The following is a 50474-nucleotide window of genomic DNA, read 5'->3' on the forward strand; positions in this document are numbered from 1 at the left end:
GCCGCCCTGAGTCTTCAGAGAAGGGTGGCATATAAATCGAACCAATAAATAAATAAATAAATAAATAAATAAATAAATAAATAAATAAATAAATAAATAAATAAATAGATAGATAGATAGATAGATAGATAGATAGATAGATAGATAGATAGATACTAAAGCCAAATATTGGGAGAGAATCATTGTACTGTGGCCTAGATTCTTTGAAAAAAGATATTACTTGCTTTAATCTTTCAAACTCTCCTTTAATCATTCTTAATATTCTCTTCTAATCTTAATGGATAAGTCCAAAATATGTTCCTCTAGCTTACCTATACAGTTTAGAATAGAATAGAATTAGAGTTGGAAGGGACCTTGGAGGTCTTCTAGTCCAACTCCCTGCTTAGGCAGGAAACCCTATACCAGGGGTGTCAAACTCGCGTCACAGCATTGTCACATGATGTATCACAACTTTTTCCCCCTTCGCTAAACCGGGCATGGCCATGGCCAGCGCGTGATGCATCCAGCCTATAGGCCACGAATTTGACACTCCTGCCCTATACCATTTTAGTATATAATAAGTTTAGTTCTTTTGTTGCAACTCTTACTTACTTATGCCTATTCATCATTAGCTTAAACTCATAACATGGGTTGAGGAAATGCAATCCTCATATGATTCTTCTGAAAAATCTATCATATGGAATTACAAAGCAGGTCCAAGTTATCAAATAAGGTATTTGAGTGGAATTTAGGTGTGACTTATTTCAGGTGTAGTTACTGACTTACTTTGACTAGCTGCATATAGCTTAGTGCTGATTAACTGCATTACACCTTGACATTATAAATATTTATGTGCATTTCCCAAATTGAATCTCATATTTTTAATCATACAACCTCTTGAAACTAATTCATCAACCTAACTGAAATGGCTTATTCTGGGTTGTGCCCCATTAGGTTTTTCCATTCATGCATAACTCAGGAGTTTGAGTTTAATTAAACAAAATATTGATAAGTACTTTGCATTGAACTGCAGCAGTATATAATTGAAAGAAACATGGAGAGCAACGTGGAAGGAAAAATATTTTACATAAATATTTTTTTAAACAACAAAGTATTAATCAAGAAGAAACTATACATTGATAAGTGCTTCGGGAATAATCAAGTGTCATTAAATGTTTTTGCAGAAGCATTTTCCCTTCCTCACCCTATAAGAGTTTAATTTCTATCATTTACAGTATTTGTCATCCATGATTTGTGATTGGCATTGATCCAGTATTGGGTCTCAGCTTCTTTTGCTTGTATCTAAATTGAAGGTCCTAGGTCAGAGTACTTTTGCTGACTTTGGGTTCTGTAGATTATCTAATCTACAGAACCCAGAGTTAGTAGAAGTACTCTGACCTAGAACCTTCACTTTTGAAGGTCATCTGCGAATCCATACTTGACCTGGAACAAAGTAGTTGTCTTTCAGACTCATCAGTCTTTCGGTGAGTCCAGATCTCCACATTTGCTCCCATGGAATGTGGTCTAAAAGAAAGAGTTTCAAATTTGATATAAGTCTCTTTTGCAAGTTCATCTTCCTTGATCAGTTTTGGTTTCCTGTGAAGCATTACAACTTTATACAGTAAGAAAAAAATGAGTGGTATTGCTATTGCACAGGCTACCCCACTAGCTACTAGCAAAATGGAAATAGGAGATTTGTCTTCCATATTAATTCCATCCGTGGAGAAAATGATGCATTGATCTTTAGTGGGAAGCATCTCTTTGGGGCAGACGCAGGCCATATATTTTGTGCTAGGCTCCAAACCATCTATTGTCACTTTGTTTTTTGTGGGATCTGGATTTAGTGACACCATCTCTTTTTCTCCATACTTGGAATACAGCACAGCCAAAGCAGAGTTATTAGAGACATCAATCTTTTTCCACATTAAGGTCACTCTTTCACTGGTTTCAGGAATTACTCTTAGGTTTTTCAGAGTAACATTTTGTTCATCTGCTGACTCTACACTGAGTGATGTATCCAATTGCTTTTTCCTTCCATTAACAATTGTGTTCCTGTTCTTTTTGTCATCAGCCATGGGCTCGGGTTGTTTTGTGTCAGTTTCTCTTTTAGTTGTGAATGTTTCAGTGGTGGCCATAGTTGTAGACGGAGAAGTGGTTGTGGATGTTATTGTAGAAGAAGAAAGGGTCACGTTGAAAAATTCTGGTTTGACATATTCTTGGGTAGCATTTGCTTGCTCTGTTCCTGTCTTCTTGCCATACTTTGGGGAAGGTTCCGTTGTGGTAACAACACCAATAACAGTGAGAGTAACAAAAGCTTCTGACATTCCAGCAAAATTTTTGGCCTTGCATCTGTAGTCTCCTGCATCTTTGTAGGAAATGCCTGTCAGACTAATAATGGACCATCTTTCACCCTCTCCTGGACTTTCTTGAATAACTGGGAAAGAAAGAAATACAATATAAATGGCAGTCAAATATATATTATTTATAAATGAATGAATCTGAATACAAAGAAGCTATAGCATTAGATGGCTAGGGGACAAAGATTTCAAATGAGAAGCATTATTTTTAATTTGACTAACAATTAGCCAAACAATCTGCTAAATATACCATTTTAAACAGTCTTACATTTATCTAGCACAATTAAATTGGCAAGTTTAGTGTTGCCAGGTGTCCACTATTTGAGCGGACAGTCCGCTTTTTTCATATTATGTTCACTATTTTTTTTTCACAAAATAGTGGACATTTTTTTTATTCAAAAGCTTTATGATGAAATTAAAATGTAATTTAATATTTTACATATTATTATATTTGATGTTTGAATTTTAAGTAAAGTTTTGAAGTGATTATTTTAATACGTGTTAAAATGTTTGTAAGAAAATATATAATTTAATTGTAAATTTTTTTTTTACTACTTAACCCCCCTCCCCCGCTTGTCCGCTATTTTTTGGAAGCAGACCTGGCAACCCTAGGCAAGTTTTAGAAAAAGCACTTCTCATTTTCTCTCAAAGATAGCAGTGCTTCTCTGATATTGCTGAGTTTTCAAGATTTATTTTTAATCTTGCCTTTTAAAAATATAATTCAAGGCAGCAGTCATATCTATTTCTCCTATTTAACTTACTTTCCCCACAACAAGAAGTCTGTGAGGTGGATAGGGCTCAGTGACAATAATTAGTCCAAGGTCACCTAATTGGCTTTTATGCCTAAAGGAAGCCTAGAACATACAACAGATAGGAACAAATGATATATTGTTTTTTTTATTAGAATTTTTTTTATTATTAAATTTATATACCGCCCTTCTCCCTGAGGACTCAGGGCAGTGTACAGCCAGAATTAAAAAACATGAAATACAAATATTAAAAAACAATTAAAATATATATAAATTTGGCCCAAAATTAAAAATACAAACCAATTAAAACATTTAAAATTTCTTCTTAAGACAGCCCGGCTTGCTGGAAAAAGTGGGTTTTAGAGCACTTAGTGGAATTCAGAGCAAAGAAGATACCCACTTGGAAATAAAAAATTCTCAACTCAGGAATTTGTTTAGGTACTAAAACTGAAGTTAGATCCTTCTATTAAAAATATCTTCTGGTTATCAGATGTTTTGCTAATTTATAAAAATCATACTTTATAAAGTATAATTGAGGGAGATGGATGGTGAATAATTATTCCATTCATACCTACTGTTAGCAAGTCAAAACCTTTTCCCAGTTTTTGCCAAAAATGCACAGCTCTATCAGCGCATCCAGATGCATCCCCTGTCCTGCACCTGGCAGTGCATCTCAGAATCAAAGCCCAAGGTTGTATAGAACAGGTGTCTACAACCTTGGCAACTTTAAGACTTGTGGACTTCAACTCCCAGAATTCCTCAGCCAGCTTTGCTTTGCTGACTGAGGAATTCTGGGAGTTATAGTCCACAAGTCTTAAAGTTGCCAAGATTGGAGACCCCTGGTATAGAACTTCCAAGTAATCAACTAGAGGGCAGTGAATTATAGGACTCCTCTCTTTCCTTTGTTTGCTTTATTTCTTTTATGTTGCTCGTAAAAATAGGTTTCCCTCCCATTCATTGCAAATTTGCAGATCTAGCATGCCATGCATTAAGTGCAGACTTCATTTGGAAAAGAGCACCGTAAAACAAGAAGAAAGTTCCTTTTTTTTTCTTTCCAAGAACTGGTTGAAGATAAAGCCAAAAAAAAAGCTATTATACGCCTCTTTGAACATGAAAACCAATTTTAGAATTCTTTGTGAAATGTGATGTTATGTTGCAAGATTAAGCTAGAAGAAAAGGTAATAACACTATATACTTAGGGATGTGTATCAGTCTGGATCCAGTCCTGCATTCCTATAAATTATTTCTTAAAAAATACAAGCATCTTCTATAGTTGTCCTTAGCATATCATTCTATACAGGATCTTCTCTACATGTATACATTTGGGAATGTAATTTCCACAAATAAAGACAGATATTTGCATATTTTTAAGAAGACAAATATTTTGTGGAAGGGAGTTTGAATACCCATCTGCCCCATGACAGATTTCATTTTCCCATCATGCTATGGTACTTGATAAGATCTATGTATGTCTCTATCTTTATCGCTATATATATAAAGAGAGAAGGGGGTGTTCTTTTATATCTCTAGAAGTAGAAAACATTTATTGCCAAAAATCAGTTTTATGAAGCAAATTGATAGAGCTGCAATTCAGCAGTGCAGATGGTACTACATAATTGAATTTTGAAAATGTAAATATATTGAAGGAAGAGATCAAAAATCAAAATCCTGAGGTCTAAGAGAATAACATCCAATCTTTAGGACCTTCTAGTTATTAACAAGAAAGGACTGGCACACAATACAATGAGTTCTTCAGCTAGAAGTCTTCAAAGCAGGGGTGAAATCCAGCAGGTTCTGACAGGTTCTGGAGAACCGGTAGCGGAAATTTTGAGCCGTTTGGAGAACCGGCAAATACCACCTCTGGCTGGTATTTTGCAGTATCCTTCCCCTGCCAGACCCACCAAGCCACACCACACCTACCAAGCCATGCCCACAGAACCAGTAGTAAAAAAAAATTGGATTTCACCACTTCTTCTAAGGTCTATCAGAGATACTCCAGTGGATTCTTCCTTGAGCTGGAGTTGGACTACATTATTTCTATGCTCTCTTCCAGCTCTATGATTCTAGGAATGATCAAAATCCTTGTCATAAACATTCAATTCATTCTTGCTGCATTGACTGGGTTTAGTTTATTGGGTTTATTTTATCAATTAGACCATAGACCATATCAAAGTGAAGAGTTCCAAACACATATAATTTGCATTGACTGAAAAATGTTTGGATCAATAGAGAACATTTACACTAGGCAAATAAGACCTAACTCCTATTTAGCTCAAGGTTGAACACAATTAATCTCACAAACCAATTCAAACATATAAGGTCCAATTCAATCAAAGTTATGATGATGTAAAGTCTGGCAAATTGGCCATACTGCAACTCAGGTTCATGGGTGGACCTGTAGAATAAAGGATGGTTGTATATTCTTATAAATTATATACATTTCTATTTTTATTTATGCTGCAGGACATTCGATGCTACTAGTCTATTTTTTTTTTAATTATATCCTTGACAAAATTTCATATAGAAAATTATGTGGTTTGAAAATACATTCCGACTTGGCTTCTAGATTTTCATCAGAATATCACAGAGACTTCTTTTCAAATGTTTTTAATCAAGTGAAAATAAACTATTTGTTTTCTAAGGCTTTTTCAATTTCTGGAATTCAGTACAGTATATTGATTAAATATATATTTTTATTTCTATGAGTAAATTTAAAGCAGCTGACTTTTTCTTCATTTCAACTCATAAGCAGAAAAACTGCTCCTCTCAAACATTAATGAATCACTTTAGCACATCTTTAGCAGGTGGATTTTTAAACATACTATACCTGTATAGTTCACTGGTCTATTGTTAGCTCTAAGCCAGGTAAGTTGTGGTGTGGGATATCCAGTTGCATCACAGCGTAAAAGCACGTTGCTTCCTAGAGGTGATGTAATCTTTGTAGCTGAAGTCATTACTGATGGCTTCAAACACTGTTCCAACTCTGCTCTTTGAAACAAGATCCCAGCCAAGCTTTCAGGTCCATTGCAAGCCACAAAAGGGTCCAGGAGTATAAGAGCACTATCTCCAGTTTTGGAAAATTCAATCAGCTTGGAAATACGACAATCACAATACCATGGATTGTCCTGCAGACCTTAACAGGGAAAAATGTACACTTAGATTAGCATAGCATAAGAGAGTTGGATTTCCCTTCTCAGTTTCCAGCTTAAAGTAAATGATTTGGCGAACTATAGGACTAAAGTCTAGCACATGACTCGGCCGAGGACCTGGTAGCCGCCTGGGATCGGGCGGCTGGTGGGGCCTTGGACCGAGTTGTGCCTTTGCGGCCTCTGACCCGATGCCGATCCCGGGCGGCTCCTTGGTTTACTGAGGAGCTGAGGGAAATGAAGCGCCGGAAAAGACGCCTGGAGAGCGGTTGGAGGGCCAGTCTCGCTGAATCTGATCGAACACTGGTAAGGTCGCATATTAAGGCCTACCTAGTGGCGATAAAGACGGCAAAGTCTAACTACTTTTCCGCCTCTATTGCGTCATCAGGGAATCGTCCTGCCGCCCTGTTTAGGGTGACCCACGCCCTGCTCCATCCGGGAGTGCGGGAGGATCCCTTAGAAGGCAGGGCGGAGGATTTCGGACAATACCTGTATGACAAAATCGCTCAGATCCGGGGGGATTTGGACTCTGACTGGGTAGATCAGGGCAGGGTGATGAGGAACAGTCTTGAGAATGTTATCTGGGAGGAGTTTGATGCTGTGACTCCCGATGATGTGGACAGGATTTTGGGGAGACTTAGTGTGGCCACATGTTTACTGGACCCATGTCCCTCCTGGTTGGTACTGGCTTCCCGGGAGGTTACACGAGGCTGGCTCCAGGGCGTCATTAATGCTTCATTGAGGGTCACTTCCCCGCTGCCCTGAAAGAGGCGGTGGTGAGGCCTCTCCTCAAGAAGCCGTCCCTGGATCCAGCAATATTGGCTAACTATCGTCCTGTCTCCAACCTTCGCTTCATTGCGAAGGTTGTTGAGAGTGTGGTCGCGCAAAAGTTTCCACAATTCCTGGAGGAAACATCCTATCTAGATCCGTTCCAGTCGGGTTTCAGGTCTGGGCACAGCACGGAAACAGCATTGGTCGTGTTGGTGGATGATCTCTGGAGGGCTCGGGACAGGGGTTATTCCTCTGTTCTGGTCCTATTAGATCTCTCAGCGGCTTTTGATACCATTGACCATGGTATCATGCTGCACCGGCTGGAAGAGTTGGGGGTGGGAGGCACTGTGTTGCGGTGGTTCTCCTCCTTTCTCTCCGACCGGTCGCAGTTTGTGTTGGCAGGGGGGCAGAGGTCGACCTCGAGGCCTCTCATTTGTGGAGTGCCGCAGGGATCGGTCCTCTCGCCCCTTCTGTTCAACATTTATGTGAAGCCGCTGGGCGAGATCATCCGTGGCTTTGGGGTGAGATACCACCAGTACGCTGCTGACACCCAGCTGTACATCTCCACCCCAGGCCACCCCAACGATGCCCTTGAAGTGATGTCCCAGTGCCTGGAGGCTGTGCGGATTTGGATGGGGAGGAACAGGCTCAGGCTCAACCCTTCCAAGACTGAGTGGCTGTGGCTCCCGGCATCCCGATATAGTCAGTTGACTCCATCACTGACTATTGGGGGTGAGTCTTTGGCCCCCAATGAAAGGGCTCGCAATCTGGGAGTCCTCCTGGATAGGTAGCTGTCTTTGGAGGAACATCTGACGGCTGTTACCAGGGGGACCTTTTATCAGGTTCGCCTGATTCGCCAGTTGCGGCCCTTTCTTAATCGGGATTCCTTGTGCACAGTCACTCACACCCTCGTCACCTCTCGCCTTGACTACTGCAACGCTCTCTACATGGGGCTCCCCTTGAAGAGCACCCGGAGGCTCCAGCTGGTCCAGAATGCAGCAGCGCGGGTAGTGATGGGAGCAACATGGCGCTCCCATGTAACACCGCTCCTGCGCGAGCTGCACTGGCTCCCGGTGGTCTTCCGGGTGCGCTTCAAGGTGTTGGTTATCACCTTTAAAGCGCTCCATGGCATAGGGCCTAGCTATCTCCGAGACCGCCTGCTGCTACCGACGACCTCCCATCGACCCGTGCGCTCCCACAGAGAGGGCCTCCTCAGGGTGCCATCAGCCAAACAATGTAGGCTGGTGGCCCCCAGGGGGAGGGCCTTCTCTGTGGGGGCTCCCACCCTCTGGAATCAGTTGCCCCCGGAGATAAGAAGAATCCAGGACCTCAATGCCTTCCGTCGTTCCCTGAAAACCCATCTTTTTCAGCAAGCCGGGTTGGCTTAAGAAGAAATTTTTAAATTCTTTTAATTAATCTGTGATTCTTAATTTTCGGGCCAAAATTTATATATATTTTTAAATGTTTTAATATTTGTATTCTATGTTTTTTATCTTGGCTGTACACCGCCCTGAGTCCTCAGGGAGAAGGGCGGTATATAAATTGGAAATTAAATTAAATTAAATTAAATTAAATAATTAAATTAAATTAAATTAAATTAAATTAAATTAAATTAAATTAAATTAAATTAAATTAAATTAAATTAAATTAAATTAAATTAAATTAAATTAAATTAAATTAAATTAAATTATTAAATTAAAGTAGTACTGGTAGTGGGATTCATATTTTTTACTACCGGTTCTGTGGGCTTGGCTTGGCTTGGTGGGCGTGGCTTGGTGGGCGTGGCAGGGGAAGGATATTGTAAAATATTCCATTCCCACCCCACTCCAGGGCAAGGTTACTGCAAAATTCCCATTTCCTCCTGATCAGCTGGGACTCGGAAGGCAGAGAATAGATGGGGCGGGGCCAGTCAGAGGTGGTATTTTCCTGTTCTCCAAACTACTCAAAATTTCCACTACTGGTTCTCCAGAACTGGTCAGAATCTGCTGAATACCACCTCTGAGTAGTTATCTATTTCCCTCTGATTTTATTTATTTTTTATTTATTTTATTTCAAATTTATATACCGCACCTTCTCCCAAGGGACTCAGGGCGGTGTACAGCCAGATAAAAACATACAATACAAACATTAAGAACAATTAAAAGAATATATATTAATTTGGCCCCAGTTTAAAATGACAAACCAATTAAAAATTAAAAATTTAAAAATATCTTAAGCCAGCACGGCTTGATGAAAAAAGAAAATTTTAAGGGCACGGCGGAAGGCACCAAGGTCATTAGATAAATCTAATGTTAGAATATTTATTCAAGATTTATGCAACTTAAATTGCAAGCAGCCAGCCTTTTCTGTTGTGATTGTTGAAACATGAGGAGCTAAGAAAAAAAAATCTAGCTTATTATTTTTTCAACATAAACAGCATCCTGGCCTGAATTATTTTTTTGGTTACCTATGATGTCCTTGAAAGTCTTTTCCAAAAACATGTGTGTATAGAAGATAGACAGACAGACAGACAGACAGACAGACAGACAGATAGATAGATAGATAGATAGATAGATATACAGATACACACACACGAGTGACAAGCAAGAAATATTAAGATTATGATATTCAACTGTTTTTTTAAAAAAAAAAACTACCGTGTTTCCCTGAAAATAAGACCTTATTATATATATCTTATATTATATATAAGACCTTATCTTATATTTTTTTTGAACCCTGAAATAAGCGCTTGGCCTTATTGCCATGTGCTCAAAAGCCCGATTGGGCTTATTATCAGGGGATGTCTTATTTGGGGGGAAACAGGGTAGAAAAACATACTTGTACAATTACAAAATTAATCTTATAGAGGCCCTCTACTACAAGCAAAGATTGTGAAAATGAAATAATGCATGGCTGTATTGTCAGCAGGCATGAAAATGGAAATTTTATATTAGGAGATGTTGTCAATTACTATGTTTCAAATTAATTTTTAATTTTAAAAATTAAAAATTTATTCAGTCTATGGTGGAATAAATGTTCTTCCTCCCTAGTTGAATTCAGCAGTAATTCCTTACCAGCTGTTAAGGATAACATATCCTACATGTCTACTGAGAAGACTAGTCCAGTCTTGAATATACCAATTCAGCACATTAAATTCTGCACCACTAGGAAATGTGGCAGATTGCACTTAACTTGCTGAAGCTTTCAACAAACCAATGTGCGGATCAAAATGGTTTAACTGATTTTGTTACTGAATGTCTACAGAACAATGAAATGCCAAACTCAGTTGTAACAATTGCACATCCGGGCCATCAACAGAACATTTTTTTCAATATGAAAATAGTTGGTCAGCTACTGTGAAGCTGATTGATCACAGTATTTGAGTTCATACTATGGACTAATTTTGAATTGTCTCAGAAGACACAATTCAAAGAAAGAAATCAAATTGTTCATGCTTACCTAATATGACCCTGATCACCAGGGAATCTGTATTTCTGGGTACTTTTGTTTCAGAAAAAGGAAGCCAGATATCCATGAGGTCTGAGGGCAAGGATGTTAGTTTGTTACTAGATATATCTAAATAAGTGAGATTTCTCAGGTATTTGCCGGCCTCAATTGGAATACTGGTCATTTTGTTATTGTGTAAATCCAGAGTTCGTAGATTGGGCATCTCAGTCAATGACTCCCAAGGGAAACGCAACAACAAGTTGCCATCCAGACGCAATTCATGTAGCTGCTTTAAATTATAAAAGCTTCTGCTATCAATGTTGGTGATAGAATTGTAAGTAAGCCATAGATATTTGAGGTCCACCAGGTAATAAAAAGCATCTGCTGGAACTTTTCTTATGACTGTCTTTTCTACCCGGAGTTTTACAGAGTCCACAGGAATATTGAGAGGGATTTCAAACATATCAGGATCATTACAAAGCACAGATCTAATAAAAAACAAAGAGAAGCTGCTAAGGTCATATAGATTTTCACAATGTATTTTAAAAAATAAACTGAGGTCCTACTGACAAATCAATCCAGCTGTGTCCATTATAGTTCTTTTGGATAAATCTTCTTTCAAAGAATGAGGAATGGTGGGAAAGTATGTCCAAATAAGTTATAGTCATAGAAAGCAATTGATTTGTCTACTGAATTTTGTTCTGTAACACAATAATTTTAAAAGTGTTGCTTCTTTTCAGTAGCAGGAATAAAATATCATCCGCATCAAACACCTTTCATGCATCCGTATATAATTTATCTGAAATGTATGGTTAATAACTATGGCCTTAAATTATTAAGAAAATAAATGCACTTCAGGATTAAGTATAGTGAAATAAGATATGACAGCCTGAACATAGAAGTGACAGAATAAAGGACAACCCCCAAATTAATATAGGCTTAAAATACACTTCACTCAGATATTATTATATTTAATTATTCCTAAACGCTCCTTCAAAGAACTCAGGATGGCATTCCAATATCTTTCCCTCTCCTGGCACATTTTATCATTACAGCCCTGTAAACAGATGAAATCGATAGAAATGATTATCTCTAGGTCAAAGGAATTATCTCTTCATTCCTAATCTGAGATCTCTTCTGTCAAACAGAAAACACGACGTTTTTGTAAAATACTTTTGTTGTTGTTTTATAAAGGAGATTCCTTCATTATATTACTTTAAAATGTAGCATATGTTAAAACTTATTTTCATTTTAAATTAGATGAGCATATAACACCAGTGCTATGAAGAAACTTGCTTATTGTCTCTCACATTGGGCATGTGAAGGAATTAATAAAGTTTATAAGCTTATTGCCCTATTCTTTTGAATCATTTTGTTTATTATCCTGCTATTTTTTTAATCAAGATAAGGTTCAATTTCCACATAATGCAGATACAGCATTGAAACCTTCCCCTTGATTGGATGACATTGGGTAGCCAGTGTGCTTACTTCTCTCTACAAAAGAAAATAAAGCAATTTTTCATAAGATAGAGCAGAAAACTGAATCCTTTTACACAATATTTTTGCATATAGTGTAATGGAAGGATGGGTTTTTTGCATCTAGGTAACACAGTTTCATTATAACATTAAATGTACAGACTAGATAAGGAATCTCACTTTTAATGAACTGGGTACGTTGCTGTAAGTAGATGCTAAGTACGGAGTAACTACTATGCCCAATTTGGTTAGAATTTCAATTCCCGTCACTCCGTTTTCTGTGTGCATATGTGTATTTGTACCTCTAGCTGATTAGTTTCTGCTTAACATCCAATTTGATGGGATACATAATCCATGATTATATCAGATTTTGAAACAGTCTTCCAAAAATAGAAATCTATCCTTAAAATCTCATTAACATTTTTTGTTGTTATTTGATACGGATAGGAATCTTACAAGTATAACACCTACTTGAAAAGTCAAAGAAAAAAAAATACCTTGTTCTGGTTCCATCACTCATGCCGTGATAAATGCAGCTGCATTGAGAAGGGCAGAAACTATCCACTTCTTCCAAAATGCTGATCATGACACAAACAGCAGCAAACAGATGCATGGTTTCTTTCCAAGACAATAGGTAAATCCAAAATCGAAGATCTTGTATTCCTAGACAATCATCCTGGATGCCAAACTTGTGCCTGTAGCTTCCATTTAGTCAGATCAGATTACCCTGGATTTATCTGAGAGCTGCAATTACTTAACCTTCAAAGGTACTCTGCAAATGCTCATTTGACATCACTAGTTCTTTATTGTGTCAAAAGGGGAAAGCATTAGTAGTAAAATTATATCCATCTTGAAAGCAAGACTGCTACAAAAAAGGAGTTAGATACTACAATTTTTAAAAAGTGCATGTGTAATTTGAAATTAACACTGACATAGTGAGTATAATTATTCCTCTATAAAATCAGTTCTGTTGTTTGAATAACTACTACAATGTGCTAAGATCACTATAATGCAGGAAAGATGTCAGCCCTGGAAGCCATCTTAAAGTGGAAGTGGAGGCTTGAAGTGGAAGTCTTTGCATCTCCAAAATGCTTTATTATTTACCATATGTTGTTTCAAAATTACATTATTACTTTTTAAACAACAACTGCAGATCTGTAATTTAAAGATACTCGTAATAATGTACAGAAAAGTAATTTTTTTAAAAATAGCTGATGGTACGAATTATCAATTTAACAAAATTTGAATAAACTATTGATAGAAACTGAAACTGTTTATTTATTTCTAAAGCAAATATTTGCTTAGCTCTCCAACAATTGAAGCATTTCTTTTAATAGAGGTTAATATGTTTGGCAACAACAACTTTGCAAAAAACAAAAATGAGTAATAGAAGGTATAATAAATGCTTTTTTTCTCCTAAGATCATTGAATATTTTTTTAGCAGTAGAAAATTTCATTACACTTTTTAATGGATTTCTCACTGAAGCAGTTTACAGTCTTGTTTAAATTTCAAAATTGAATGACAGTTGAAAAAATACTCAAGTATTAATTGTTCAACTGTACTAATCACCCTAAACCAATTTGAATTGGTTTTAGTATATATATATTTATTTATAGTATAATCCATAGAACCATTATCCATGTACAGTAAAGCAGAGAATTGGATACCAGGAAGCTTGTGTCTCATATGAAACAAAAGACATGGGGTATGCATCATTCTAGTATCATATTGTAACCATAAAGTCAAATAGAATCAGTAGACGACAAAGTTATTATACAGCAATACATAGTTACATGTGAAGTAGTTCTAACTTTCTTTGCAACACAAAAAAACATGATGAGTTGGATCGGCTTTAAAGCTGTATCTTTATGCAATTGTACTTTGAGATAAATGCATTGGCAAGATGTTGATTGTTACCTCCTGTCGTACTTGACATTGGATTAATGCAAGGATGGCCCTTCGAAACCTACAAGAGGGAGAAATGTTTTAAGTGTCTGATGAAAAAAGATCAGCAGAAGATCCAGGCAACATAGGAAAGAAATCTTTTGCCTAATCTCTAATTCTTTACTACCATAGGATCATTGTCAAGATCTTTGCTACAGATCTCATACCTGTACCTTTGCTGCTGCTTATTCTCATGCTTCTTTCTCTGTGCCTAATCCATACTAATTTCTGGGGCAGTGGGCAAGTACTTTCTTCCCTTGCTTTTTACCACAGATAGTTTGCTTGAAAGTGACAGGTAGAAAAAGGAGAGTAGCAGTAGGCCACTGGCTTGGCAGATGGACAACAATGGCAATTCCTGGAACTGTGTTATAAATGTGTAATCCTCACCATCAACAAAGAACACTTAAGATGTGTGATTTTTCATAGTTAACTAATCTGCTGATAAGCTTTTTATTAACACATTTTAATGATTTGCATGAAATGTTATATTAATCACAAGCTCAGTGTACCAGTGGTGAAATGCTTTGAAGTCTGCTATCGGTTTGCTGTGTGCACATGCGCATTGCGCATCGAACGCGCGCTTTGCATGCATGCGCACCACAGGCACTACTGCACAGCACTGAAAAAGGAGGCTTAAGAAGCCTTTTCTAAGGTAAGAAGAACAGCAAGGGGGGGAACAGCTATGCCACGCGATTTAGATTCGCTATAAAGCGGGATTTCCTGCTTTCTAGCAAATATAAATCATATGGCACAGCTGATCATCGGAAATACCGGTTCGTATGAACCGGTAGCATTTTTTTACCCGAATCGGTAGCTTTTATTACTACCGGTTCAGGTGAACCTGTCCGAACTGGTAGCATTTCACCCCTGCAGCGTACATTGTGTATGGTGCTGGAGGAAATGGGATTTTAAGTTGTGAGATAAATGTGAAATTATAATCAATACACAATTACAATCAACGATAAAATTCCATTTTAATACCAAATAGTTACAAAGAAGACCTACTCCAATTCAAACTTTCTAACCACAGGGGTTTCCTTATCTTTAAAAATATTGCATTCTTCAGGACTACATAAAACTCATGTCTCCTTCCTCCATCCATGCGCACCCAATCCTTCAATAGAGCCACTTACTTTTTGTTTGCGATCACATAAATGCAGGGATTATAGAAGGTAGATGACTTTGCAAACAGTGGGGCTATGATTGCCATTGTGGGGGGAATTTTTTCTGGGTCCCCAAATGCAGACCATAAACACACAATAGAATATGGAGACCAAGCCATCAGAAACATCAAAATCATGACAACAGACATCTGTAAACAAAAACAAAAAACGTAACTCCTTAATATTTTTGTTAAGTCTGTCTTAAGTATCTATTTGGTTTCTTCCTCAAACTTGTATTCTGCCTAGTCATTCTTTTTTCTACACCTTCCAGATATACTGTGTTATAGCAATCCTAATAGAAAGCAGAAGTTATAATCTGTGCTGATTAAGAATGTATGTTGTAGAGAATTGCCATATGGCTCATATCTCAATCTGCAGGCAATGTCGGGTTCAACAAGCTTTGACTTAAGTGATTCCAATGTTATTCAAGGACACACAAAAATTACAGTGGGACAACGCGGTTGGACAGGGAGGAGTTAGTTCTGCTACAAAATCATATAAACCATTGCCCACAAGATTCTCTCCTTCCCTACATCTCTCTCTCCCTCCCTCCCTCCCTTCTCTCTCTCTCTCTCTTTCTCTCTAGCTGCTTTGCTCTTATTGCTACTCGGTCCTGTAGCTAAGTCCAGTCTTTTTCTCTTCCCAAGTATCATACCTGGACAGCTACTCAGAAATGTTCTGTCTGGCCCTGAACTGTTTCTCCATGCAAGTGTGGGAAAAATAAATTTTCAATCTTTTTCCAATTTTTCCTTTGTCCAAGCAAATATCTTTTTAAGTATAGAATTTAATGTTAAATTCTACAATTTTAATTCCTTGCAATCTATACGTAAAACTTTCTAAATGCCCTGCTCTGAAGCCTGTTTTATGCTTAAATGGTATTGCTTGACGTTTCTTATTTGAGACTTTAAATTAAATGCCAATTTGTTTAAGCCTGTTTCCCTTCACTGGCTTTTTCATTTATTTGATTGATTGATTGATTGATTGATTGATTGATTGATTGATTTAGCCACCCCTCTCACTATCCAAAGTGACTCTTTATGGCTGTATTGTATGCTGGTTCTGCAATAAATTGTAAACCAAAACTCAAAAACCTGAAGCACAAGTAGCTCTGTAATTTGGTATTGTCTCAATATCTTTGGATTTTTTTTCTTCTCACTTGCATAGTTATACATCTCACCTATATTACAAAGATCTGCTAACACCTGATTCCTACATGTCGCTGATTACAAACATTAAACTCGAATATTTCCATTACAATCTTTTGCAAATGAGCATAGTGAGAAAATATAACAGGCATATTTAGTATCTATTTAGCAGCACCCGCTCTTTGGAATATCTTATCCTCTAAGGCAGGTGTGTCAAATTCGATTTCAGTGAGGAATGCATTCAGGGTGGTGTTTGACCTTGGGGGAGCCAGGGGGGGCATGGCCAAGTGCTCTGCCAGCGAAAACGGGCTCCTGAGCTCCATTTTCAGCCACGCCAGCCTCCTGCAGCCCTCTGCCAGAAAAAACGGAACATTGTGGTCATATGATTTTATGCTTAGCGAGTGCGGTGCCGAGTGATGAAGGAAGAAGGGGGAGACAGGAGGGAGGGAGGGAGGGAGAGAGATCATGCTGTATGTACTGCTTATTTTTCTTGGTATCATACACAGGATAATTCTGAAAGAGAAAAAATGTATTCTCACATCATGACCTTACCTTTGTAACATCAACTTGATCCGACCAATCTACCTCGATGCTTTCTATATAAGTGTTCCTGGCGTATCGCTTTAAAGTTTGAGAAATATTGTAGTAACAGTAAAACATGATGGATAAGGGGACAACAAAATTTACAGCGATTACTGACATAGTGTAAGAAACAAAGGATCTGAAAGTGAAAAAGACCAAACAGATAACTGAAAAACCTTTCTTTTTTGATTGATTGATATTATTGACACAATTACCTGAGGGTATTCTAAAATTATGTGGAACTTAAATAGCTGAATTGGTTGATAGTTAATATTCTAAACCTAGCTATTTGTTGAAGTAGTTTAGGCAATAATCTAATACTCATTCTGTAGAAATTCGATCTTTGGGCTTGCTCACAGGTAAATAAAGATTCAGAAGTGTCCATTCCTAGCCACAATTACTCCTAAATAATGAAGCATGCATTGTGAGATCACAATGCAAGCTCTACCTCATATCATTTGACAATACCTATTTGCCCCTGCTAAGCCTACATCCATGTCTAACACAACTGTCTTTGAAAGCAAGGTCTAGAATAGAATAGAATAGAATAGAATAGAATAGAATAGAATAGAATAGAATAGAATAGAATAGAATAGAATAGAATAGAATAGAACAGAACAGAACAGAACAGAACAGAACAGAACAGAACAGAATTGGAAAGGACCTTGGAGAACTTCTAGCCTTGCTTAGGCAGGAAACCCTACACCACTTCAGATAAATGGTTATCCAACATCTTCTTAAAAACTTCCAGTGTTGGAGCATTCACAACTTGTTCCTCTGATTAATTGTTCTAACTGTCAGGGAATTTCTCCTTAGTTCTAGTTATTTTTCTCCTTCGTTAGTTTCCACTCATTGCTTCTTGTCCCACCCTCAGGTGCTTTGGAGAATAGTTTGACTCCCTCTTCTTTATGGCAGTCCCTGAGAGGACCCTATGGTTTTTTCAAATTGCTTCTGCTTATCCATTGGACCTTTCCATTAAGCCTTGACAAGATTTAGGCATATTATGTTGGCCTTTGTTTCCAGCCTATGTAAATATTCTTTTCTTCAAGTCATAAATGAAAAGGTTAATACTAAAATAAGTACAGCAATGTCTTTAATTATTCATCAGAACACAATCAATGGTCCCAGATTGAATGGTGGTGTTGTGACCCCAACTCCCAAGCCTGTCCTAACAGAGGAAGAGGACTCAGAAGATGATGGGGAAGAACTGACAAGGCCTCCCTCTCCAGGACCCTCCTTTCTGGCAATGCCTCAGGTTCCATCCGAAGGCCAGGAGGAACAGCCTAGGATGTGCCATGAGGAAGGCATATCAGAGCACCAATTGATAGGAAGCAAGGAGGATGAATCCTGGCTTGATCCCAGGTAGTGACGGAGGGAGAAGCATGCACAGCAACGGAAGAGGTGTGGGAGGGCCAGAGATTGAGCTGAATCACGGAGCCACGCCCCACCAGGAATAAAAGTGGGTGGGATTGCTCTTCAGGCTTTGTGACGGACAAAGTTAAACCCTGAAAGTCACATCGTTATCTCTGAAATTCAGCTTGGATATATTTTGGACTAAACATTGACTAAACTCTTGTCTCATGGATAATTTGTTGCGCCAGGAACGGACTGAAGATAAGTCCTCTTCTGCTTTATGGGAGTGAAAACGGTCTTGGCAGGCATTCGGCAGTTTGCTGCCAAAACCTTGGTCTGCCAAGAATTCTAATCTATTTACCTAATAAAATATTGGCAGGCGTGCTTGGTATTACGTTTGCCTGTGTGAGGAAGAGGGACAGAACAGGTGTCCTGGATGTACCACATTTAAACACTGTGGACCAGTGGTGGGATTCAAAATGTTTTACTACCGGTTCTGCGGGGGGGGGGGGCTTGGTGGGCATGGCATGGTTTGGTGGGCATGGCAGGGGAAGGATACTGTAAAATCTCCATTCCCACCCCACTCCAGGGGAAGGTTACTGCAAAATCCCTATTTCCTCCCGATCAACTGGGACTCGGGAGGCAGAGAATAGATGGGGGCAGGGCCAGTCAAAGGTGATATTTGCCAGTTCTCTGAACTACTCAAAATTTCCACTACCAGTTCTCCAGAACTGGTCAGAATCTGCTGCAACCCACCTCTGCTGTGGATGAAATTTTCTCCCTTAGTGATTTATAAGACGGTTGTTCCCTTCCAAACTGTTCAATGCTTGTTCAAATTTTAAGGTTTTAAGGCTTCGGTGAGATTCTAACAGTGCAAAATTACCATCGTGAATGTTTTACTTCACCATAAAAAGAACATACGTGTCATTTTCTCTCCAGTTTATGGTACAGGTAGCTCCAGTTGGATCTGGAGCATAGCTTGCCCATCCTACCACAGGCATGGAGGCCCAAAAGACTGCATTGGTCCAGGCAGCAAAAATCAGGGCAATATAGTTGTGAGTGGTTAATCTGTTACCTGTTGGCAAACCAAAACATCACCACTATTCATTCTTTCCTATCATTTGTACTTTTCTATTTGAAACCAAAGAATACAAGAGTTACAATGAAAATTTTATAAATACACAACTCAAATGTAATAATTATTCAAATATTAAATTCATGTTCATATCCATACAATGGATATAATAAGCAGCTAACTTCCCTCATTGAAAATTACATATTCTGTGTGCATATAAAGATGATACAATACGATATGATATATGATATATATGTCCATATGCACACATTTACAAACATTTATTAAAAAATTGAGAAAGTTGCTGAGAACATTTCCTTAACTATAACCTGAATCTTTTTTCAACTTGGTGCCCTCCAGATAGTTAAATTAAAAAAATAATAATCATATCCATTTGTTAACTTGATGTTAAGAGTAGTTGCAGTCCATCATGTCTAGAGATAACAGAATAAACAAAGGCTTTCCTAGCCCGTAACTGTGCCTTCAATACTAAAATTAATGTATTTTCATTATGCTAGACTTAATAAATAATTGCTGGATAGTCTTCCAAGTAAACATTGACTAGACGAGGATGTAAGTTTAGCAAAATTGCTTCATCATATGCCTAAACTAAGTATAAAAAGGAGACATCAGAACAAAACTATCATAAAGCTCAAACCTCTTGAGTTTTACAGTCTGATTCCAGTCTATTGTAAACTGTTGTTGTTGTTAGTTGCGAAGTCGTGTCTGACCCATCACAACCCCATGGACAACGTTCCTCCAGGCCTTCCTGTCCTCTACCATCATCTGGAGTCCATATAAGCTCACGCCTACTGCTTCAGTAACTCCATCCAGCCACCTCATTCTCTGTCGTCCCCTTCTTCTTTTGCCCTCAATCATTCCCAGCATTAGGCTCTAATGTGAACCCTTCCTTCTCATTAGGTGGCCAAAGTATTTGAGTTTCATCTTCAGGATCTGGCCTTCTAAAGAGCAGTCAGGGTTGATCTTCTCTAGGACTGACAGGTTTGATCGCCTTGCAGTCCAAGGGACTCGCAAGGGAGTCTTCTCCAGCACTATAGTTCAGAGGTCTCAATTCTTTGGTGCTCAGCCTGTCTTATGGTCCAACTTTCACAGCCATATATTGCAACTGGTAAACTACAGATGCCTAATTTTTTTTTGATGCATATGACCTATTCATAATAGGCACTCTCACAATATGGTTGCAATGGTTACACTTGACTTAGTATTTACAAAACCTATATTTATGAAAAGTTAAATTGACACTATACAGCACTGCACACCAAAAAACTAGACACAAGAACAGTTTTTTCCCCAAACGCCATCACTCTGCTAAACAAATAATTCCCTCAACACTGTCAAACTATTTACTAAGTCTGCACTACTATTAATCTTCTCATCGTTCCTATCACCCATCTCCTCCCATTTTTGACTGTATGACTGTAACCTTGTTGCTGGTATCCTTATGATTTATATTGACTGTTTCTTAATATGATTTGATTGTTTATTTGTTCCTCTCCTCTCCTCTCCTCTCCTCTCCTCTACTCTACTCTACTCTACTCTACTCTACTCTACTCTACTCTTCAATAAATATATTCCCAGCTAATTTGTGCCTGTGCAGGACATATCTTCTTCAACTTTTATTTCTTGCTGAAAAGGTGAGCACGCTTTCAAACCTACAGTAGCAGTTGGCTGCCCTCTTGCATCATTTTAATCTTCTAAAATGCCCAAAGATTACAGTGCTTGGCTTCTTAATGGTGTGAAGCATGTTATCAGAGCTTCCCATTGATAAAAGAATTTAGGTCAGGTGCTTCAAGGATCTTGGCAATTCAGTATTGAGATATTTTCAGGCACTTTGGTATTTACAGAACCAGATTCCCTGGTCAGTTCTTACACTATAAAACTAGCTAATGAGATCTCAATTCCATACTTGTTTTCCTGCTGACATTTCCAATCTGGTATACACTCTGACTTCTTGCTCTATCTTCAGTCATTCACACAATTAAGAATGTGGGTGGTTAAGAAATAGGAAATATAAATTTAAAAAATAACCTTATTATCTCTCAAATGAAAACAGAGGGAGGTTTTGTTATGTAATCCTCCAAAGTACAAGAGCAAAATTAACCAAGTATACTTTTAAAAGGGCAGGTTTTTAAACAGGTTTTGTTTCCACAACTGTTTCTGTTACCTACAAGCAACAGATAATGCAAGTAAACATAAGTAGGAAAAAAACATTCTTGTAAAGTAATGGGAAACCATTTCAATAGTATTGTCAAAAAAATTGATATGAAATTCAGCAAGAGTCAAACTCAATATGAAGGAGATTTATACTTTACTGACAAAACTGAACAACTCTGTATGAAAAATTCAAATAATATAGAGTACATAATGTGGGATTTCCCACAAAACAAATCACCAAAATCTATACTGAAAACCGGTATGCCTTTATTGCAGAATTCTGAGCATCATACCTATTTGAGGCTTGCAGATGGTCAAGTAACGATCTATGGCAACAACAGTAAGCAAACCAATGCTTGCCATTCCAAAGAAGATATTTAAAGCAGCATAAATCTAGAATTTAAGAAAGAATACATGGTTTAAAATGTTTGAAAATAATATTGTTTGCTTTCAAAGGTCTTAGGCTTTTCTTTTACTATTAGCAATAGCATTTAGACTTATATACCGCTTTACAGTGTTTTACAGCCCTCTTAAGCGGTTTACAGAGTCAGCATGTTGCCCCCAACAATCTGGGTCCTCATTTTATCCACCTCGGAAGGATAGAAGGCTGAGTCAACCTTGAGCCTGGTGAGATTGAACTGCCAAATTGCAGGCAGATGGCGGCCTGCAGTACTGCACTCGCCACCATGGCTCTTATCAATGAAACATTGTCTCTTCTACACAGATATCTACATGAAGATCCATTTGTTTAATGCCCCATTATAATTTTCAGCTAATTAGTAAAGCCAAGCTTAATACAGAGTTATTATGTTTACTTATTTATTATTAGCTGAATACCCGGGCTCAGCTACGAAACTATTTTTATTTATTTATTTATATTTGAATTTATAAATTCAATTTATAATCACTATGTGATTGGGCTTGATAAATCAACACTTGCAGCTTGAAAATTAATGAGTGATCGGCCTCTCTTTTCCCCTTCTCTCCCTCAGCCTTGCCCCACAGAAGCCTCCCCTATCCTATCCCCTGGTTGCTGCTGTGAAAGTGAAAGTGAAACTCCTCTCCTCTGCTTGTGTTTTGCATTTCTTTTCTTTTCAGATGGGGAGGGGGAGTAGAACTACTTAGCAACAGAGGGCTGTTTGGAAAATGAAACAGTATTTGCTGTGTGAACAAGAAGAAGACAGGAAGGAGCCTAGCCGTGGCTTAGCTTAACTGTCCTGTAGTAAAGCTGCTTGCTGCTGTGAAAGTAAAACTGAAATTGAAATTCCAGATTTCTTTTCAGGTGGGGAGGGGGAGTAGAACTCCTTAGCATCAGAGCCTGTTAATATAGGAAATACTAATGCTCTGATGGTCATTTCGAAAAACCCTTTCTTAGTGAGCACCTAGAAGCCAAGAGGAACATATGTGGCAAATTTCAAGTTTGTAGGCTTTACAGTTCTGGAGATTTTGTAATGATGTGTGAGTGGTATTTTGCTTTTATATATATATAGATTTTATGAAATTTGGAGGTTGACTGTGGAACAGTAAAAATCAAAAATAATGAAAATAATAATTAAAAAATTCCATGTGTCTAGATAAACACATTCCTAATAATAGAATGTATAGCAAATAAGGCTCCACAAGAGACCTATCCCAATGCCTGGGAAAACAGCCACTTTTTAAAAGTTTCCAGAACATTCTCAGGATAAAAGCCAAACTCATCTATAATGAATATTATTCCAGAGGTATGTGCCAACACATACCTGTGTGGCACACTTTCTGGATCCTGATAGATAGCACTGGTTAATCAATTGGACCCAAAATACATCAATTTTGTCTGATCTTACTGGATAGACAAAAAACATCAGAGATAGGCAGTCTCTATCTGCCTATCTCCCTATGCTATGAAGGACTATGCTATAGTATAGATGATAATAATCAGCATCTGGAATTGCAAACGGGAGCTCACTGGCAGTCAGTGTAATCTTTGTAGAACTGGTGTCACGTTGGCATACTAAAGCATGCCCAAAATTGCTGTGGTTGCTGGATTTAGAACAGTGGTGAAATTCAAATTTTTTTACTACTGGTTCTGTGGGCGTGGCTTGGTGGGCGTGGTGTGGCTTAGTGGGCATGGCTTGGTGGGCGTGGCAGGGGAAGGATACTGCAAAATGTCCATTCCCACCCCACTCCTGGGGGAAGGATATTGCAAAATCTCCATTCCCACCCCACTCTGGGGCCAGCCAGAGGTGGTATTTGCCGGTTCTCTGAACTACTCAAAATTTCCGCTACCAGTTCTCCAGAACCAGTCAGAACCTGCTGAATTTCACCCCTGATTTAGGATCTGATGTCGTTTCCAAGTAGTCTTCATGGGCTGTCCATGTAGAACACATTGCAATAGTCCAACTGTGAGTGACCATTAGAAGAACCTGACAATCTACAAATGGGCAGAATTGATATACTAAAATGTGTCTGGGCAAAGATCTTATTAGCCAAAGCTGCCACCCGTTCTTCAAGCATGATCTGGAAGTCCAAGGTGATGCACAATTGAGGCAAAGAGTACGATACCATCTAAGACTAATGATAGTTCTAAGATTGGGAGAGGGGAGGCAAAAGCCCACAACTAGTTGGCAGGATAGAATCTGAGTCTGTTTCTCCATCCAGAACCTTGCAGTCTCCAATGAGACAGGACTTCCTGTTCATTGGGTAGCCTAAGAGAACATGTAGAGCTCAGCTTTCCCAGCTCTTATTGTCAACGATACTTCAGAAGAGGCCTTTCCTATAATCTAAGACCACATCCTTTTAACAGAAGCTACTGGGTTTGTAGCCACTGGAATACAAATCATATATTCTGCCTTTAAATCATGCTGTTTCTCCATGAGGTTGTCACAATCGACTGTCCCTAATAAATTTCAAGGAAGAACTAGAAACTAGTATTGTGCTACTCAAGACAGCCATCTAGTGGCAAATGTAATACATTTTATTCTATTATACATTCTATTTTGCACACTCATTTTCAGCTACTAGAAAAGTAATTTGTGTAGCAAGATAGTAACAAGTTTATAAGATATGAAAAAATAAGATCACTTCCTGAAACTTGGTGAATGCGTTGGGACTGTAACTTCAAGGGTTCCCAACCAGCAATATCTCTGGGATAAAGCATTGTAGAAATAGAGCTACTAACAATGCTATTTTTTAAAAAAATAATTCTTCTATATTCCTAGTTCAAAACTTTTTAAAATTTAATCAAAGTGGAATGTTTACACATATTTGTTGGGATCCAGTATATTAACTGACTCCTTCTAAAGCAGGAGACAGTTGTGATTCAAGTTAGATAGTTACTCCATCTAGTTTTGCTTTTTTATTTGATATTTTCCATTAGTCAATTCTTTTAAGAGATGCCAAGAACTTAACAGTCAGGTGGTATGCAAGGTGCTTGTTGTGTTATGTTATGTTATCAAACAATCCTCTCTTCCCAGAAGATGGACTACTATCTGCTTCTATATGTACCTCTCTCAAAAAAAAACCAACCACTCAAATAAATTAATATAAGTTCTAACTAATAATATAATTTGTCAGTTCATCTAAATAATCCTTTTTATGAAAAGATTTCATCTATTTACTTTATGGACCAAGAAATACATTTTCAACAATTTAATCTTTTCTTTGGATTTGCTTGTCTTTTGGTAACGATTTGCTTCTAGCACCAAAACTCAGAGATATTTAATAGTAATTCAAAGAAGTGTGTTTTTTCCACAAATGCACTCAGTGGAAAGAGATGTGTTGTTTAACTCTTCATGCTATAAAGAACCTGTAGAAACATTTATCACTGTCTGTTTTGTTATCTGTTTCTGAACACTGATTTGAACAGGGCTATATACAATATGTGTAATATACTTTGTTTTAATACTCAAGTACCTGACAACCCAGGTAGCCAAATTTCCAGCTTCCATGCAGATCTGAAGCCGCAGACATGGGATAGCCAATACTACTTACTCCAATATCCGTAAAAGCCAGGTGAATAATAATAGTATTGCTTGGTGTTCGAAGTTCCTTAAATTTAATGAAGATGCTTAAAACAACAATATTACTGAGAAGACTTATGACTCCTGTCAAAAGATAAAAAATGGGGAGTAAACTTTAGAAATTTTAGTCTTAGCAGACCTAATCTGAGTTTCATACTACAGTATTTACAAAGAGACTAAACTCATCATCATATCATCATCATCATCATCTTTTCAAAAAACCTAATTAAATATTAGTTTTGTGCCAGGTTGACATAATAGCAATATCACTTAGACTTATATACTGCTTCACACTGCTTCACAGCCCTCTCTAAGCAGGTTTACAGAATGAGACTGTGAGTTTTAGTCCCTTCTTAGGCACAAAGCCAGCTGAGTGACCTCAGTTCAACCCTAGGAAGAAAGCAATGGCAAACCATTTCTGAAAAACCTTGCCAAGAAAACTGCAGGGACTAATCCAGGTAGTCACCTGGAGTCAAAACTGACTCAAAGTTACCAATAATTAAAAACAGATTAAATTCACTCACAATACTAAACTCATAATGCATCCATAGGGCAATTTATTTGGCTTTGACTTGGCGATATTCATGAACCCAACAATTATGATTTTTAATTGTAATTGATGTTTTATCAATTACATTGATATGTGAACCAATCCAATTAGAGTTTATATTACATTATGCATGAGCTTGAGTAAAGCAGGTACAGAGTTAATTAGGTATTTCATCACCAGCCCCATTTAGAAGGTAAAAATCAATAAAAAATACTGAACATAATTTATGGGCAGAAATCCATTACACGTTTGCTGGCGAATTCTAGAAGTTGAAATCCACAAATCTTAAAATTGCTCAAGTTGAGAACCACTAGTCTAGACAATATAATACCCAAGTGTTTATATTCTGTGGTCCCATTATGGAAATAAAAAAACAAGTTATTGTTCACAAATACAATTTTACTACTCATTAGTTGCCTAATACAAATTTTACGGATATCATCTCAAAGAACAGGATAGAATTTCATTTCTACCACCATCACACCACAAAACCACAATATGGGAGAATACAATATGAATCAGACAGGATGTATTTTCAGCATTCATTTAGTCATCCCATTTTATGGGTTCACACTATACAATGCTTCATAAACTAACTACAAGAATTAGGTTTTCACAACTTATTAGTTTAAAATATGATAGTCTATGAAACAATCAGTTCTGCAAACGCGGCTAGATGCATTTTGACAGGAAGAAGGAAAGGAAATTAGATACCTAAGACTAAAAGCCAACAATCTTACTATTTATTCTTTGAATTTGTTTCTCTGAGGGGAAAAAGCTCCCATCCTCAACATTTTATTAAAATACGCAGCATTTCCTTCTTTTACATATTAACTTTACTTGATATATTTAATTTAGTGGAGTATTAGGTTGGTCTATATCAAAGCAAGTTCCAGTAAACTCAACTATGCCAACATTTAGCTATATGGATTTAAAATTAGAAGTTAGGAAGTTGCTCTACAAAGTGTCGAATATTATCTTACTTGCAGGTAATAGCATAAAGGCAGGGGAATTCCAGACTCTTTTTCAGAACTGTCATGAACACAAGCTTAGTTCTTTTGCATGCAAAACAGGTTTTTCCATCACTGAAGTACTAGTCTGCCCAGATTTCAAGTGACTATAAAAGACTTATAAAGATTAAAGTGTGAAGAACTTTTAATTTGAAAGCAAATAAAGGTCTTCAGACTGTATTAGGGAGCAAAAGTAGAATTTGTCTGGGATGCCTTAAAGCAGGGGTCCCCAACTAGGGGTGGGCTTCAGATCCTTTAGCTACAAGTTCGCTTCCCTGTTGCAGGGTGGGCGTGGCCAAGTCAGCGGCCTGTACCACACGGGGTGGAGCATTTTTCACCCTCCCCAGGCTCCGGAGGCTTTCCTCGAGCCTCTGGGAGGGAGAAAACTGCTTCCCCTGGGCTCCAGAGGCCGGAAACAGGCCCATTTCTGGACTTCCGGAACTTCTGGGAGGTCCATTTTTTGCCCTTCCAGAACCTCCGCACCGCCCCTGCACTTACCTGGAATGATGAATGGGCCACGTGGAGGCTCCTGGGAGGGGAGGGGAAGGGTGGGAGGGGCCAGCCGAGGTGGCATTTGGGGGGTTTGCTGAACCCCAGTGATCCTTGGCTAGAGGATCCCCCCCCCCCAGTCTGCAGAAAAACTGTTCTCCACGAAACCGGTTCCTAGGGCCCAAAAGCTTGGGGACTGCTGCCTTAAAGCAATTCTATCCTGAAAAAAAAATACTTGGTTTAAAAAACTGTACATAAGGGCTATTTGCATATCCCTGGGTATTCTGAAGTACCTTTTCCCTTCAAATCCAAAGAATAGCAATTCATTTTCAACACTTCACATTTCTTTGCTTAAGTTTAATTAAAGCTGAAAAAAAGAAGTGGTTTTTTTTTTATTAAGGTGCCTCAATATTTTATTAATCAAATACATTCAGTGTTCATACCTGCTGCGATCAAGTATGCTGCGATAATGTTGTGTTCCTTCTGTGAAAAGGCTGATGGAAACTCACTATTACTTTCCACAGTCATAATAAGGTAATTCCAAAATGTAGCAGAGCAAAGAAAACTGGGAAGAAACTTCAAGAGCTAAACTCTGAAAGAAAGAAGAAACTTTTGCAATCCTTTTAAGTTGAATTGTTATCTTCTAAAATTTCTTGCAAATGTCCTGCTCGCTTGAAAGGCTCCCAACAGGATTCTGATTAAAGAAAGCAAAGGGGCTTACATTCCTAGCCTTTGGAAGGGAAAAGCTTGTTAGGTCAAACAAAGAACAATATAGAGCTGCTTTTATTTTCAGTAAGATTTTTGTGTCTTGTGGTAAGAGATTTACTATTTTCAGAGAACCCAGATTTTGAACTTCAGCCTTTAGGGTTTTATTAACTTAATACTTTCAGCACTTTTAATAACAAATCATGAAGCAAAATAAACTCAGTTTCTGTCAAAAATGTATTATTATTATTTTGTCTTGTTTGCAAGGAACAGATTGCAGATGCACACTGCAAACTGGAAGTCTACCTTGAAATATTTCTAACACATCTGCTATAAACTGGCTTACATACATTTGGATTGTGAATCAAACATTTGGATTGTGAATCAAGCCATCTTATAGCAGATGTTATTATTGATTTTGTGCTTACACAACATGCTAAACTAATGGTGAAACTATGAAAAGCGTTTCAAGGGTGACATGACATGTAGGTGGCAAAGCAGCATACCCAACAGCTATTCTCAAAAACACACCCTTTTCACATGATTTTTGGAAGTTGCAGAGGCCGTGTGAAAATGATATATTCTCAAGAGTTCTCTGGAAGTTAACACAAGAACCAGTGTGTGCTTTCGGGCAGTTTTCAGAAGCTGTAGAGATCATTGAAGAGCGTTCTCTGAAGCTGCTTTAAGAATGAAGGCCTTGTGCAATGCTGTCCATTCCTTGGTTCAAATTTTTATATATCTAAAATTGTAGTTGTTCCTATATGTATTTTTTTACCATCTGCAAGCTATCCATAATTACCTTATTTGTGAGAGGAGAGGAGAGGGGAGGGGAGGGGAGGGGAGGGGAGGAGAGGAGAGGGAGGGGAGAGGAGAGGGGAGGAGAAGATAGGGGGAGAGGAGGAGAGGAGAGGAGGAATGAAGAAGGGGGTTAAGAGCAGCCTTGCCAGAGTAGTACACAACCACCTTTTTATTTCCAACAAGCAGGAAATGAAAACTATGTAACTCCTTATCTCTATGACTAAACCAACATTCCATCATAATCTGTAGGGATTGGTGTACTTTCCTCTATGACATACATAAGATAAACACTTTCTACCCAATAACATTTATTTTGTTCTTTTATGTTATCCCCATTATATTGCAGGGTCTTTAAGTGTTCAAAGGTCTGAACTAAGGTAGGATTACCCACACTCAAGATCCAACAGGAGGAAAGCCATTAAGACACAATAGAAATCGCCCAACACCCTTTCAGAACACAAGCCTCTTCATTTTATCACCTCACAGCAGCCCAAACTTCAACCAAACTTAGCTCAGACCAACATGGCCCTACATGGCCCCATGGGAGTCTGACAACAGCCAATAGAATACATGTTCTTGCACAAGAACAGGAAGCTCAGGTTCAAAGCCCAAGAGAAGGTATACAAACCTCCTTACTCCCAACTCTGTGTGGTCAGCTGCCCAGAACCCATGTGGTTCTGCTTCATCATTAAACCATCTTTCCAATCAGCCTCCATATTTCCAGCATCTTTCTCCAGGCTTGGAACTGAACCAGATGGATATTTCTTCCAACACTGTGTACCCCAAATTCAAATACACTATTATCTCATCATTTCTTTTTATTGAACATAAAGTTGTGGAGGAAGTGCCTGCATTATCTATGGGGATTCTCAGTCATCCAGGTGATACTTTTTCAAAAAGGCTTTCTTGGTTTTTTTCTTTGAAAACGTTTTGCTTATTATCCAAGCTTCTTGGATGAGAAACATATTTTTTTCAAAGAAAAAAAAAACCAAGACAGTAGAGTTACTTTTTGGAAAAAATACTTACATTCTTCTAACCAAAGATGGGACTAACAACACTTAACCTATGCCACACCACTATTTCCCTCTTTGCAGCTTCCCATGTTTGAGTCCCTTTTTTTCTTTTTTCCTCACCCCTTTTACTCTTCTGTCTCATATACTGAATACTACAGAAACTTAGTTCAGAAGCATTCTTATAAAATCTATGCCAGGGCAATTTGTCTTTTTGTCCTGTTTCATATGCCTATATTTTTCTTCTTTTGTAGCGAGACCAGCATAAAACATGTTTGTGTGTCAATGAGCAAGATATGGAAAGTGTAAGAGAAAATATTTTAAGCAGCTTTTAGAGATCATGGCTTTGGGCAAGTCCAAGCTGCAGTCTGACCAATGCACTGTAAAAGGATTAATTGTTGACATTTGAAATATAAGAGTATATTTCAAAACATTCTGCTAGATCCTAATAAACCCTTGCTGAACACCGTGGGAATTATTATTGAGTAAACATGTACAACTTTCTTTAAATTACTACTACCCCTTTGTAGACTACCTACTATTGTAGACTACCCCTACAATAATTACTATTCATACAGTTAGGGTAGTACAATTGAAAGCTATCAAACTAGGAACAATGAATGCATATGCATTATTTTTGTTCCTTTCCCAGAAAGGACGCCCGCTGCTTCATTCACAGTGAATGATACAAAACTCTTACAAATAATTTATTTTCAAAATTCAGAAGATCTGTAAGTATAAAATGCACATGGGATACCTTATGCGCACAGACATCCACTCATATATACAGACAGCACATTATACATTTCCTAATGTTACAGACCAAGAAACATTTCGCATGGCAGAGCTTGAATAGAAAAATAAAAGCAGTCTGGAAAATTCTTTCTTCAGGAAACTACAGATAATACTTCTCAAAAGTATCTTATATACCGGAAACAAGAAAAGCATTGACTAAGCCTTTCAGAAACCCAGCTGTTTTAATTTATTAATTTAATTAATAACAAATTTGGAGGTATGTTTCAATCAGTTCATAAAGGGGTCGCTGAAGAATTTGTTCAGCCAATCAAGTTGTGAATTAATTTTCTGTTTGTCTTAAAGCCTGTTATATAAATTTTTCTAGATAATCAAACATCACATATAGTGATGATACTTTTTTACATTTTGTCATTTTGACATTTAAACCGGAGAGCTAAATACAAGATATAGTCATCTTCATCTCACATTCAGCATCAAACAAATGGAAGTTATGACCTTTGAGCATTATTCTGTAAAACATTATTGGCCGCTGCAACTAGAAATGCTAAAATATTATATTTCAAATCCTAATTGAAATCCCAACTGAAGATGGCATTTAATTTCGTTGTACGAGGCGCAATGACAATAAAGTAAACTAAAAACTAAAAAACTAATTTAGATTTGGAATCCTTGGTACTCTCTGAATTTGATTGTTTGCCTGAAACATTGCGTTACCCAACTGTTGTGGCCTGTCGGCTGCCAGCAGAGCTAGCTGCAGAGTCAGACGAGGAGGAGATGGAGGGAAGAGGCTGAGCCAGCTTCGAAGCCTTTGGAAGGCTCTGATAAGGAAACAGCATCAGATACAGAGGCAAAGCCAGGGCCTTCCATCCTCCCACAGATGAAGAGGCAGCCATTTTCAGGGTCTGGATCTGAATGAGGGGAAGAACAGATGGGGCCCATCCCAAATGCATGTATGCGCAGAAAGGAAAAGAGAGGAGAGCAAAGGAAAACAATAAGCCGGCTCTCAGGGAAAAGCAGACATGGATGCTAGCCAGACCTTCCCTGTCTGGGAAATAAATAGTAGGGGTTTGGGAGTGGCCGGTTGTCTCAGACAACTGTTCATTTTTAGGATACAGCAAACAATTCGGATTTCTATGCCAGAACCACATCTGCTGGGACTAATTACGTTTGGTTTTTTGTTTATCCACATGAATAAAAGACTGTTCCTATTCTGTTTGAAAAGGGGTTTGTGTTTATTTGTGAGTAAGCAGCTTATCATTACTTGTTAAGGCTGGGTCACCAACTACATAACATCATCAGTGCCCTGATAATGTTACTGAGCTGGGTAATGAGAAATCTGCAAGTAAACAAGCAATTCAAAGAGCACCAAGGACTCCACAGTTCAACCCTGAACTAAACGTATCTTTTCTATTGGAACTAATTAAGATGTTTTGATACATTCAGAGTGGATCTATAAATTACTAATTTAAAATCAACTACCAGAAATCCAAAATATGTTTATTTGACATTTTAAAGTAGATACCTTTTAAAGCTGTTACTTAGTTTCACTGACGATATAAGAGGATAAATTCTTGACATTAAAAACAGTCCCTTTAAAAAAGTTTAAGAATAACCTTCCACTTAATGTCTCCAAATAATGACATAGATTGCAAGTCAGATATCTGTAGTTCTTCGTAAAACTGCTGCATATTAAAAGAAACCTATGAACTTTTGGCATGGTAACACTTTTCTCCTTCAGCTAACTGTATGCTTAAAATTGTTTCCATTTTGTAGCATTCAAGTTCATAAGAAGTCTTCTCTTTACATTTCACTAATGAAGCCATAAATTTCCTGTTTCAAGCAGCTCCACTCAGTATCCTCTTCCTAATATGAAAACAAAACAAGAAAAATTAGATCTTCCATACCTAGTCTTAAAAATATGTAAACCTTGGTTGTCTTTCAACTCAGAACTGCTTCGATTAATGATTTTAATATTCCTTTAGTAAAATTCAACTGTAACCTTTTCAGAGTATGGCCTTTTTTCCAGAAATCCAGGAGCCTGGATAGCTGTGCAGACAAGGCACTGCAATTTAACACCAGCTGTCTGCAGTTAAAGTAAGTTCGAATCTTGCCAGGCTCAAGGTTGACTCAGCCTTCCATCCTTTCTAAGGTAGGTAAATTGAGGACCCAGTTTGTGGGGGCAATAAGCTGACTGTGTATAAAATATACAAAAGTATGAAGGCTATTGCTTAACGCACTGTAAGCCGCCCTGAGTCTCCAGAGAAGGGCGGCATATAAATCAAATTTAAAAAAAAAAAATAGTTCCCTCACTGAATGTCCCCTATCCCAGCCACCACACCAAGCTTATTAAACAACTCTGTGACTTGATGCATGCAGTTATGAGCTTCCCACTATTTTGAAATTAGAATGACCTAATGCAGCATCTTTTTAGAACAATGCAGTACATAAAAAGGAGTACTGTAGTTTCCTAACTGTGCATCACTGTTAAAAGTTGGATAAGGGAAATATTGCCAGGTCTGAGCAGATGTCCAGCATCACTGGGTCTTCTTGAAGTGTTGGATCTGGGCCAAAATGCCGGGAGTTTCTGATCCTGGCTTTTTAAATCTTCTATAATCTAAAGCCATTCCTATACTGTCTTAATGTCCTTTATTTATCATAACATTGTTTTGTAGTATATTGGACTGTATTAAGACACATATTCATTCCCAATTAGCCAGGCTGGCTCTTTAAGCATTATGACTGTTCATATAACTTTTGCATATATGCTCATATATGTTCCCATATTTTGTTCTGACCTAGGCTTCCTTAGAAAGCATGAAACAAAGTCTTAATCCCAGTAAAACCTCTTTTATTAACACGACTGTGAATTCCATTCATTCACAGTCAACATTCAGAAGAATGTTTATCAACCCCCACCTTATCTCACTTGGAATGCTGCCAGAGAACCAATTTCCAAATGGAAATTTGGCAAGGCCAAACTTGGCACCGAGTCTATTACAGTCATGAACAGAATTTTCCAATCTTGAAATGAGATGAACTAATTGCTTCCTGCAAAAGCCCACATCCCGTTCACTCCTCTTTTGTTTCCTATGGGAGGGCCAATCATCTCCAAGGTGTGGCCTAACTCTAGAGTTTACCCTGCTTTCTTAATTGTTCTTGTCTTCTGGCAGCTCTGTGCATGCGCACACTGGGAATGGGCTCCAGCTGTTCCTCTGCCTCACTGCTGTCTAACTCCCTCTCTGCTTCCGACACAGAGTCCTCGTCCGAGCTTTCCCCAGCCCTCAGGACTGGCTCAAGTTCCTCCCCAACCTCCTCACTGTCTGACTCTGCTGGCCGCCAGCAGACCACAACATATTTTGCCATTGATACTGGTGCTCACATTTCCCATTTAGGAAACTAATCATCTATGATTGATAAGGAAGCTCTGATTACTTTGCAAAAAGTACTACATTTTCATCTAAAGTTTGAAGATCGCTAATTATCTGAGAAGCATAAAAGCCTAAACATCACACAGATAATACAGAATACGCCCACGACAAACAGCAAGATAGATAATTATTCTAAAAATGAAATATTATTAAGTTATGAATACACTTACCCCTAAATCCTCGGCCACCACCTCTACCTCGTCCTCCTCTGAAGCCTCCACCACCTCTGCCACCTCCAAAACCCCGGCCACCTCCAAAACCTCGGCCACCTCCAAAGCCTCTACCTCCTACAAACAAATAAAAGCAGGGTGTGTGTGTGTCAAATGAGACTTTTACAGTATCCAGTGAGTGACAATAGCACATAGAAAATAGACGCCTAAATGAAACAGATCCATAAATTCATCCGTTAAACAAGCATGTAGAAACCATTCATAAGAAATTGTAATAAGACTTTTGCTTATAGATAATGGAGCTCATTGTCAGAGATGGCACCAGTCTTTGCTGTCTGAGGAATTCTGGGAGTTGAAGTCCACAAGTCTTAAAGTTGTCATGGTTGGAGACCCCTGCTTTAAAGAATGCAACTGCCTTTTTTTCTTTATAAAAGAACTAAGCTGTTCCTAGGATGGGCCAGCTTAGCAGTGCAAGGAAGGCATTCCTTTTCATTTACTATCCTGCTGGCTATCCAAATAATGTGACTGGGATGATGAACTGGGATTAACAGATAATTTAACCAGCGATTTGTCTTATGTGAAGGAAACTGAAATCGGCACTTCCCTTTCCACTATGGCATTTTACACAACCGATACATGGGGTTTATTCCTTTTAGCTATGACTGCTGCATTACCACTATTTTCAGCGTCCTAAAACTATGTAGAGAGGTTAATTTTATGGAGAATGAGATTCGGCATGCAGTACTGTATTTTTCTGTGTATAAAACACTATTTTTTCTTTAAAACATTTACTTGAAAATGGAGGGGCGTCTTATACGCAGGAGGCCGAGGGGAGAAGGTGTGGCCCATCCCTGTCCTCCAGCTCTTCCGGATGAGCCTCTACCTTATATGCAGCTCTATCATTCCTCTCTATTGTAGTTGTTTCCTGTAACACATTGCCAATCTAGGTTCCATCTCTAACATTCCTGTGATGCATTTCCTGTTCTTGTATTACTCACTCTCTAGTAAAATGGCTTCTGCACAGTGATGATTATAGTGTGCTTACTTGCTCTGCATGAAACATGGGGGCATCCTATACATGGGGGCATCTTATAGACAGAAAAATACAGTAAATTCAGACTCATCTGTTCAGCCCTGAATAAATTACAGCCTCCTTCCAAATTACTCCATTCTCCTTCATATTTGAAGTTTTGCCCGAATCCAATGAGCAGCCCTAGCTGCTGTCAGAACTATATTGTTTGCAATTTTCTAAAAACAATTTTTTCCATTATTTCATATACTTGTTCACACTGTAAGAAAGAAGTCTACCTACCTCCACCTCGTCCTCCTCGCCCTCCTCTTCCACCTCGCCCACCTCTTGGGGCTCCTTTCTCACCAGGAGGCCTTGGCAAAAACCTCTGCAGAGGAAGCAATTTTGCTGGATCGATATAAAACTGAAGGAAGAGATGAGCGTTAGACTTTGCCAAGCTTTTGCTTTTGGCTTAAATGTTGCTGTTTTCTTGAAACAATTAAAAATACAGGAAGCCCTCAAGTTACGACCACAATTGAGGCCAAAATGTATGTTGTTAACATTTGTTAAGGGAGTTTGCCCCATTTTACAACTTTTCTTGCCTCGGATGTTAAGTGAATCACTGCATTTGTTAAAGTTAGTAACATGGTCCTTAAGTGAAATTGGTTTCCTCATTCACTTTGCTTGTCAGAAGGTCCCAAAAGATAATCACAAGATCCTGGAACGCTACAACTGTCATAAACATGAACCAGTTGCCAAGCATCTGAATTTTGATCATGTGACATGGGGATGCGGCAATGGTCGTAAGTGTGAAAAATGGTCTTAAGTCACTTTTTTCAGTGCTGTTGTAATTTTAAATGGTCATTAAATGAATTGTTGTAAGTCAAGGACTACCTGTAATCATGACTTCAACTGAGATAAATGCAATAAATTAGCCACAAGTAAATCAACCCATACTTCTTTCAAGAGCACTGAGCTGCACATCAAGTATGCTTAATCAAAGACAGTAGAGTAAAGTAGAGTGGAGTGGAGTGGAGTAGAGGAGTAGAGTAGAGTAGAGTAGAGTAGAGTAGAGTAGAATTCTTTATTGCCCAAATGTGATTGGACACACAAGGAATTTTTCTTTGGAAATTAGAAATTAGAAGATAATACAATACAGTACAATAAACAGGATGCAATCGTTGGGTTTTACTTTTTTTTCATAGTCTACTCTACTTTTCATTTTCTACTCTGGTGCCTAGTTCAATGCCATAGATATTCAGTCAACCAGCAGTTAACAAACCACTACTATTTTTTATTATTTGTTAAATTTATTTGCCGCCTATCTCACCATGGGGCTACTCTAGGTGGCTTACAATAATAAAAAAGAACAAAAATGGAAGGAGTATAAACAAAAATAAAACGACAGGACAATAAAATACACAATGACAAAGGAATACCACAAGAATAATACATCAATATGATAACACTAGCAAGCAGAATGTAAGTTTCATAGACATTTTTAGAATTTAGACAGATATTTATGAATATTTAACGGGCAGCAAGATTACATAGCACATAAAGGGAACATCAGCAGGACTTACCTTTTGTAGTTTTTTAAAAGATGAAGCTTTCATGTTTTCTGACAGTTTAACCGAAAAGTACTTTCAAAGTGGCTTAAGGAAAATTCTTATCAAGATTCGTCGCACATGTCATTTTATCAATTTAAAAGTAAATCCTCAAATTTTATGATGATTTTGTAGAAATCTACAAGACTTTCTTAACCCATTCATGACCAGTCACCTCCTTGGAATGATAATTAAAATAAATATTATGAAACACAGGAGTAACAAACTAACAGCCAACATGATGCCTTCTAGATATATTGAAGATGCACGTTTTAAAATCTCTCAACTATCATAGACATTAGAGTTCAATAACACAGGGAGATAAAAATAGGCTGGAATTACGGCACTCCCTACGTTTTTGTATTAAAATGAAAGCACAATAGCACAAGCTTAGGGGAGAAGTTCTCCATTTCTCATGTCCCTCAAAGAAACGTAAGGAGATCCTCAAAGCAAGGTAGAAAGCCTAACTTTCTTCAAGAAATTCATTAGCCTGCAAGTAATTTCTTATAATATAAAATGATCAGATGAGGCTAAGATTTTGCATTAGATTCCAAGTGCAGGACAGACTTCTGAGAATTAAATGCATTCAAAAAGGATTTACCAGTCCCAAAATAAAATAAAAACATGCTCTATCCCTCTCTCTTTCACACACACATACAAACAAAATTAGTAATAAAACTGAACATAAGACTAAGGATTCATTTACACTGCTAGTTAGATTCTTAAGAAAACATTGCAGTTTGTTATATCAAATTTGCAAGATATAGGTAGAAAAAAATAAACTCTAGAATCTAAACAGCCAGCAAAATAGTAACTACATACCAACTTACATACCAACTGAAAAGCTACATCAATATTAAATACAAAGTGGCAAATCCAACATATATTCCCTTAGTTAATGCAAAGGTCCCATCCAACACTTTGGCTGATCTGGATCAGGTAACTGAGATCAGTCCAGACCACAGGTTGGATAGGAGGCAACTAGGAATTCTAATTTCATTGTTATCCAGAAATATAAATAACTATATGAGTACCCCAAGGCTCTGTTTTAGGCCCAGTACTCTTCAACATCTTCATCAATGATTTGGACGAGGGGATAGATGGGGAACTCATCAAATTTGCAGATGACACCAAGGTAGCAGGAAAAGCCAACACTCCAGAAGATAGGCTTAAGATACAGAAGGATCTTCACAGACTTGAACATTGGACGCTATCCAACAAAATGAAATTCAATGGTGCAAAAAGTAAGGTTTTACATTTAGGCAAGAAAAACAAAATGCACAGGTACAGTATATGTAGTACCTCGCTCAATAGTAGTAACTGTGAGAGGGATCTTGGAGTCATAGTGGACAACCATTTAGATATGAACCAGCAGTGTGCAACAGTTGCAAAAAAAGCCAACACAGTTCTAGGCTGCCTAAACAGAGGAATAGAATCAAGATCACATGAAGTGTTAATATCACTTTATAATGCCTTGGTAAGGCCACACTTGGAATACTGCATTTTTATATCACCACGATGTAAAAAGATGTGAAGAGAAGAGCAACAAAGATGATTAGGGGACTGGAGGCTAAAACATATGAAGAACGTTGCAGGAACTGGGTATGTCTAGCTTAATGAAAAGAAGGACTAGGGGAGACATGATAGCAGTGTTCCAATATCTCAGGGGCTGCCACAAAGAAGACAGAATCAAGCTATTCTCCAAAGCACCTAAGGCTAGACCAAGAAGCAATGGGTTGAAACTAATCAAGGAGAGAAGCAACTTAGAACTAAAGAGAAATTTCCTGACAGAACAATTAATCAGTGGAACAACTTGCCTCCAGAAATTGTAAATGCTCCAACACTGGAAGTTTTTAAGAAGATGTTGGATAACCATTTGTCTGAAGTGGTGTAGGGTTTCCTGCCTAAGCAGGGGGTTTGACTAGAAGACCTCCAAGGTCCCTTCCAACTCTGTTATTCTATTCTATTCTCTTTCCATAAAGTCTTCAAGAAGTGAGATCAACCTGAAGAAGACTTTATCTTCATTTATTTTTTTTACTAATCTAGAAGTTTGGTCAAACCAAAATGTCCAAATGTAAAACAGCTAATCTTCTCAATAGACAGAATATAGTAGTACAGACAGCTGAAACTGAATGTAGCTTTTAGAACCTTTATCTTCTCTTGTATATAAATAAACAAATTAACTATTTTGTTTACTTTGAATCTAGATGCATTCAAAAGTACACAATCAAAGGATACAAAGTCTCTAAGTTGCCCAAATATTTCATCTACTTTCCCAATTTGTTCTTTATTTTCTAAATAAACTGGTGCATTGAAATAAGGTACTTTGTTTTCTTCAGTGACACATTTACAAACAATATCATCTTCACAGGGATGCATAAACTGTCCAAGAACTGCAAAGAAGAAGAATTAATAAATCGAGTTAGCTCATTTCTCTTGTATCTTCCATTTTCTCTAGTATTCAATATACTTACTAACTACACTTTCTGGAGGTCCTTGGTCATAACCGCCTCTATTAAAGCCACCACGTCCTCCTCCACGTCCAAATCCACCTCTTCCACCACCTCTTCCTCCTCTGTTGAAACCGCCACCACGGTTGAATCCACCACGATTATTTCCACCTCTCCCTCGAAATGACATGTCTTCTTTCTGTTCAATATGCATAACAAGTGTAAAAGATCAACTGAACTTCCAGTTATATGTATTAACCAGTATTATCAACTTCATAAGCTGATAGATAATACAATCATTTCAAAGCAAGAAATAATTTAGCTATAAGTAATACTTCTGGTTTACGGCAATCATAGAAAATATGCACTTTTTACACCCATATAAAATCCTCCATGTGCTGACCATTTTAGGATAGAATAGGATAAGACATCAGGTGACACCAATGTACTTTCAATAGATTAGCATATCTAATATATTGGTATGAAATAGCAGTTTTGTCAGGCCTGTTAACTTCACAGGGTTAAAAGTAAAATTTTACCGGTAGTCAAAATCAAATTTAACTTTTCCTTTTGCCAGACTTCACCAGTACAACATAACTTCATTGTCATGTTAAACTAAAAGATAATCTTAAAATCTCAATTATCTTAAAAGATAATTTCTATTTCTGATCAATGATCATAATAAATGTTTGATTTTGTTTCCAACATCTGGAGGGAATTATCTGTTTCAAGGAAAAGTAATACACCTGTTCCACCCCTCAAAGCCTATAAACTCTTTCAAAATATCTTATGAATCATACTCTTGTACACCTAAAAGTTATCAAATGGGGTTTTGTAATATTGTTTCAATATGCAAATAAAAAGCACAAGATACAATACTGTTGGCAATATATTTAAATCCTCTTCTTTTTACAAGTCAGCAAGAACTAATATACTGCTCAAAAAAATAAAGGGAACACAAGCAGAAGACATCCGAGATCTCAATAAATGAAATAGCCTTATTAAATACTTTGTTCTTTACATACAGTAGTTTATACACTGCTCAAACAACTAAAGGAAACACAAAACTACTGCATGTAATGAACAAAGTATTTAATAAGGCTATTTCATTCATTCAGATCTCAGATGTCTTCTGCTTGGGTTCCCTTTATTTTTTTGAGCAATGTATATAAAATGTCCACTCACCTCTTTTGGTGGCCTGAAATGCTACTTCAAATGACTGCAGTGAGACTTGTCTCTTCTAGTGTGTGGTGGTCACCACAATACAAAAAGGATGTTGAGACTCTGAAAAGAGTGCAGAGAAGTACAACAGAGATGATTAGGAGGCTAGAGGCTGAAACATATGATGAATGGTTGCCAGGAACTGGGCATGTCTAATCTAATGAAGAGATGGACAGGTAGGTGACATGATGGCAGTCTTCCAATATTTTAAGGCTGTCACAAAGAAGAGGGGGACAACCTATTCTCCAAAGCACCTGAGAGCAAAACAAGTAATAGGTGTCAACTTATCAGAGATCCAACCAGATTTAAGGAGAAATTTCCTGACAGTGAGAACAATTAATCAGTGGAACGCCTTGACTTCAAAAGTTGTGGATGCTCCAACACTGAAGATTGTCAAGAAGAGATTGAACAGTCATTTGTCTGGAAAGGTATAGGATATCCTGCTGGGACAAGGGGTTGGACTAGAAGACCACCAAGGTCCCTTCCAACATTATTTTATACTGTAACCCAGGGGTCTCCAATCTTGGCAACTTTAAGACTTGTGGACTTCAACTCCCAGTATTCCTCAGCTGGGAGTTGAAGTCCACAGGTCTTAAAGTTGCCAAGATTGGAGACCCCTGCTCTAACCAAGGGGAAATGTGTGGAACGAACAGCTGAGATAATGCCAAATAGAACAACTATTTCCTGAAACTTGGAGCCCTGTTTTGTGCTACTTTTCTTAACCATTTTTTCAAAATGCCAATGGAGCTCAATAAATACGCAGCCTTGGGTTCAAATCAAATGTGAGAGACTAAAAGTCTCTAAATCAGGGGTGGGCAACTGTGGCCCTTTTACAACCTGTGGACTTCAACTCCCAGAATTCCTGAGCCAGCTTGGCTGTATCAGGAATTCTGGGAGTTGAAGTCCACAGGTTGTAAAAGGGCCACAGTTGCCCACCCCTGCTCTAAGTCATTCGTAAAGAACCCCACTCTGGAAGTCAAACCGCAAAAACACAATATTTTACTATTAATAATTTACTCTCCAAAGAAGTGATGTTACATTCTCAACACACACACACACACACACACACACACACACACACTTTCATCTACGAAGACACCAAGGGGATTTCGGGAGATCGCGACGAAGAATCAGCTCCCGTTCCCAGACAGACTTCCCCTCTCAACCCGCGACGGCTCCCACCTACCCGAAACTTGTCCCCTTCCCCACGTGGCCGCCACTCTTTCTCAAAAGCGACGCCACCGCTCACCTTTGATGATGTCAACAAACTGCGCCAGATGCTTGACCAATCCCAGCCCTCCTGTAAAAAGACGCCGCCCACCAGTGATCACGTTTCCGCTTCACAACAATTAGTTTTTTTCAGTGTTTAGTGCAGAGCTCTTCAAACTTGGCAGCTTTGTGGACTTCAACTCCCAGAATTCTCCAGCCAGCGTAGCGTAGCAGGCTGGAGAATTCTGGGAGTTGAAGTCCGCAAGTCTTAAAGCTGCCAAGTTTGAAGACCTCTGGTTTAGTGCAAGTAATTTGCAGACGGGTGCAAGGCATGGTTCACCCTCGAGGAAACTCACTGCCCCAACTACTACCCCGTTAATATCTCTCATGGGTAGTTGAATCTACCTTTACGGTGATGGTTCGGTTCAATCCCTCCTCTCACACCTATGGAGATTCTCAGTCATCCAGATCATGGTTGTCCCAAAGGTGCTTTTTTTAAGAAGCAACTGGACTTTCTGGTTTTTCTTTTGAAGACGTTTCGCTTCTCTTCTGAAGAGCTGAAGAAGCTTCTTGGATGAGAAGCGAAACGTCTTCAAAGAAAAACCAGAAAGTCCAGTTGCCTCTTGAAAAAAGCACCTTTGGGACTCCTATTACACCGTTCTTTCTATAATGATGGTCAAAGAAGACTCATTTTTCTTCCGTTTTAGATGCTGCAGGTGGATCTGAGAAATGTTATTTTCCTCTGCATAATAAATTGAAAATTTCCAAACAGCTGAAGATACATGAATGACTTGACTTCTGGTTTATGTGAATAAACAACTTCATTCTTCACCAGTTAGCGTTTTGTCGTGCCTAAATTTGGTTGTAACTTATTAATATTTTAGGTTTTACTGTACAATTTATTTTTATGTTGTTAGTTTACTGCAGGATAGACAATAGTTTCAGAATTCATTGGTAATCATAATTTTATGGGGTTTTTTTAATGTTAAATCTAATTTTAAGTAAGCATTACTTTTAATTCCTAATCTTAATAGAGTGCAATGCTGTGTTGTGTATATCTAAATATGTTATACTTGGAACAGCTGGATCTTATTACATGTTGCAATCTTATCATTCTTACTTTTTCTCCTTTTTTAAAAAATCTTTGGCACTAACATAGTGAGCTTTCATTTCAATCCCACTTTTTGATATCACTATCATTCTGGTACAGATTTTTTTATTTATTTCTTCCAGCATGTGATCAGTTCTATATAAACTCTTTCACTCTATATTTTTTCTTAAATGCTTATTCCCCCCCCCCCCCCAGATCCATTCTTGTTTATACAAATAATGGTCTATTCATATTCAACACCCCTTATCATCCTGGTATCCTTCACTAATTACTTTAGTCTTTTCTTAATAAATCAAATTTATCATGTTTTTATTTGCGAGACAAATTCTTGACTTGTGCTTAAATATCTGTTGTAAAGAAGCAGATACTAACCCCAAATGTTGCTCATAAATCTGCCTATAAAATCACTGAATGGGCATATAAAGACTATTTTATACTAGAGGCCAATTTTTGCAATAAACATCAATCTTTTGCTTAGAATACAAAATCTATTGTATGCAACTGCCTCATAAAATCCTACGTGTTCAGAATCATAATCTAGAAGCCCATAGTTAAAAGAATTAAATAAAGGACTTCATAATATATTTTTTAAAGTTTTTTTTTAATTGTAGACTAACACAGCTTACACACCCACAAACATACACATACACACTTTTTTTTCTTTTTTTTTTTTGAAGAGGCTTAGTACTCCTCTGAAAGCTCTCGTTTCGTGCCTAAATTCAGTTTAAATTAAAAAGGAGAGCTGGGCTTTGCCAGCTGGCACGTTCTCCTGGTAGAACATGACAAGCTTTTGTTACTGTTCCCCCAGTTGGGAAAGGAAAGCAGTGCCAGTTAAATAAGTTCAATGGTGGGTTGCCCCCGGTTCGCACCAGTTCTATAGAACCGGTAGTAAAACCGGCAGGAGGCTCTGCCCACCGAACCTGATGTCATCAAAATGCTTCTGCACATGTGCAGAAAAGCGCGTGCACAAGTGAAGCGAGCGAGCGCGCGCGGCCCTGTTGCGAACCGGTAATAAAGGTAGGTAGAACCCATCCCTGAATAAGTTGGGCAATTTGAAAGACAACTAAACCCTCCATCACAATCATTTCTCTATGCCTGTCCAACCATACGCTACCACATATTAAATATAGCATCTGGTGGTTTGTTTGGTTTTTTTTATTCTGGAAGCCAGGAAGGATCCACCTGCTAATTTCCTTAACTTGCCCCATATTAAAACTGTATGGACAGCATCACTTGCTGCCCTGTGTATCAAGGCCAATTAGGACTGAACTATTGGGCAAGCACAAGTAAGGCCAACATATTTTTGGCCTAGTGCAGCAGTCCCCAACCTTTCCAGCTTGGTGGCCTGGCCTGACATGGTGGGGGGGGGCATATGAATGGCAGGCGCCTGCACGTGCACCCTCTGCTCGCTCAAATGGAGCTTCCCGCGTGAGTGCAAGCACCCTCTGCTTTTATGAGTGGAGGTTCACATGCGAGCGGAAGCACCTTGCACTCATGTGAATAGAGCTTTGCACGTGAGTGCAAGCATGCTCCACTCGTGCGAGAAGTTTTGTATGTTAGCACAAGTGCTCTCTGCTCAAGTGCCCTCCGCTCACACAAGCTTGCCCAGCGGCCTGGTTTCAAACAGACCATGGTAGTGGACCGCAAGCCAGAGGTTGGGGACTCCTGGTCTAGAGATTAAGGTATCAGGCTAGAAAGGAGGAGACCATGGTTCAAGTCCCACCTTAGCCAGCTAGGTGACTTTAGACCAGTCACTGTCTCTCAGACCAACAAACCTCACAGGGTTGCTATTCTGGAGAAAATAGGAGGGGGAAGGTGTGTTGGTTATGTTTGCTAGCCTGAGTTGTTTGTAAAAGTAATAAAGATGGGATGCAAATAAATGAAATAAATACATTAAAGGACTGAGGATAACATGTTTAGCCCATAGTTTTCAAGTGTAACCATAAAATATATCATTAATGATTTACAGCCCGTTCTAAATAAACACTTTAGAAAAACTTGCCCTGGTAAGAAACCTTTGATATATGCAAATATAAAGTTAATCCATCATCTAAAGCTGTTTAACATCAGCTGTTTACAGGTAGCTGTTCTTCTGTGGCCGCTTTTCTTTCTTTTCTTTTTTCCCCCGCCTTCTGAGGAATTTGTAAAGTTTGTCCAGGAATTATATCTAATTGTAAAGTAATTAGTCTTTCCTCATTACAGTCTAGTCCAGCTTCAAAGAAGAAGAATTAGAGATAGAGAACGGGACAGGTGGGGAAGATATCCATTACAGAACACTTTGAGAAAATCCTGGTAGACATAAAATATACCTCTCTAGCATTGATGGGCCAAGATTCAGAGACCAAAACCGTTGTCATCATCAATATGTATTTCCACCTACTTTGGCATAATAGTCTATTTACTGAAATGGGTTTCGGTCTACAAGGATTGCACCCCCCCACCCCCTGGAACAGGGTATGTGAGTGACCATATGAGTGCAGCCACTGGGGGAGAGTGTGTGAGTGCAGAGAACATACCAGAGCAATCTGTATGCAATCTGTGACTTTCCTAATTGGTTTCCCCACTGAATTTCTCCTTGCAAACTTCACACCCACAAAATCAGTGGGAAAGTCAGAAAGTCAGGAAGTCAGAAATCACTCCCACTCCCACATCTTCCCCTCCTCCAGTGGTCATTCTATTGATCGGTTTAAGTAAATATTTCTGAAAAGATGGCCCAACAGAGCACAGGTTGTTTAGTGTAAATATAAATCCCAGTAGTCTGGACACAGAAATATTTATAAAAGGCAGAATGCAGCCAAACCTGTTATTTAGATCCCTGTTACGGTTAATGATGACATATTGTACAATAGTTCCAAGAACCATGGGAAGAATGCAGAATGCAGAACTGCTCAGCAAGAAAATGTCTATAGTCTGAAAATGTCTATAGTCTGATTTGAAACTTCTCATAAACAAGGGCATATTCATGAGACTCTTACTTCCAAATAAGTATATTGTGAACTAGAGAAGGCTTGGATTTTAACATATTTTATTTCAAAAAACTAATAGGGCAGTCATTTTTTTTAAAAAAACCCGAAACCTTTCCCTTTGTTAGTCATAATAAACCATACAATATGACAAGATCATGGTCTGTGCCTCTAGTTATGGGATCTAAAGTTACAGAAAAGGAAGGAAGGAAGGAAGGAAGGAAGGAAGGAAGGAAGGAGGGAGGGAGGGAGGGAGGGAGGGAGGGAGGGAGGAAGGGAGGAAGGAAGGAAGGAAGTATTGGAAGAAATAACCTTCTGGGTTCAGTTCCAAGTGGGGAAAAAGACACTGGAAACATGGAGACTGCTTGGAAAGATGTTTAATGGTGGACAGGATCACATGGTTTGAGTTCCTGAACAGAAAAGGGCCAAGATGCTGCGAGTCCCTGGGTTTTATTTCTTTCTTCTAGGAAAAAGGGTGGGTGTTAACTTCCTACAATCCCTCCTTTTTTCTTTTTCTTTCTTTCTTTTTTTTTTTTTTTGAAGATCGAGTGGGACACAAATGTTCTTGGCAAAATATTAAAATTGATAAGATCAGGGAGACTCAATGGGTGCTTTTAATTGTTCTGATACAAAGGGGAAGGCATTGATAGAGGCAACAGAAAAGGATTCCTTCAGTGGCTCCCAAAAGCTTTCAACCATGAAGGTCTAGCATCCAGAGCAAAAATTCTGTTAAGAATTTTACAATATCCAATTTCTATGCCAATTAATTTCAGATGTCAGATATCACTTTCTGTGAGCTTCCAGTCAGGTTTCAAGCAAGTACACATCCCAACATTTTTCACAGCCATGGTTTTCCTTTAAATTACAGGCTGCCCATTTCATGGGTTGATTACTAAACCTGCCCTAGCTCTTACTTTAGTGCATCCAGGTTTTGTGAGTCCAAATTGAGATTAGTCAGTGTGCAATCCAGACTTTTTTTGGGGGGGGGGGTTAATTACACACAATGAGCCCTGGGACTTCTACCCATGAGACCACCAGTGCAACATATCTTGCTTTTCTGGGCAACTGGGCAGCATCATTTGTGAGTCACAGTCAGGGCTTGGGTTTTGGATATCCCTTTTTTCTGCTATCTTTTCAAGTGAGGGAATTGCCTGAGGGGGATTGCCCCCTCCCCCATAGAATTAGCAGGGAGATAGGTCTACTTGGGCTTTTAGTGCCACAGAGCAAAAATCAACCTGGGAGAAGCTTTGTGTGGAGGTAAGTGAGAGGAATAGTTTCAGTCTAATTCTGAATGATGTGTCTCTCTCTGTGTGTATGTGTATGCAGCTACTTTTGCAATACAGGCAATACAAACATTTTGGATATATTTCTCCTCCCCACCAGACAGAAATCTAAGGTGTACATAACTTGCTGTGGCAACCACTCCCAAATACAATTCTTACAATAAACTGATTACAATATAAATGAGACAAGAAAGAAAACCTTACAATGAATTTCCATCCTCCTCCATAGTCTTTCCAGCTGTCTTCTGGGAATTGAAAAGAGTCTTTTGGTCTTTACTTGTACATCTCAGGGTCTTTTCTTTCATGTCTGCTGGGTGACATGCTTGGTGGTAAGGCTAGTCAATCAGGCTTGGGAAGGACTGCTCCACTCTGGTTGCTGTGATGACTTTCAGTGGAGGCTGGATTCAAACCCAATTCCTGGCTTAAACAGATGGAAGGTCTCCTCTGAAGGCAGTATCTGGATCCATGTGATCTGCTTTCACAGGTTGCAGAGTCATTTGTGCAGGGCTGAAAGACCTGAGAACAGGGTTCCCTTCCCCCTTTTGTTCTTCCCAGGAAAGGCATTGTAACAGTATTAGAGATGGGGGGGGTAGATAGCTTGCAGGCAGAGTTTGAAAAGAAACAACAACACATCACTATTGCAGTTACTAAACAGATAATGCGGTTTCAACAAAATGGAGACACAACAGGTGAGAAAGAAAAAACTGGATTCACATACTTTGGGAAAGAGATGAACAGGTAAAACCATTTAAACACATACAGTGAGTGCAAGACTGATTTTTTTCTTGTAAATTAACTTAAAATGTTTCCTCATAAACTTGAGTTGTTACTTTAAGATACAGAGAAGGAAGGAGGGGAAAAATAGAAATAAAATGAAAAGTTATCTTTACTCTGTTCTTGTTGGCCATACGAACACAGGGCAAAGGTTCTTTCTTTTTCATTGCTTCAATCTTTTTTTTTCTAACAATTTAAAATTCTTGTCTCTAGGGATCAGATACATTTTACAGTTACAATTACCTCAAGGGCACACAAAGACTTAGACATACACACATAAAAACAAGGAGGTCAAAGAGAGGAAAACAGAACTCTGAGATTTACACACACAATGATCATTCCCGCCATAAATCTCAGTTAAATTAGGGAAGGCACAAATCTTAACAAACATACCACATGGTTGCATAGAAGACAGAGAAAGAGACAAACAAACAAAACAAATAAAACTCCCAACATTCCTATTTATATATTTCCCTTTTCTTTTAAGTACCTTTATTTAGCCAAATTTGTCTCCCGGTGTTATCTCTTAGAGCCCATTTTTTAACACAATTTCCTGTCTTTCTTTTTGCTCATGCCAGTTAAGACTGGCGTCTGCCTGGCTTCCCAGGCCACAATCAACTCTTCCAGGGGATTTTCCATCACCCACGAGCTACTGCTTCTGATGATCCTTGAAATATAAGGCTCACTTTGGCTTTAGCCGGGCGACTCTCCTTCGGTTGTCAGAAAAAAAGGTTCTGGGAAGGACTTTGATTCCCTCACAAAGTACGGGCCCCCTTCCTAGTTAGGGAATTCGTCTAGATTTGCGGATCAAAAAAGGATCCAGGAAGACTCCGCTCCCCCTACAGCTAGTACTAGGACCTCCCTACTCAATACACATACACCAGGGCTGCTTTCTTGAAATACACCTGGGACTCCCTTTACTTTTATTGCCCTTTTCACTTTCACTCAATGTTTGCTTGGCTTCCGTTCCCTTTAAACACAAAGTCCCACGTTCCGCAACCCCCACTCCTTGCTTTCTTTATCCTACCGGTCATGGCTCGGTGGAGCTAGCAGTAGGCAGAGGTGCAGCTAGAGATCACTCAAAGAGGAATTGGGTGGAATTGCACACACACACTTCCTCCTTCCCTAACAGAAGGTCCTGTGGTTTGGCAAATCCCCCATGCTCTCCAGACTGTTGATCTTTCTGCGGTTAGGAAATGCACAGAGGAAGCAATATCCAGCTGTGATTGGGAGAAGGGCCCTCACTCACACACATGTAGGCATACACACATTTCCCATGCTTTTCCATGCTTTAAAATTAAAATTTAGATGTACTCACCTTCTTTCCAAGCAGCCTTTGAGCTCAATACTCAAAACCCCTCTAAAACCTAGTTCCAAATGGCCAATGTCCAGGAAAACTTACCCACAGACTCAATGGGTCTACTGCTAGTAAGGGAGGCTTACCTGAGCCAGGTCCATTGGTTAGGTTAGCTTGGAGTCCCATCTGTGGGGGCCAAATTGTTGGAAGAAATATCCTTCTGGGTTCAGCGCCAAGTGGGGAAAAAGACACTGGAAACATGGAGACTGCTTGGTTTAATGGTGGACAGGATCACATGGTTTGAGTTCCTGAACAGAAAAGGGCCGAGATGCTGCAAGTCCCTGGGTTTTATTTCATTGTTCTAGGAAAGGGGTGGGTGCTAACTTCCTACAGAAGGAAGGGAGGGAGGGAGGAGGGAGGGAGGGAGGAGGGATAGTGGGAATAAGATGCGGCTATTTAATTTTGGCTCTACCAAGTATCTGGAAAATTTCAAGTTCCTTTAGGACTTGCACACACATCTTGATAGATGAAAAACTGAAGGGTATAACACTTAGACAACTTTAATATTAAAAAGTTTGAGACATCTGACATTTTGCTGTGTCATTTTATCGTATTTCATGTGCATTAAATATATCAAAGGTCTTTTATTAGTGTCAGCATCCTGAAGCAATTCCTGACCAATAGCTTGTTACTTATTACTCAACATTTCCTAGGAAATTCATTGACTATTTGTTTTAAATTTTGTAATACGAGAAGGCAAGAAAAGCCAATCTTTCCTTGTTCAGCTAAAGATAAGAGAAGGTCTGTGTAAAAAGAAACACTACATTGTTTGTATTTCCCTCCATTTCCTTTTCGCCTCTACTTAAAAAATATAAATGTTTTTAGTTCTCTCTACTTTCTTTTCACACTCTTGCCTAAAAATGAAATTAATCTTATAGCACTGGTTTTAATAGGGTGATCATCAATCTTATACAAATAGTGCTACACTAATTTGATTTTAATGCAGATAAGAATCTAATTGATGATCCTGCATACTCTAAACAAATTGCTCCGTATTCCATGGTTTCATAATTTGATTTGTATTTTAGTACTATCCTGCATTATTTCTTTATCTCCAACATAAGGAAGAACTTATTTGCATTTCTCTCTTTTCTAACACACCTTTCTATTCCAAGGATTTGAGCAACTCATCAAACATAACCTTGATAAAAACTTACTGTTTATTATGCAAATAACAGCCAATCATGACTTATGTGTTAGGACTGTTCTACAGAGGCACATAAAGGAGGTG

General features: G+C 38.4%; 3 protein-coding genes across 3 annotated transcripts; all 3 read right to left on the minus strand.

Moving 5' to 3' along the window:
- Nucleotides 1-1358: 1358 nt before the first annotated feature.
- On the minus strand, nt 1359-12517 carry LRIT3 (leucine rich repeat, Ig-like and transmembrane domains 3). Its single transcript, XM_070948986.1, has 4 exons — nt 12402-12517; nt 10441-10916; nt 5913-6218; nt 1359-2413 (listed from the first exon to the last, which is right to left on the minus strand). The coding sequence occupies exons 1-4, from the start codon at nt 12515-12517 to the stop codon at nt 1359-1361; spliced, it is 1953 nt and encodes a 650-aa protein (XP_070805087.1).
- A 1254-nt stretch (nt 12518-13771) lies between these two features.
- Nucleotides 13772-27920, minus strand: RRH (retinal pigment epithelium-derived rhodopsin homolog). The gene is made up of 7 exons (XM_070948938.1): nt 27836-27920; nt 25237-25427; nt 21636-21735; nt 19014-19167; nt 16710-16878; nt 14983-15161; nt 13772-13871 (listed from the first exon to the last, which is right to left on the minus strand). Exons 1-7 carry the CDS (start codon nt 27918-27920, stop codon nt 13772-13774), a joined length of 978 nt encoding a protein of 325 aa, XP_070805039.1.
- A 4280-nt stretch (nt 27921-32200) lies between these two features.
- Nucleotides 32201-40596, minus strand: GAR1 (GAR1 ribonucleoprotein). Its single transcript, XM_070948474.1, has 7 exons — nt 40511-40596; nt 39350-39524; nt 39114-39268; nt 36852-36911; nt 35572-35692; nt 34260-34376; nt 32201-32524 (listed from the first exon to the last, which is right to left on the minus strand). Exons 2-7 carry the CDS (start codon nt 39513-39515, stop codon nt 32511-32513), a joined length of 633 nt encoding a protein of 210 aa, XP_070804575.1. The 5' UTR covers nt 39516-39524; nt 40511-40596; the 3' UTR covers nt 32201-32510.
- Nucleotides 40597-50474: the final 9878 nt, after the last annotated feature.

This window comes from Pituophis catenifer, unplaced genomic scaffold (genome assembly GCF_029215685.1).
Source record: "Pituophis catenifer annectens isolate HBS135680 unplaced genomic scaffold, rPitCat1.0.hap2 SCAF_8, whole genome shotgun sequence".
NCBI lineage: Eukaryota > Metazoa > Chordata > Lepidosauria > Squamata > Colubridae > Pituophis > Pituophis catenifer.

What these genes read in the sequence shown, in the direction of transcription:
- RRH (XM_070948938.1), bottom strand. Translation starts at nt 27,920, where the DNA reads ATGACTGTGGAAAGTAATAGTGAGTTTCCATCAGCCTTTTCACAGAAG. An exon ending in AACTGGAGAGAAAATGACAC is followed by an intron (nt 16,879 to 19,013) that starts GTATGTTCTTTT and finishes TTTCACTTTCAG; the next exon opens with ATCCTTTGTTTCTTACACTA. An exon ending in ATCAAGTTGATGTTACAAAG is followed by an intron (nt 15,162 to 16,709) that starts GTAAGGTCATGA and finishes TTTTGTTTACAG; the next exon opens with ATGTCTGTTGTCATGATTTT.
- GAR1 (XM_070948474.1), bottom strand. Translation starts at nt 39,515, where the DNA reads ATGTCATTTCGAGGGAGAGGTGGAAATAATCGTGGTGGATTCAACCGT. An exon ending in TTGGGCAACTTAGAGACTTT is followed by an intron (nt 36,912 to 39,113) that starts GTATCCTTTGAT and finishes CCACTTTGAAAG; the next exon opens with TACTTTTCGGTTAAACTGTC. An exon ending in GCGAGGAGGACGAGGTGGAG is followed by an intron (nt 34,377 to 35,571) that starts GTAGGTAGACTT and finishes ATTTGTTTGTAG; the next exon opens with GAGGTAGAGGCTTTGGAGGT.
- LRIT3 (XM_070948986.1), bottom strand. Translation starts at nt 12,517, where the DNA reads ATGCATCTGTTTGCTGCTGTTTGTGTCATGATCAGCATTTTGGAAGAA. An exon ending in AGTGATGGAACCAGAACAAG is followed by an intron (nt 10,917 to 12,401) that starts GTATTTTTTTTT and finishes GTTTTTTATTAG; the next exon opens with ATCTGTGCTTTGTAATGATC. An exon ending in TAGACCAGTGAACTATACAG is followed by an intron (nt 2,414 to 5,912) that starts GTATAGTATGTT and finishes TTTCTTTCCCAG; the next exon opens with TTATTCAAGAAAGTCCAGGA.